The sequence below is a fragment of the Equus quagga genome, chromosome 9 (genome assembly GCF_021613505.1).
Source record: "Equus quagga isolate Etosha38 chromosome 9, UCLA_HA_Equagga_1.0, whole genome shotgun sequence".
Lineage (NCBI taxonomy): Eukaryota > Metazoa > Chordata > Mammalia > Perissodactyla > Equidae > Equus > Equus quagga.
The window spans coordinates 84,575,058-84,647,146 of record NC_060275.1 but is presented as its reverse complement, the minus strand read 5'-3'; the positions used below and the strand labels follow the sequence as shown (position 1 = coordinate 84,647,146).

Genomic DNA, 72,089 nt, shown 5'->3' with positions numbered 1-72,089 from the left:
GGCACGGACCTACACACCACTTGTCAAGCCATGCTGTGGCAGGCATCCCACATATAAAGTAGAGGAAGATGGGCATGGATGTTAACTCAGGGCTAGTCTTCCTCAGCAAAAAAAAAAAAAAAAAAACAGGAGGATTGGTGGCAGATGTTAGCTCAGGGCTAATCTTCCTCAAATAATAATAATAATAAATATATAAATTAATTAATTCAAGAAGTTCATTCCCACATTTTTGCAATTCCTATTCTGTCTTTCAAGACACACAAAACTAGCATTTGGGGTGGAGAAGAGCCAGGGAAGACACATGGGAGTCAAAGGGTCCTTTCCTCTCAGCCCAACTGTGACCTAATTCCAAGAAAACAGCACATGTTCAAATTATGATCTCTCTAAATACCTTAACTTCCTTCCCCAAATGTAAGTTCTTGGGATTTCTGAGACTGAAGCAAAAGAAAGGGTTGGCTGAGGCCCAACTTTCTCCCTTACAGATACTAGTTAGCAACAGTTTTGCCATATGTAATTTAGTAAGCCGCCACATTCTGTGTAGTGTAAAAGGAAAACTGATAGAAAATGAACATGTAAGTTCTTATTTATGATCTCAGTGGTTCAAAGCTCATGAAAGTAAAACATTTTTCCACAGCTCCCAGGATTTTGCAAATTTTCGACTGTCGTAGTTCATTTGTTTGGCAATGTTCTTTCTCAAGTCAGCCCAATGCAAGGCCTTTCAGCTCCTGTCTTTTGACAACTGTCATTTGGGCTGAGAAGCTTCCAGGCTATGCTCAATCCTGTAGATACTGATTACTTTTCTGAAACATATTATCATAGTAATTGGAGCCCATTTAGTCTGTGTGCACAATGGTGGGGACACAGATACAAAGGAATTAGTACTTTGGCAAATTCCTATGATTAGAACAGAAAAGTGAGAATGACAGATAAATTTCACATGATTTAAAGTCAGATTAGAGCCCCAAATAAGATGATGTCTATTGCCCTTTCACAAGAGAACATCATCATTTCTTTTTACCACTGACTTTAATGGACAAGTTTGTGGATCATCAACTCAAACTGTACTTTCATTGTGAGTTGCTAAGCTCAAAATAATACCATAGAAAATAGCAAGGTACTACTTAACAGGTACGAGAATGGAAATCTAATTTTCATGGCTGAGGATTAATTTTCTTAATTGTGGTTTCTCCTCTATAAGTAGATTTGTATCATTTTTGTCATCTCTTCATGGGCTTTCATAACATTTAAAAAACACAAAATTTTGGTTTCTCTTTAGATAAAATATTTTTCGTTTTGCTTTAAACTATCTTATTTTGTATTTAACTAAAAGTTTTTGTTTCTCCCAACGCAGGAACCTTCAGGACATCACTAAGAGCAGGATCCAAGGATAATTTGATCATCATTTTCAGAATTACAGGAGAAGATTTAAAAGCATAGAATATATCTTAACGCATGAATTTTAAAGCTTTCTGAGCTATCCCTGCTGGAAGAGCAAAAAGGCTGGCTCATGGTGTTATCAGAGGCAGATGTGTCTCCCTTGTAAACATGGGCTGCCAAATGGTATCTCTAGCCACAGTCTCCTGCCGCTGCAAATCATTGTGGACCCCAATGATCACCCTTATCTCCTGCTCCACATGGTAGCGACAATAATGGCTCCAGAACCCCAATTCAAAGAAACAAATATATGAGTAAATATAGTTCTGATAGGGAAGTGACATGAATATTAATGTCTACTCTGGTATTTTGTATGTGCAGATATATTTTTGTAAATGTGCAAGGTTTTGATTCAACCTTGATTATGGATTTATTTCCAAAATAAAATAACCTTTCTTGGACAGATAAAGTTAAGTGGTTCTTGTAGTTACGGTTAGTTACAATGAGAGATTTAATATAAATTCCATCTCTTATGTAACTACAATAGCACAAAATAAAGATCCTTATGCTCAGATGATCTTTCTCAAGTTTGTATACAAACATTGTCAATCATTTGATGATGGGGTGGAACTTATAAACACACAATCATTTAAATAAGAATAAGAAACAGATTTTTTTTTTCTGGCAAGGACTATCTGATAAGACATTATAATCTGAGCACATGGGCTTGTAATGTACCTATTCTTTGCTTTTACCAATGGTTTTAGGCGACCTTTTAGGCTGATTTTCTACTTGAACCTATACAAAAAAGTGAAAAAAATCTTTACCATATTCTTTTTTAATTCTAACCATTTAATGCTTAGACTGCTCAATTGATTCAAACTTTTTTAAACACTTTATTTTGAAAAAAGTTACAGATTCATAGGAAATTGCAAAGATAGTACAAAGAGGTCCCATTTACCCTTTATCCCATTTCCCCCAAGGGTTGCATCTTACGTAATTATAGTACAATATCAAAAGAAGGAAATTGACATTGGTCTAATGTGTATGTACAGTTCCATGTCTTTTATCACATATGTCGGGTCATAACCACTAAGATGCTGAACTAACCTATCATCACAAAGATCTCCCAATGCTCTCTTTGTAGTCACATCCACCCCCTCTTCCCTCCCAGCATTCCTAACCCTTAGCAAACACTAATTTGTTCTCCAGCTCTATAATCTTGTCATCTTGAGAATCTAATATAAATGGAATCATACCTTTTGAGTTGGGCTTTTTTTACTCAGCATGATGTCCTTGAACTCCACCTAAGTTTTTGCATGTATCCATAGTTTGTTCCTTTTTATTGCTCAGTTATATTCCATGGTATGGATGTAATGTGGTTTATTTAAATAGTCACTATTGTGAGACATTTGGGCTGCTTCCACTCTGGGGCTATTATAATTAAAGCTGCTATGTACAATTATGCATAGTTTTTTATGTGGATATAAGTTTTCACTTATCTGAGATAAATGCCTAGGAGTGTGATTACTGGGTCATATGGGAAGCGTATATTGATTCTTTTAAGAAACTGCTACACTGCCTTTCAGGATGTCTGTATATTTCCACAAGCAGTGTAAGAGAGTTCATTTCTGTGCATCCTTGCCAGCATTTGATATTGCCAACATTCTTTACTTTAGCCATTCTCAAACCTATGTAGTGATAGCTCATTGTGATCCTAATTTGCATTTCCTTAATGACTAGTGATGCTGAACATCTTTGTACGTACTTATTTGCCACCTATATATCCTCTTTGGTGAAATGTCTCTTCATGTCTTTTGCCCATTTTCTAGTTAGATTGTTGGTTTTGTTGTTACTGTTGAGTTTGGAAAGATCTTTATATGTTCTAAATAGGAGTACTTTGTCAGATATGTGACTTGCAAAATATTTTCTCCCAGTGTATAGTTTGTCTTTTCCTCCTCTTAAGAGGGTCTTTTGCAGAGTAAAAGTTTTAAATTTTGATTTAAAATTGATAATTTATCAATTTTTTCTTTCATGGATCATTCTTTTGGTGTCATGCATGCACTCTTTACCAAGGCCGAGGTTCCAAAGATTTTCTATCTTTTTGCTAAAGGATTATAGGTTATTTTTTTTATCCTATCACTCCTTTTTTATTGTGGCAAAAAAAGGGCACATAAAGTTTACCATCTTAACCATTTTTAAGTGTACATTTCAGTAGTGTTAAGTGTATTCACATTGTTGTAAAACAGATCTCCAGAATTTTTTCATCTTGCAGGACTGTAACTCTGCCCACTAAACAGCTCCCTTTTTCCCCTCCTCCCCAACCCTCGTAACCACCATGTTACCTTGTTTTTAGGGGTTTTACTACTTAAGATACCTCATAAAAGTGAAATCATACAGTGTTTTTCTTTTTGTGACTGACTTATTTCACTTAGCATAATGTCCTCGAAGTTCTGTAGCATGTGACAGGATTGCTTTCTTTTTTAAAGCCGAATAATACTCCATCGTATGAATATACTATATTTTGCTTATCTATTCATCTGTTACTTCCACCTCTTGGCTATTGTGAATAGTGCTGCTATGAACATGGGTGTGAAAGATTTATAGTTTTAAGCTTTATAATTAAATCTGTGATCTATTTTAAGATAATTTTTGAAAAATGTGTGAGGTTTAAGATGATGTTCATCTTTTTGGATATCCAATTCCTCCAGCAACATTTGTTGAAAAGACTCTTTGGCGGTACTCGTGTGCAGCTATTTCTGAGTTCTTTACTCTGTTTCATTGTTCTGTATATCTATCCTTCTGCCAGTACCACACAGTCTTGATTATACAGGTAGCGGTATAATAAATCTTGAAAGCAAATGAAATGATTCCTCCAACTTTATCTGATTCTTCAAAATTGTTTCAGCTATTGTGATTTCTTTTTCCTTTCCTAAAATAAATTTTAGAATAATCTTGCTTTTATCTTCAGAAAAATCTTGCCAGGATTTTTATAATAATTGCATTAAATCTGTGTATCACTTTGGGGAAGAATTCACATCTTAACTCTGTTGAGTCTTCCAATCCATGAACACAGGATGTCTATTTATTTAGAGCTCTTTTGGTTTATTTCAACAGTTATTTGTAGTTTTCAGCATAGGAGTCCTCTGTATGTCTTGTTAGCTGTATACCTAAGAGTTTCATTTTTTATTTTGAGAGATTTATGCATGGTATCATTCTTAAATTCTTAATTTCAGTTTCCACATGATCGTTGCTTTTATATAAAAATGCAACTAATTTTTGTATGATCTCCTAGGATCTTGAGACATTACTGAACTCACTTATCAGTTCTAGGAGTTTGGGTTACATTCCTTAGGATTTTTAGGTAGACCATCATGTCATCTGCAAGTAGGTACACATTTATATCTTCCTTTCCAATTCGTATGTCTTTTTTTCCTTTTCTCACCTTATTGAGTTTCCGAGAACTTTCTGTAGTGTGATGAATAGTAGTGGGGACAGAAGACACCACCTCATTTTTCCCAATTACTTAAGAAGAAAGCATTCCTCTTTCACTATAGATGTTAGCTATAGGATTTTTGGAGATATTCTTCATCAAGTTGAGGATGTTCCTCTCTGTTCCTAGTTTTCTAAGTTTTTATCATGATTAGGTATTGAATTTTGTCAAATACTTATTTTGCACCAGTTGATATGATATTATGATTTATCTTCTTTACACTGATAATATGGTGAATTACAATAGTTGATTTTCAAATATTGAACCAGTTTTACATCCCTGGAATAAACTCCACTCAGTTGTGGGGTATAACTCTTCTTTATATATTGCTGAATTCCATTTCCTAATATTTTGTTAAGGATTTTTGCTCTATATTTGTGAGGGATATTGGTCAGTAGCTTTCTTTTTTGGTATCATCTTTGGTTCTGGTATCAGGGTAATACTGATTTTATAAAAATGATTTGGGAAATGTTATTTCCTCCTTTGTTTTCTGGAAGAAATTGTGTAGAATTAGTGTTACTTCCTCTTTAAATGTTTGGTAGTATTCTCCAGTGAAATCATCTGGACCTGGAGATTTCTTTTTTGAGAGTTTTAAGTTACGAATTGAATTTCCTTAATAATTTTAGAGCTATCTAATTATCTTTTGTACATTGTGTGATTCATCATAGTTTGTGTGGTGGTTGTGTGTTTTGTTTCATCTAAGTTATCAAATTCATGTGTGTAGAGTTGTTCATACTATTTCTTTATTATCCTTCTAATGTCTGCAGGGTCTGTAACGATAGCACCTTGTGTCATTCTGATCTTGGTAATTTGTGTCTTCTCTCTTTTTGCTTTGTCAGTCTTGCTGGAGGTTTGTCAATTTTATCGAACTTTTCAAAGAACCAGATTTTTTGTTTCATTGATTTTCTCTGTTGCTTTTGCTTTCAAGTTAATGGATTTCTGTTCTTATATTTATTATTCTCCTCCTTCTGCTTGCTTTGGATTTATTTTGTTCTTCATTTTCTAGTTTCTTGATGTAAGAGCTTAGATTGATTTGAGACTTTTCCTCTTTTCTAACAAAAGAATTTATTGTTATAAATATCCCTCAGCATTGTGGTAGCTGTGTTCCATAAATTTTGATATGTTGTATTTTTATTTTCTTTCTGTCCAATGTACTTTTTAAATTTCCTTTGACACTTCCTTATTTACAAGTGTGCTGTTTCATTTCTAAATACGGATATTATCCTGTTAACTCTCTGTTACTGATTTCTAGTTTGATTCTTTTTTGGTCAAAAAACATACCCTGATTTCAATTCTTTTAAATTTGTTGATGCTTGTTTTATGATCCAGAATATAGACTATCTTGGTCTATGTTCCATGGGCACATGTGTATTCTAGTGTTTTAGGTTAGTGTTCTATACATGTAAATTAGATGCCATTTACTGATGGTGTCATTATTTTAGAAACTTGCTATTTTTCTGTCTGGTTGATCTATCAGTTTTTGAGAGAAGGATGTTGAAGTCTCCAACCATAGTTGTGGATTTGTCAATTTCTTCTTTATCAGTTTTTGTTTCACATATTTTGCAAATCTGTTGTTTGATCTATATTTCCTTGGTGGGTTGATTCTTTTATCATTATGTATTGTCCCTTCCTGTTTCTGGTAATTTTCTTTGCTCTGACAACCACTTCATCTGATATTGATAGTCTCATTCCTACTTTCCTTTGATTAAAGTTTACATGGCATATATTTCTATCCTTTCACTAATTTTTCTCTGTTTTCCTTTCTCTATTTTCTTTTTCCTGCATTCCTGTGTGTTACCAAAACATTTTTTTGAATTCCATTTTGTCTTATCTATAATGTCTTTACTGCATGTCTTTGTATATCTTTGTTAGTGGTTGCTTTAGGTATCACATCATAACACACAATGTATTATAATTTACTGGTGTCAACATCTTACCAGTTTGAGTGAGGTGTACAAATCTTACCTCCTTTTGTGTCTCTTTACCATCCCCATTTATTATATAAGTATATTAAATATTTATATTACATTGACAACCAGAGCAATGGTGGAATTTTTGCTTTAACAAACATAATAGAGAAAAATCAAGAGGAAGAGTCTATTGTATTTTTTTATATTTTTACTCTATTATTATTTCTTTCTCCAGGATGTTCCAAAATTCCTTCTCTTATCATTTCCTTTCTCTTCAGATAACTTTCTTTAGCCATTCTTTTAGGGTAGGTGTGCTGGTGACAAAGTTTCTCAGTTGCCCTTCGTTGAGAATGTCTTGATTTCCATCTCATTATTGAAGAATCACTTCACCAGACAGACAATTCTGGGTTTACAGCACCTTGAACATTTGAAAAATGTGGTGATACTTCTTTCTGTCCTTCATGGTTTTTGATAAGAAATCCACTGTCATTTGATTTTTTTCCCAATAGATAGTGTTTCTCTATTACAGTTTTCAAGATTTTTTCTTTATCTTTAGTTTTCACGGTTTTGATTACAATGTGTCTTGGCATGGCTTTCTTTGGGTTTACTGTCTGGAGTTTGCACAGTTTCTTGAATCTGTAGGTTTACATCCCTTGCTAAATTTGGGGAAAGTTTCAGCCATTATTTCTTGGAATACTTTTTCACCCTTTCTCTTCTTCAGTGACACAAATGTTGTACCTTTTGTTATGGTCCCACAGGACTCTAAGGTTCTGCCCATGTTCTTTGCTCTATTATTATCTCTGTTGTACACAGACTGGGCAATTTCTAACTGTTCTTTCAGTTTCACTGGTTTGCTCTTCTACCATCTCCATTTTGCTGTTGAGCTTATCTACTGAGTTTTTAAAATTTCAGTTCTTATATTTTTCAGTTCTAAAATTTCTATTTGGTTCTTCCTAATATCTTGTATTTATTTTCCGATACTTTCTATTTTTTGCAGAGGCTTTCTATTTTTTCATTTGTTCATAATTACTCATTGAAGCATTTTGATGTTCTCTGTTTTAAAATCATCAGCAGATAATTCTGTTTCATCTTGGTGTTTTCATCTGTTGATTGTATTTTCCTCACCCAAGTTGAGAATTTCATGATTCTTGGTATGATGAGTGAGTTTTTATTAGAACCTGGATATTTTAGGTATTATGAGACACTTTGGTGGGAAAAGAGGTATTTTGTCTCATTACCATCACATGGATTTGGAAATACATGTTCTTTACTTTGCCTCCATTGATGCTCCAGGGGAGGAAGGGTACCTTTTTCCTCAAAGGAGGAAGTGGGAGTTCAGGCTTCCCACCAGCAGTGGAAAGAGTGCACCTCACTACCACCAGCAGAGGTGAAAGTCTCAGCTCCCCACTCAGCCTTTGCTGCTGGTCGTGCAGGTAAGTCCACAGTGGTGGTGTTTGGCCAGAGTAGAATAGTTATTATCTAATGTTTTCTGTCTTGCTAGATTTGTCCTTTTCTGGTTTTTTGGCTAAAGAGAGCAGGCTTTTGGGGAAGCTTTCTGTATCTGAACGCTTTAGCATTTTCCAGGCTGTTGGCTTCCCCAGCACCTAGTCTGGTACATGTGAAGCAAAAAAAAAAAATCAGTAATCTCATTGGTGTGTCACACCTCATGTCCCAAAGTCCCTAGTTGGTCTGAATTCTTCTCTTCACCTTTGAGAATCTCTTAGTGTTTGTTCAATAAGGCCCAAGGTTGTTAGCTGTAAGTAGGGAAAGGAATAGGGGAAAACATGTCTACCTCATCTTGCCAGAAGTGGATCTCCCTAACCACTGTTATTTAATGTGGTCAGTGCCCAAACACAATTAGTCACTGCTGTAAATTGGCCTCACATGCTTTAGAACACAAACACTTCTTTATTGGGCATTACTCATTTTAACATATATATATTTAATAGTTTTTATTGAGTCAAATATAACACATACTAAAATATTCTATTATCCTCCCTCATGGTTTTCTTTTTCCTTGATGGTTAGAATCATTAAAATGCCCTATTTGGAATGCGGATTCTCTTTTGTGGCACAGACGTTTTCACAGAATGCAAATTTTTAAATATTTTGTAACTATTTTTGCTGTATCAATTTAAAATGACACTGCAAAGTTGAAATAAAAATTTACCCAGGACAACAAGCAAAAATGTTCTATGCACTAATTTCATTTTTGAAATTATTCATTTTTTTGGTCCATTTATGTAAAGGCCATAGTTGTCTTTTAAATTTTCCACATATATTTTGGTATGTTTTGAAAATTCCTTTCTAACTTCCTATTTGATGAGTCAAAATATAAGATTCCCACTTTAGGCACACTTTTTTGTTGGGCTTGAGAAGGATGAATTGTTTTACAAAACTTGAATTTGTTATGAGTATAACAAAGGGAAAAAATCATTACTTTTTATTATCTAGTGCCTTTAAGTTCACTTTTAAACCATTATTAAAAATGGAAAATTGAAAATATATTTTCCAGTATTCACTTAAATCTTTAATTCAGAGTACCTTTTATTGAATTTGGTTGCATATTAGATATATCCTGAGTTATATGCAACAAAAAATGTTTTTTAAAACATTCCAATACAGACATTTTCTGTGCTATTACATAATACAGAAAGGCATTAATGAGAATTTAGACACATATGCAAAAAAAGAAAAATTTTATTAGGAAATATGTCATAATAAATTTCTGGTCCTTGACTTTAAAATAGGTAAAGTTTATGGGCAAATTTCTATCTTAAAAGATTCAAAAACAATTAATATAATCATATTTTTATGATATTGTAACATTAAATACCATTATAGTTAGTTACATTGTCTGAATTTGTATAAATTGCAAATTAAATAAAGTCAATTTTTATGAACAAAATTTCTTTAAAATAATAGATAACACACCAAAATAATATACAGATTTCAACTAATACCCTAAAGAATTTTCCCTGGTATTTTCTCATTTGGGAAATGAAAGAGCAAGAAATATAGATGGTAAAGGTTAATCATGTGATTAAAAGTAATTTTTACAATGTTATTCATGAGTGATCTTCACTAATTTCATAAGTAAATTTTATTGCAAAAGCATAATCAGGCATTCCTGATTCATTGAGAATCACACAGATATTATTAATGTGACACATTAATCAAGAAGATAAGCAAGTTGAGAGAACTGCCCAGTTCATTTCACAGGCCATGAAAAACACGACTTTCTTTTCCAGCTTCTCTTACAATTTGTGAATCACACTTTTGAATAATAAATCATAATCATATTACATTTGGAAAGTAATAAATCTTTAAGATTACTAAATTGTCTCATTATAGGCACTTCTTTATAGTTAGACTCACCTGGCATTTGCTAAAAGTAATTCTTTCCCTGAAAGTGAATTTCTGTTTTTCATTTAAACTTGCCACAGATGCTACTGCTATATGTAGGCTAGAGCATCCGGAAAGTACTTAGCTCCCCTCTGCAGGCTAAAAGTGTGACCACGCAGTCCACTTCTGCCTGGTGTCCTGGTGAAATCAGAAACAGCAGCTTCTTTCATTCTCAGCATCTGGATGATAAATTTTATGGTCACACTAGCTACTGAGAAGTAAAATTAAAGGGGGGAGGGGAAAAAGACTCTCAAAAGTGTGTTGATTCCCCAGCACCACTGCAAGGACATAAGTATGCCATAGCATAGGTCCAATGAGCTTTAAGAATAAGATTATGGAAATGATTATTTAACTGACCAAATAAAGGAGTAAAATTAGAAAAAAAAAAAGTTGATAGATAATAGCCTCATTTTTTAAGAAGCATGTAAGTAGCAGGCCCAGGCCGTTCAACATGGTTGTTAAACCTAAACTCTAGAGAAGGACTCCTTGGATTTCAATGCCAGCTCCCAACACTTGATCTCTCTAAGCTTTAGTCTCCTCGTCTATAAAAGAGTCTATGAGAAGAGTTCCTAGAGCATAAGATAATGTGGGGATTAAATGAGAGAACACGTTTCGAAGCATATAGCTCAGCATGCTAAGAGCTCAACAAATGTCAGTTATTATTATGTAGTAATATGATATATCCTCAATAAAGAGCTCAACTGACAAACTGAGCATGTAACCGACCTTCTAGATTCAGTGCAAACACATTTGTAAATATCAAATGAAGAAAATGCGTATGTCATGAATGCATCATGAATTTATGCATAATTCCAGTTTTCTTTTTATCTATACTAGAGTAGGATAAATTCAGTTCATTAATCACAATCAAAGCAGACATTACGTAAATATGTATAACTTAAGACTCCAAAATAATTGAATCATTCACCTATTTTTCACTCATTTAATACACATTAATTCAGAACATGCCATAAGTAGGTCACTGTGCCTTTTCATGAATACTGGAACACATACTGGAACTTACTCCCGCCTACAGATTAGCAATGCTAACAGGGAGTAAGGCCCTGATTCATTGCATAGCCTTCTTCAACTAGGAAAGAGTCATCTTCTATAAAGAAGTAGAGTAGATACTCAGTAATTCATTTTGCATAAATCGATTTAAATGCCTCAAAGATGAAGACCCAGGGAAAAAGCAAGCAGAACCGACATTTTTTTCTTTTGATGAATTTGTTTAAAGACAAACTTTCAGTGATCAAAACTAAACAATGAAAGCTCTTTAAAAAATTTTTTTGTTTAAGATAAAATTTTAAGTTGGATTCTGAGATGTTCTAAAGGACTAGAAGGTATTGGTGGGGAGGAGGAATGAGAAAGTTAGTGGAGTGGGCACAAATATCAACACTCGCTACAGGGCTGTGCAAAGGACTCCAATTGCTAAAATTCCTAAAGTCAACACATTATTTTATTAAAATAAAGGATAAAATATGGTTAACATTTGTACTGCCCAGGAAAATAGAAGACAACAGGAATTTACATCAGTTGAAAGCGACATAGCCTGTATAGTAGTTCAGGCATCAGAACTCCCTTTGTTCACTAGATATTGATGCATTATTAAACTCTGACAGGACTTTTTATTCTTTTACTATGTGTTTTTCAAAGTAATAGAGCAACACAAGCTATAAAAGCTTGCTTATCTCTGTTCAAATATTCTGTTTCAATTCTGATGTCACAATTTAGATTGTTCAAATTTATGAAATTTTGATCTTCACTTACACATTTATCCATTCAACACACATTTCAGGACATGTCTAACGCACCCCTCTGTGGTAGGTACAGGACACAGAAATAAAAAGCTGTATCCAGGAAGGAGACAAATAAATGCATATTTATAATACAGGGTATTAAACACAAAGAAATGCGGAGTTATTCGAGCACATAAGACAGTACAGAGCCCACTGGGTGTGAGGGATCTGCCAAGATGTAACTTCAGATTAAAGTCTTGAAAGCTAAACTTTGAGTTAGTCCATGGGGAGGAACACGGGAGACAGCATTCTGCATGAATCTTTATATGTCAAGGCTAAGTCAAGACTTCGGAGAGAGATGAGCAATTTGGAAAACTGCAACATTAAGAAATGGCAAAGGTGAGCCTGCAGAGTTTTGGCATGGAAGCTGCCACATTAACTTACATACTGAGATCTGTGTTCCAGAAAGGTAACTCGGGCAGCAGTGCAGAACATAAGGATTAACAGAAGATGAGACTGAGGTAGGAAGATCAAGACCTTAGCTGTTGCAGCTGGCGAGGGTAGAGTCGGGGAGGCACAGGGTGGATTAACGAACTCTTAAGAAGACCAGAGGAACAGAGCTTCATGACAATAAGTATTAGTTGATAGAGGGGAAGAAAATATCACAACTTTCTAGGTTTTGGCCTGAGTAAGTAGTTACTGAGGAAAAAGAGAAAGATTACAAAGGGAGAAGATTTACATTAGAGCACAAACTGAATAGGAAGGTATCTGGGAATTTTAAGACATCATGAAATCTACTTATTATGCTGCAAACCCTGTTAGCTGGAAAGATTAGTAGAATTTCTCAAGGTGTCATATATAAATGTGGAGTAGTTTTCCTACTTCACCTTTTCTGCTTGCTTAGTATTTTCAGTCAATTTACAATTGGTCATTATTAGTTAATCCATTTATCATCTCCACGAGGTTCGCTAAGGGAAGTATGCCATTTTTAATCTAACAGTGGTGAAGAAAGTTTTTGGAAATACTCGAGAGAGAGACTCTGAAAAGGCAAAATTCAACTTTAATTTTCCGAGTACTTTTTCTGTTTCAAGTTACTGAAATGAATTGACTTTGCTAAGAAAAACAGCAATTATTGCCACTTAAAAATTTGATTTACTATGTAAATATTTCAGATTATTTTACCTTGGGGCAGCAATTTTTCTTGCTTAAAAAGTAATTTAGCCTAATTAGTGGTGGCAAAATGGGAAGGAGGCACACTGCATATGAGCTGCGAATTGTCATTGATTTTGTATATAACCCAGTCATAAATGTACTGTTTTGAATTGGACATAGTTAAATGGAAGGTCTGACTAATTTATCACTGAATTCAAACTGTTTCGATTAATTAAGTTAACTGATTGGTTGTTGTCATCATATAGATATCACCCAAGATAATTTTATCAAATTAATAATGAATTAAAACAAACCAAATGCATGGCTCATGGTTCTGAGACCAAGAATAAAACAATATCTGCCATTACTTAAAGGATGTATTCTAGTTCAACAAAACTTGTACATATAGTTAACATGCTTTACACAAAATATTGTTGCAACAAAATAATGAGCAGCTTCCAAGTCACTCCTTTATGTGTATTATTCATACTAGTAATATTTTTAACATTTGTTAAGATGCCATATAAAATTATTACTACCAGAATTTTATTATAATTTTCTCAGCCAGTATATCATGTAAATTTCTATATTTTTTTTCCAAATCATTGAACTCTTCTTTTCCAAGCTGTAATCTCCTAGTTACCAAGAATTCTGGGCTCCTTGCTCCCATCCCAAACTCTTCCCTCTTTGCTTCTGATTGTTCTGAACCCTGCTGCACTGTGGGGGGTGGGGCACAGGACCCTCCAGCACCAAGGACACCCCGCAGATTTCATGTCATCATCTTCAACCCAATCTAGTATCCTGCACTATGATTTTAACATTCCATTCAAAGCCACTGACAACCTTGCATGTCTATTCAGATTCCATGTGATTTGGTTACAGTGATTTCGTAAAATATTTCAGTTATATTTGCAATAGAAACTATTCTATTTTTGAAGAAAAGTGTAAGGCATTTGCAACAACATAGCAGAAGGACTTTAGTCCTGAATTTCAGACAAAGGAACTAGTATTGTGAAGCTCTAATAATATATTTTAGATGTTTGGCCAGCCCTGGATACCAGGAAACCAGATATCAAGCCACAGATACCAGGAAACCATGACTCGCAGGACCATCCCTGTAGCAATGCTATATTATAGCTATATGGGTCTGCACTCTACAACGTCAACACCAGGTGTGACTTAAGATATCCCAAAGCCATGGGTTTAAAAAAAATGCTCTGCATAAAGACTAAGAATCACTTTAGCCTGGTGTGGGAAAGCAGTGGAGATGAGTAGAATAAAGATTGGGAAATCTGCTTTTGTGGTGATGGAGATTTGGGGCAAGTGTATGGTTTTATTTCCTTACCTTAAACCAATATTTTTGGAGGAAAAGTACGTTTTTCTTGTGGAGATTGTAGAGTGAGCTTCATTAGCAAAGGTAGAAAGTATTCATTTCCTAATGAACACAGTTTTCAATATGACAGAAGGATGAAAATTATTACAAATACTTCTAGACATAGTAAGCATGACTGGAAAAAAAACTTTCAAGATAAATGGCAAAGTTTTTCTCTTTAATGAATCTTTGGTTATAAACAGGTCTTGAGAGACATTAGCTCTATGTACTAGTAACTGGTTTTGCTGGTGTCTGCTCTGTGTCCCTTCAGGATCAGGATGAAATTAATTATCCTGGGTTGCAGCTCATAGAATACATTTAATACAATTTATCTGGCTTTAATGTAAAATAATTACAGAATGAAAATATATCTTTAGATCTGATAGCATAGATTATTTACAAAGCTACTGCTGAGCATGTTGCATAAATTTTCCATCCTTTTAAAAATAAAAACTCAGATGTTCTTAACAGGAAGCATACACAAAGCTGAAATACAAACTGTATCTTCCCGTGAGTCTTGACATGATGCTTCTCATTCACTGGCTCACAGATTCCTGTGTTAAATAAAGCATAATGAGACATAATTAGCATGTCCTGGTTATTCTGTAGTAACTTATGATCACTTCAGCAAAGCAAAAGGTGCTGGGCGGGTGATCCAAACTACTGCCCAAGCCAAAAGTTCCTATTCTCAATACTCAGGAAAAATACGTGGATGAATCGTGAAAATTTTGATTCTGATCAGTAAAGAAAATAAGCTCATGTGGATTCGTTCATAGCACCAAATATATGCGAATATATGAGAATAAGATAAGAAAATCCAGAAAAACTGAGAAAGAACAAAAATGAGACTACATGAAAAGCTGTAAAAGAAACTAGCCTGTGGTGACAAAAGAACACAATATATAGGCAGTGCAATAGATTTACTTTTAGGTTGGTTGCCACATGTTCTCTGGTGGAAAAAAAGATGGCATTTATTTTTGTATAACTATATGTTTTCTCCCATAATATTGTAAACAAGCATATTCAAGCACAGTGAATGACTAGGTCTTTTATGAAACCAAAAAAAAAAAAGGAGCTGGATTAATAGATAGCCTTTGTATACTGAATTTTACCTTTTATTTGGAATATCATTTGGAAGCAACTTACATTTTTTCTGTGCCTGGTGGCATTATTTTCTATACCATTGCTATCATCTGATTTCCTGTGTGGAAAAAAAAAAAATCACCAGATGTTTACACTGCCTACAATTAAGTCAGTACACCATTTACATCACGGCCATCAGGCTCAAATGTAAAAGGTCAAAACAGACAGAATTCGTTCTTCCTAAAAATGTTTTCCTCATAATGTGGATTTTGATTTTATGCCATTGCTTGGAGAGGAACTGTTGCCACAGATGATAGTGACAAAGGCCTGTTTATTTTATGCATTAGGAGAACTGCTTCTCCCCAAGCATGAAGAGGGGCTTAGTATTTGGCTATAACTTACATGTTGTCTTGACACATGCAAGACAATGGCCAATCAGCTCAGCCAACATGTGAGATACAGGTGCTGCAACTGGACGTGTTTACTACATTGAATTAGAGGCTAAACTTGGTTCTTTATCTATCCATTGTGCATCAGTGCAAGACTGCAAAAGTGGGCTTCAGATTCTTAAGACAAGAATGACTAAACTAGGTCACAGTGGTGTGTGATGAACACCCTTCTAAGTCTTACCCAGCAGGCTTAGCACATTAAGCTATGACTCCCAGATAATAAATTCAACCACCTAAACAATTATGTCAAAATTTGGAGGGGGGAGCAGGTAGGTGAGATTGTGTGGATTAAATATCTGAGTAGATCAAACAAGTGAGAGTGAGCTCCACATTGCACTATTTGAAGTAACTAGCTTTTTTTGATGTTAGACATTTAGCAGTATTTTTAAAAATCATTTTCACCAGAAACTCTAAGAATCACTATCTAAACACATATATAAACAGTATATATAAAACGTATTGATAAATAATATTTATTGTCTGTCAAGAAAAATTTGTCTCCTAACTAAAAATTCTAAAAGAGCATGGTAAAAGGTTGCTCTAAATGAGTTCATGTGCTCTTGATTTTTGTATTAAATCCAGAGATACTGAAATAACCAAAAGAAGAGAAAACTGAAACACTGTCAGTGATTTCTGTAGAACAGTAGAGGATGCAGAAAACCATGGGCAATATCCCAATTACCAATGAATGAAAAGAAAGTTAACTGATTATACTACAGATTGAATCCGTTTGACATTGCTCTGACGCTATTCTAGAAAAAAATATTAAAAAAAATTTTTTAAATAGGGTAGGCTACATAAGTGAAAATTAAATTATGAAGAATTGATCGTCCACTCCACACTGTTCTGGCATACCTCAGAGTGTGTCTTAAACAAACCTGAAGGCACTGAGACCAGAGCAACCTCCAAATGTGACTGTAAAGGAATGGCTGCAAACACTGGGGAGGCTGAGCTGGGAGAACGGAAGAACCCGGGCAAGGCTGTAACTGTCTGAACTATCCTAATGACTGCTGTGTTTTTTATATGACTCCAAGTATAAGAAAGGGAATCGATACATGGGAACCAGGAAGATACAAAGCACAAATCAATATAAACAAGATGTCTGAGATCTCCAGAAAGAGGTGCAATTTCCTTCCAACTAGGAGAGTCTATGATTCTAAGACAACAGTGTCTTTTTCCTATCCGGGGTTATGGAACTCCTGATATAATTATTTTACGACTTTAATTTAGAAGCTTTTATCATGTTGATTTATTTCACCTGCCATAGGTGGACTGAGTAAAAATAACTATTTGAACAATGTCTATGAATCTAAATGACAACATTCTGCCCCATTCCCGCTCTTTAACCATGGCTATAAACCGCTCCCCAGAATTCCTGTTGGCTGAGAAAGAGAAAGTGCCATTTTGTGTTGTTAACAGTTGCTCAGGCCTCCCATTTCCTAGGTCTCTTTCAGTAGCTTTATTCTGGCCTCATTTTCATGGTCCAGCCCTTGGCTCTGTTATTCAGACCTTAATCTCAGTCTCGCGCACCTCCATCACTGGACTCCACACTCAGTCTTTGACTTAGAGGAACCAGGAACTCCCAGCTTCGCCAAACCAAACGACATCCCTGGCAATTATCCTCCCAGCTCTCCTCATACTCACCTCTAAATGAGGGGGCTCTAAGAGAGCTAGCGGCTCAGTTTGTGTTCTTTCAAAAATAATGACTAAAAGAATTCTAGGCCTCTGATTTTCAACAAGACAGAATATCAGGATCACTGATAGACATTTTAAAAAATACAGATGCCCAGGCACCAATCCCAGAGGTTCTGATCCAGGAGATCCAATAAGGTCTGAGCCCCTGTACTTTTAAGGAGCATCCTAAGTGATCAAAAATATAGCCCAGGTTGGGCTGGTCCAGTGGCATAGTGGTTAGGTTTGCATGCTCCGCTTCAGCAGCTCAGGGGTCGCGGGTTTGCAGACCTACACACCGCTCATCAAGGCACACTGTGGCAGAGTCCCACAAACAAAATAGAGGAAGATTGGCACAAATGTTAGCTCTGGGACAATCTTCCTCAAGCAAAAAGAGGAAGACTGGCATCAGATGTTAGCTCAAGGCCAATCTTCCTCATCAAAAAAATATATATACGTATAGATATTGACAGGGTGGAGTATCACTGCTTACACAAATAATACTTCCTTATGGTTACTGAATATCTTCTGTGCACCAAAGCCTATGCTAAGCATTTTTACATATCAAACATCATTTAATCCAAAAACCTTATGTGGTAAATACTATCATGAAACCCATTTTGTCGAGGAGAAAACTGAAGCTCAGCGAGATGAAAGTAAGTGGAGGAGGGTATTCTCATGCAGGCAGGTGAATCCCAGATGCCATTCTTCACAGATAGATGTGTACAGAAAATAACACACATGTGTATACTCTTGTGCTTTTTTTTCCTAACTGCAAACATTTTATTTACTTTCACATTTATCTGTATTCTACTCAAGTGAAAATTAATCTGTAAAAAATAATACTTACAGCTGTTCCATTTGTTTAAATTCTTTCCCATCATCTGTGTAACGAAAGAAGAATGTAACTATTAAGATTGTTTTATTATTCTTACAAAGTATAGATGTTCCATTCAACTCCCCCCTGAGTTAACGCATTGTGCCGTTTCCCTCTTTGGAATGAACGAGAGACGTGCTGCTTTACACACTACACCTCTGTCACGTCTTCTTCTTTCCCTGCTCTCCAGACCTGACCTGTGATTTTGATCAAGCACAGTCTAGTGCGTGGGGTTTACAAACACAGGATTGATTGACTTGTAATTATTTAAGTTATTAAAAATTTAATACAAAGCCAGGAAAGAATACAGAATGTAAGATAAATTTTCTTAGGGGACCATTGGCTTCTCAACCTGTAATCCATGGGGAACAGGCTACAAAAATAGAAAATTGACAGGTCAATATCTCTTTTATAAGCACTCCAGAATGTCTGACAAAATATTTTTTAAAATGAGTATTCGAAGTGAAAGAGTAATTGTTTATCTTTGAGAATTTTTATATTAAGCTACCACAGAACTTTCCAATGTTCCAGTACCAAAGCACTGGTGTGTAGGTACCAGTAACACCAAAGAAAAGGGAAAAAAAATAAAGGTACATTTTAATACTAAAATTTTTCAGGAAGTTGAAACAGGAAAACCATCAATACAAGCTCACAGCTCACTGTCATCATTGATATTAACATAAATGCCACTCCAGATACCAAAGTTAGATTTTTCCCAAATACTCTAAAGCCACTGTAATGTACCAAGTCAGAATACGAGAATATTATCTAAAAAAGAAATTGTACCTGGCTGCTTCTTTTTCTTTTGGGTGTACATTTCACAAAGCAGAATAATAGCCACTAAAAGAACCACTTCAGCAATTATTCCAAGAAATGGTTTGAGGGGCACCAGATAACTGAGAACCACAAGTTGAAGGCGTTCTTCGCTCTCGCCTAATTGGAACACTGCGTGGCACCAATAAGAGCCCTGATCTTCCTCTGAAATGTGCATTATCTTGAGCTTTGTTTCATTAGCATTTGTTCCATTGATCACATACTTATCATTCATTTGAACGTCGAGAGGAACCTAATATAAGAAGATATTAAAACCCATTTCTATTATATTGCATAAAAGATACATATCCTAAATAATCTAGCTTTGAATGAAAGCTATAAGATAGTACCAAGAAAAGTGCTCACCAGAAAAAGGCAGATTAAAATTTGTGAGAAGTTATACATAACAGTGCTCAAGTCTTCTTAGAATTTGATCTCCCAGCGGTAGGAAAAAAAGGAAAAGTATACTTTGCTTTAAGTACTTTGCCCTGAATGAATCTACAGTGTGTAGGTCATCATGGGTAAACATTATACGAGAATTAAAAATACAGAAAAATTCCAGACATCTGGGTTTCACATTCTAATACCTGGCCAGTTGTTCAAAGTACTTCCTCCTTCACTAGTGCAACAAACATTACATCGACTATTAATGAAGCCACAAAATCTCATCATTGTTATAAAGGAAGATCACTGGCTCCTGACACTGGGAGTTCCTCAGACTGGAATGGAGGATGAAATCATCAGGCCTTTGAAGCTGATATAGAAGGAATGGTAGAAATTCCCTGTGAGCATGGTCTATGTGGTAGTCTGCACATCTTCTGTCTTTTCATATCTGAATTTTTCGCTCTCAGGGAAGCTGGCTCCTGAGAGTCACTGGGTTTTCCCCAGCCTCTTAAGAGTCATACTAAGCTATTTGGGAGCTGATTTATTTAATCTATTCAAACTAAATTTTATTCTCAGGCTATTTGATGGCATCACTGCTCTATCACTCAACCCCCCTATTCAACAAACGCTAACCTGCATACAAATAATCTTGGAGGTTATCTGATAGAGAACTGTGAGCTTATTATCTACCAATAACATTATGGCAACCTGGCTCCCTGTGCACAGCATTGCCTGTGACGCTTGTCACAAATATATGTTCCCTAAGTCAGATCTGATAAATCAAAGTACTGCATGTCTAACGGGCACTCCAGGTGATTCTGATGCAGATGGTTGGTCTACACTTTGAAAAACACTTGACCTAAAGTTTTGACCTGCACCCTCTTCCCGGCACTTTCTTCACATTCTAATGCTTAGGGCCCATGCTTAGGGCCAAACTGAGAGAAAACTAGTACAGCAAATGAAGAGAAGCACAGACTACATTCTAAAAGTTTAATATAACTAGATTTAGGCTATTTTTTGTCTATTATCACATATGCATAAATAAACTAGGCTATTATTTCAAATACCATGATTCGTCTTTGTTTTGATAAATTTACGTCTTTAAAAAATATTTATATACACAAAATGACTGCCTTTCCTACTCATCAGTAAGAAGATAAGCCTAAATATTAACAGTTTGAGTCTGCTCCTAAGTGATTTGGAGCTATTTCTTTGAAAAATAAAACCAATGTTATCACAGAATCAGTCACTCTCCGTTTCAAGTCCTTCCCCTGTCATCCTTCAACAGTCTACAATAGCATTGATTTTGTCTAAGAAGCAATTTAATATTTCCTTGTAACATCTCCACCGTCTCGTACAGTTCCTTCTAGAAGTACATCCTGCCTTTACAGGACTTTAACTTCAACGCCCATTAGCACCAGGGCAATAAAAGAATGTCCCCTAAAGAACAATGGCCTAAATTTCCCTGCTATTAGAGGTATTGGGGAGGAAGAAAGAGAGACAGAAATGATTTCTTAAATACTCATCTTTTTCTTATTAGCTCTTCGAATAGCCATTAATTCTTTAACAGGAATATAAAGTATTTGGCTTCCCTTAGGTCTCTGGAAGGCCAAAAGGAGTCAATGACATTTACTGAGAGAACCCAAGACCTAAGAGTAAGTTACCAAATTTTCCTTCTTTTCTCAAATGGTCCCATTGTATTACATTCTCTCACAAATGTTTCCAGACAGAAGCAGGAAAAGAAGATTGCTTTTTTTTTTCAGTTACTTTCATGGAATGATAAGAAAAAAAGAATTTTTTTTGTTGAGCTTATTTCTAAACTCATCAACTAAAAGTGAATTTTAACTTCCTTTCAAAGAATTTAAATAAATTGCTAAATCTAAAAAACAAAGTACCAGCTAATGAAACATTAAGAGTATCTTCAGATATATAATGTAATATGCTAAAAACATCAAATGACAACTCCATTTATCATTGTTCTATCTTATGAATACATATTAAAGAATAAGATAACAGAAGTATAAAGAGTCCTAGGAATTCTGAGTCTGTTATAATCTTATTATTTATGAAATAAAAGTTTTTTTGTTTTCTTCAAATCAAAGAAACTTGATCTTACCTGTACACTCCCATTACTACTGTACCAGGTCCAATTTAAAGGAGAACAGTCTTGACATTTACATATCAAGACCGTTGAATCCCCCACATAAGTGATCAATGGTTTGTTTTTTCCATGAAGTTCAGGGACTAAGAAAAGAGAAATGTATGTTACTGGAAGAGTTTGAAAAGGGAGAATGTATTCAAGTTGAAGACTATTTCTCCTTTCATTTTCTCATTAATATACAATTTTTTTAATGTAGTTTTAGTTCTATATAAAATGAAACTAATTTATAGTAGTTAGAATGTTTAGTAGCAATAATAACAGCAGTAGGTAGGTGTAACTATCTGTAATGTAGAAATAGAAGAAAGGTCTTCTTTTATTGAGCCTAATAACAATTGCAAGTATTGTAATAAGCTATTACATGCTTTGGATAAGAAAGAAACTTTATGTTTTCAAGCCTATTCTTTCTTCCTACCTACTGAGTTCCTTTAGACAAATATTTTTTCCAAGTTTTACCCTTAGATGGCATTTGAGTGAAGAGACGAAATTTTCAGGACATAAAACCTTTAGTTTATACATACTTATGAAAAGCCCTCAATGAGTTGGAGAAGCTGGGAACACAGGAAAATTAAGGGGACGGAGTAAGAAAGAAAATGAGATTTAAAACACTTTCATGTGGTTTTTTTGATTGTTTGTTTTTTTCTTTCTGCTTTTTCTCCCCAAATCCCCCCAGTATATAGTTGTACATATTTTAGTTGTGGGTCCTTCTAGTTGTAGTACGTGGAACGCTGCCTCAACGTGGCCTGATGAGTGGTGCCATGCCCGCGCCCAGGATCCGAACCAGCAAAACCCTGGGCCGCCGCAGCGGAGCGCACAAACTTAACCACTCAGCCATGGGCCGACCCCTCATATGGTTTTGTAAAAATATATACTAATACTCATTATGATAAATTTCTTAAGAAAGTTCTGAAGCAGATGCCATTAGTAATAGAATAAAAATGAGTACTGAATTTAGAAAAATTAAATTTTAAGGATGTGAATATCTTGGTAAAGAAAATTAAAACATAAGCAAAACAATAAAAAGCCAACCAACAGCCTCCATGGTGAAACTGGTTCCTTCTGATTGACCTCGAAGAATATATTATAGAATGTACCCTAACACTGGAGATGTGGACAGATCAACAAAGATTACTTTCGTTGATCTTTTTTTCTTTTTCTTTTACTAATTTTAGCAGACTTCTGGTTTTGTGTTTTGTTTTTCCATTTTTTGTTGTTTGCTTGGTTTGCCAAAAGAGAGAGAATATATGAAATTATGTCTAAATTTTTAATACTATGTTGACAAATTTTACAGATATTGTGTGATATTCACTTGTTATCCTATTTTTAGATTTCATTTTGAGGAGGTTAAGGGTGGGGAATGGAAAGATCAATTTCAATTACTAAAATTGGGTTTCTAGATTAAATACATTTCCAAGTGCTCTTGGCTTTCTGCCACCCAAAGATAATTGGGCATTTGCTAGATGTATGAATTGTAAAGATGAGGAAAGGGAAAATAACTGATAATAACTAGAAGAGAAATTCTGATTTGTATAACTACCAAAGAAGGAGTAAAATTAGGGCTGGAGAATAGGATTTCTTTATGGGTTCTGTCCTTAGGTGATGAATGTTACAACGAAGTGCATGGAAGTTTTCTTTCTTCCTTATTGTCTGAAGTGGGCCTAACTACAAGTGCACATATCACCCTCTCCTTCATCAGTACTGCTGACCAGCAGTGTTGACTGAGGCATCATTAATAATAAAGAGATGCAAATAAGAGGAAGGTATGTCACCCATGAAAGCAAAAATGCTTCAAGTAATCACAAGAAAGATGACAGAGTAGTCTTTCAGTGGTTCTCACAATTTTCGTAAGCAAGGAAACACATTTTGATGAAATTGAATGGTCTACAATTACATTCACCAAAGATATGAACTGCCAATCAGAAATTTATAATCACCCCATTAATAGTCTATGAAAACATATTAAGGTACCACTAGGGAGCTCTTGAGGGAGGAGAGAGGTGAGCTCACGTGACTAGCCTGGTTGAAGTCCTCCCAACCAGAAGCAACTGGTGAGTTGACCTTACCAGAAGATACTCTGAGCACTCCTTTTGAGAGGCTACTAGTGTCCCACACTCCCTACTGATCACCATTAGGCTGAGGGACATTAAGGGACATGTGGTTAATACATGTCCATTTCAAAGGTCAGGTCATCAGTGTTTGAAAGAGTCAGCAGAATGTGACAATGACATGACAAAGATATGAGTTCAGGAAATATCTGAATTAGAATTACAGCTTCATTGTTACTAGTGTTGAGGACATAGGTAGGTCAAACTCATCCTACAGTGTTGCTGTTATAAAGGATTAAGCACAAGAACATAATACATCAAGTGCTTGCTGCACAGTATACACCACAAAATTCAAACTTTTGCTGTGATCATGTACTGGTACTGCTTTTTTTAATTGAGCTTTCTTACAATTTACAATTCCCCTGGCCTTTCTTCATAGTGGTTATCAGCCAGCTTAATAGGATGGATTATCATCATGTGCAAGAATGATTTCTAGGCTACCTGCCCATGGGGAACAGAGAAGAAATCAGACCTTGAATAAAAAGGAGAACTGCAAACTCACCCGAATACCTCTCAGAATCATAGGAATGTTTAAAAAAGAAACCCAAAACAAGGAAAAGGTTCCAAGCTGAGGCCTTTACAGACCACCCAGCCCATCTGAGAAAGGGGAGTACAACAGTAAAATGATGAAAAATGGGAAATAAATTTACAGGAGACAAGGCCCAGAAGAATGAAGAAACAGCAGCTTTGAGATGCTGGTGACAGCACGAATCCATCCTTTAATAACATTATTAAACAATTTTTCAGTGAAGCTGTAAAACAAATTCCACAGCTTGAAACACACATTCAAGTGCTTGGCTAAAGCAGTTAAATAAAATTTTGTTTGTATAAGGATTACAATTTAAACATAAATTAGAACAACTTAAATCAGGGTGCCTAATTACTGCTTCTTACTATAACAAGAAATGAAATTGGCTAAAAAGTTAAAAAGAAAATCTTGTTGCAGACCTACATAGTATATAGAGCAGAAAGAACACATGGAATAATAACTTTACAGACTATTATAAAACGTAAGAATAAAAAGAAAATGGCCCATTCACCAGATACTGGTTTTAACAAGAAAAGGCAGAATAAAGCAACTAATACTTTGATACAAACATGAGCTAAGTTTTAAAATAAGAGAGTAATTGCTATCCACATGTCTTTTTAAGTATAAAAGTAAAGAGGGAGTCTCTCACATAAGTGCTCTGCCCTATTAGGTCAAGCTACTTCTGTTAATGTTTGGTTTGATTTCCTAAGTCTGTATTCGGCCCTTCAGGGCTCATTTGTGGACCCAGACAGCTCTCTAATGGAGGAAAATAACCACTATAAGAAAATTGGAAGCAACTCTAGGATCCAAGAGAGTAGGCTGACCATCTGTTCTGATATTAATATAACAACTATATTCTAAGTTCTTGAGAAACAAGACAATAAGTTGAAATGTCAAAATATTAAAGGCTTAAATGAGGCTGAACCACAGAACACTTTGTTCTGTTTCATTTTTCTTATGGTAGGAGTTTCGCCACTAGACGCTGGAGGCGGTGGCAATTGAAGGCTGGGCAGTGGCCTGTGGACTGAAGTCCCTGGTGACCTGGATATAAATTCCCTCCTCATTCAACTCTCCAATTTTCCAGACTAGAGAGGAGGATTGTCCTGGAGTGATCATGTTCTAGGGCACTGATTGGGCCCTGTTGTCTAGGGCTGGGAATTTGGAGATAGAAAGAACGCAGCCCCATGCTCAGCATGTTTTTTTGGGTTCAGGAGAGAGTATCCTCCTTCTAGAGTAGGAAATACCAAATTGAGCTTGGGCTGTGAAGGAAGAGATGACTCTGCTTTTTTTTTTTTAAGGTTTAGTAAGACCCAACTAAGGAAAAAGAAGCCGTCCATGTGGTCAAGGCTTCCAACAATTTCAGCAAGGTTTGTGGCCAAGGCTGGCCAATAATAAAATATTCCTTTGCTTTGGTGTGTCCTTTTTGTGTATATTTCCATATTTGAGATTTTGTTATGAGGAGGAATAATTGGACCGAGTGAAAACCAAGTCATTCTTGGGTCTCCTGACAAAGCACTATCAATCTATCAGCTCAATACCACCTTCTAATGATACTTCATTCCAAGATACCCAATACCTGGTGTGGTTTTAGTCTTAAATGAAGTATGAGGACACAGAGGCATTTGAGGGATAAAGTCCCACTTGGAAAGATCAACTCTGCTTTAGGAGAGGCTTCAGCTAAAGACCTGGGGATTAAGCATGGATCTGAGCTGGGCTAACACAGGGATTCTTTTCAGAAGCCACAAGGTTCCTTCCAAATCTCAGACGGAGCAGAGCCATAATTCCTGAATTCCATATGGAGAGGTACAACACGTCCATCTTTAGCACTGCTCTTTAACAGTGCAGCTCTGATGAAGTTACTCCTGCAGCCAGGCTAGGCTCACCTTAAAACAAGCACTCCTTTGAAGGCGGACTTTGAAACTGGTTGTATTAGGCACCAGTTGGGGGCACAGTTTCTGCTTTCCCAGGCTGTTTATCTCCCACATATCCTATTTCTCAATCTCAGTATGCTTCTTTCTGGAAATTAGGTCATGCTTTAACAGAAAAACATGTGTTGAAATATGATCAAAATATTGAAATATACCCACAGGCTAAGAATCTAAAGTGGAAGAAAGGCAACATTTGGGGGGAAAACATGGCAGAAGACTGTTTTTCAGTAAGCCTGTAAGAGGCACAGGTTTGGGAAGCACAGCTGGTGGCTGAAAGGGGCTTTTCAAGAAAATCTTCGGTATTCTATGAGGTTTGGGTGAGGAACACATGCCTACACTATTAAACTATACCATTGAAATAAGATCAGGTCGGAGACTGCAGATAACTGACACTGACTGAATGAGTGATGCCACAGAGAAACTGAAACCCAAACTGTGTTTTCTTTTCATATCTTCTGTTTTGTTGACTATCCACTAGATTAATGGCCAAGATAACATTACCCACTGCTCTGCTCTGCTATCTATGCCGGATAACAGGAGCGTGGGTCTAAATTATAAAATGCACTATGCTCAGGGAACATTAATTTGTTTTCACTCCTCCAAGGTCACAGTTGGTTCTGGGCCACTGCTTATGTTTGGAAATACTTATGCATATAAGGATAGTGATACAGTATTCCAACGTGCCTTGTTGACCTTTTGTAACTTTGGATAAAGCAGGACAAATGAGAACCTTGGGGTTGGAAGAATCCAGGTTTGAAGATGGTGAAATTGCTAATTTAGACTAGTGTCTAGGAAGACGGGGGTCAAGGATCTATCCAGTGAAAGGGAAAGCTCTATGGAGTTGTAAGATTGGAGATTTATATGCGTATACTCAGGGACTAGAACAAATTGGCCTAAGTATCATTTTTGGTTCAAAGATAACTGGGTATTATCAAATTAAGAAAAAGATTCTTCCATATGGTCAAAGGCAGCTTAAAGGGACACTGGCATTTGAAGCTGAAGTTCCAACTGATTCTATGATGCTACTCTCCCATACTTTGACTCCTTGGGTACTTCCCAGTGAAGACAGATGGCTGGGCCAAGACAGTTTTAGCACTTGGTACTATCAAAATATCACCATAACTTCCAAAAGTTCCATGTCTTACTACTTATCCTTTACTAACTAAATTTCTGCGTCTTTGCATCTTTCTACTAAGAGATATTAACACTGATGAATATTATGGAAGTTTTTACCAACTACTTCAGAAAATCTAACCCACTACTAAGAAACATTGTGGACCATCACTCATCTTTTTTGGGGGAAAAGTGATCAATGACATATTAGCAGTTGCAAGCTTCCAGCGTGCCCTTTTACTATCTCCCCTGTACTGACATCAACAGCCCAACACACAAAGCCAGTAGGTTCTCCTGCATCATACTAATCAGCGATGTTGAGGCCCTTTTACAATCTTGTAGTAATAAATCAACCAACTCCCATAAAGGGAGAAGCAGGGACTTTGCTGATGAATTGTTCTGAGGACTCAGACTCAAGCACTATAGTTGACTCAAGTAGTCAATAGCAGGACTTCTATTTTTTTTTGGCTCAATTTAAAATAGAAGATAAAACAGGCTTTTCATCCACACTTAATTGTAGTGCTGCTAAGGGAAGATAATCCTTCTTCTTAGGAAAGACCATAAGCAACCCATGTGGAGAAAGAGTATAATAGAATATTTATAAAAATATACACCATTCTATACGCCTTACAGATCTAATTAAATAACAACTACAATATGAATCGTTCTGCAGATGCCTTTAAATTGTACTCAGATGAAATGACTTCTCCAAGCAATATTCAATTTAGATGAATTACAGAGAATTATTACTTTACCAAATAAGATCTGGAAGGGCCCAACTTGTTAATTTTCTAAATATCTTCAAGACACAGTGCATACTTAAAAGTTACATTAATGTTAAATGGGCATTAAAAACTAATAAAATGAACTAAACTGCTTCAAGAAAACTATAAAAAGAAAAAAAGGAAATATTCAGTGGCTCTTTGCATTCCTCAAGCACTGGATTTCAAACCTCTTAGCCTTGTGTTGATGCTTCTGACACCAGCCAGTATCAGCCTAGTTATCTCAAAATAGATACGAACCAGGAGGCTTTCTCTAAGATTATGTGGCATTAAATGAATTGGTATATTGGAAACTAAAATGCTTCTGCTGATCTTCACATTAGAGGCAGGAATGATCACTTCCAAATAATAATGTAAGTAATTTATTATAAGAGAGCTAATAAGAAAAAATGTAATATATTCAACATTTAAACTTTGAACAGGCAAGACTAGTACATGTTTCTAGAAAACAGTGCTGTTTAGAAGGAAAAATAGCAATTTTTAAAGTTCAATCTCCTGGAGGCACTTTAAGTCTCAAGATTTGATGAGTATGTCCTCAAGACCTGTAGGCTTTCTTTACATATTTAAAGGAGACTGATAGAATGTTTACTAGGATTGCGTGTGTGTGTGTCTGGGTGTATGTGTGCCATGTGCTTAATATCCTTTAAGCTCATTAGGAAAGAAAGGGAGGGAGAGAGGGAGAAAGGAAGTAGGGAGGGAGGGAGATAAAAAGACAGGGAAAGGAAAAGGAAAAGGGAAGGAATAGAAGAAGGAAACGTATATGTGTATCTATCCTTCACTAAGTTAAAATAGGCAAAAGGAGCAAAGAAGGTTAAAAGAGAACGTACGTGATCAAAATTATCAAAGAATGATACTAGTTTCTGCCTTTGGAGAGACCAAAGTGTATAAATACAAGGATTTATTATATTTACCAAGTAAGAACATTTACAAAACCACATGAAGGAAGTGATCCTGTGAGTGCAGAAGGAATACAGGGGCAAACCATTTTAAATCATGGCGATGATGAAGCAGGCCATTCGGCTATGGATGGGGTCTTGGGGACAGTATCCATATTTTTTCGGAGCAGCTAGCTAGACTTCACAATTTTTAGGAAAAGTAAAGAACAATTTCTCATGTACACTGGGAAATTAACGTGAAACAAAGCCCAAAATAGTTAATATGGCAACAGACCACATTTCCCAAATACCAGCACGGACACTGGGCTTCACTAATCTATCAGAGGATATGGGTTTTTCGTGAAGATAATTATCCAACTCAAATGACTAGTCTTTATCATGAGATCAAGACCTTTAAAGTTTTGATTTAATGACCGTAAATGTAAAATACTTTGATTTGTTTGTTTTCACAGGAGAGAGCTGTGGATTATATTCCAGGATTTGTCCTTAACTTGATAAGATCAAAAGCAGGCAACCCTTTTGCACACCTCCACATCATTTTAAAATTTTATGGATCCCTAAAATCCCAAGTTCTGGAGCCAGTGACACACAACACCAAGGCATATTGTCACAGTCTAGAAGTACAGCAACTCAGACGCCTAGAGGAATATTATCGAAGCTCTGAGTTTAGAGGGCTAAATATAGATAAGTTCAAGAGACCGCCATGACTTACACACAACCTGGCAGCTCAGTCTTTGGAACTAAACCTGTGCTTTAAATGGGGGGAGGGAGGCAGGGGTGGGAGTGGACTGGGAAATGCAAATTCTACCACTGAGAAGGCACTGGGAAGCTCCATTTTCAAGGTCACCACTTATGATTCAATGGAAAGCATATGATTTTCTTTCAGCCGCATTATGTTTAGTGTTGTAATAATTAAAAATTGGGGGATTAGAATTCTAAGAATATAATGCTGAAGTTATTACTCTATAAATTATTAGTACTGACCTTTGAAATTAAATGTGCCCCTTTGTTCCTTTTCCTCTTCAAAGAAACAAGAATAACTTCCCATCTGTTTGCTATTAATGATGGTGACCCTAAAGACAATTTAGGTTATTAATATAGGCTTAGTTCTCAAAACTCTTCTTAATGAAAATCAAGACTTAGCCATTAATCAAAATAATTCTGTAAATATGCAAATTAGACTATTAGCATAGCATTCAAGTGACAGTAAAGGAAAGAATGTGCAGTCAGCAAAAGTATTTAGAATTTAACGTAGCCATGCAGGTTAAAATTTTGTGTACTCACGTGTATAGGGTGTACATGATGCTTCCTGTTATATTGATCATATAATTACTCTCAAGTAGCTCATCATCTTTTTTCCAAGTGACATTTACTAAATTCAAATCCCCAGATGTTGTGAATTGGCATATGAGTTCTACGTTAGAAGGTCTTTGTAAAGTGATATTTTTTTCCACTGGCACATCAGAATGTTCTATTAGCCACAAAAAGAAAACAAAAAAAGATATGAAAGTTACAGTTAGGAGAAACCCAATAAACGAAACAGTTCAAATCATCAACAATACTGCTTCTATCGACAGTTTCTTAATGTAACATTTCTTTGAAGAATGATTCCTCTGTTGGAGTAGATTTGGTTCCCTTTATTATTCTCTTTCATAGGCACAGCTGAAGAAAAGTTGTGTTACAACATTAACAGAATGACAAAAGCCTAAGGCTATGATCTTAATCTCCTTAAAATCTCTAACTGACAAGGATGTAGGGAAAAGAGTATTGTATTAAAGGAGAGCCATATGTTCTGATAGTGTAGAAACAATACAGTTAACACAAACAAAAACTAGTGGAGAGAGAACAGAATGACTGTTTTAAATGCTTTCAGTAAGTATGTTATTGGCAGCTATCACAAGAATGTATTATGTATAGTGTGGGTTCGTGTGACACACTAATTCTAAAATTCCCAGTCTTCTTATTCCTTAAAAACTCGCAGGGATTGGATAAAGATAGAAATATAAGACAGAAGAATTTAAATAAACATTCCAGAGTCTTGAATTTTCACTGAATTTGAAATACCAGTACAAAGCCATGAGGTGATATTTCTATATATAAATGCATAGATTTAGATATAGATATCCCCCACTTATGGAGGATACATACAGCCAACTTTGTTTATTTTGAACAGTGGTCAATAAAGGGAAAATATCAAACAAGTACACTGCTCCTCCTACACTAAATGTGCCACTGGTAACTAAATAATAGAGGAGGAAAACTTTCTCTTTATAGAATTCCAGCTAATAAATGGAGAAATCATAGAAATATAAAACAATGACTTGCAACCCCTAGTGAATCATGGATCTAGACATTGTGCATCCACTGCCGCAATCACCTCAAAAGCAGAAGTGTGTGTCTCTTAAGGAACGCCCCACTACCTAGGAAGTAATCTTGTCAAAAAAAAAACGTAAAGGGGGACGGGGGTAAAACTGACTAAGTCTCTAGATCCAATTACCACTTTTACAGGAAACACAGAAGAGGGCAATACATGTTAAACTATGCCCCACGAAAGTAATCCACAAAATCCAGATCGTGAGAAAACTCTGCAAGATGAATGATCTGATTTTTTCAACAGATAAATTAGAAAAGAGAGAGAGAGAAACTTAAAAATAGGATACTTAAAAAACACGCCTCTTAAAAAAAAGTAAAACTAAACTATAATATTTAGGGATGCACAGCTTGGTAACAAGGCAATCTTAAGGAGCAAGGAAGTGACTATATAAACATCAGAAAAGTGGTGGCTACTCTTAAGGGGGAGGAAAGGGTTGTACTGGGAGAGGGCACTGCCTTATGTAAATACATTTCTCAATTTCATGCCCAACAGTATCATATCACTAAAAGTAGAATGCAGAGCCAAACTGCAGAAAGAAAAACAAATGGAACTTAAAATAGCAGAACATCACGTTTAGTTACATTTAAAACTTTACAAAAATGCTTCCTTAAGCAATGACCAGGTGCAAAGTTTGCAAACAGTCAAGTACAGCTACTGTGAAGTGCTTTGTGAGAACACGCTTGAAATAACTGCTTGTTTAATTCCAAAATTGCTGAATTGAATTTTATGCTCCAAAAGAAAGGAAAAAAAGAAAATCTTAGTTATAGAGAGACCTTAACAAGATACAATTATATAGTGAAAAAATGGAATCAGTAAAACTGAAGGGATTTACACATTTCAGCATACGTGCTGAGCATCTACACATGCCAGAAATTACACTAGGTACTAGTAACAGGAGAAAATATTTCAAGATTTACTATATTTAGTCCTGAGCTGCTGTTTTCTGTAAATTTTCTTCACTTCACCTTTTGCTCTGGTGTACCCTTAAAACTTAGTCTTGTCTCCATGTCAAAGAAATTTACTTCATTAGTCAATTTCATGAAGGAGTTCTCGACACACAGTCCCTATTTTCACCTACATACTCATTTCAACACAGCGTACTCTGGTATCTTACTTACCACATTACAGAAAGTGCTTTCTCTTTGGTTAAAAATGGCCTAACTGTTTAACCTGACGAGCTCTTTTCAGAGCTCATGTTTTATTTGATGTCTCCAAAATATCAGATATTGCCAAAGACTACTTACTCCTTGAAATTCCCTTTACTTTGCTTCTGTTTCATGATCCTAACATTTTGGTAGCCACACCAACTCTTCCAACTGCCCATAAATGTTGGTGTCCTGTGAGACTTTGCTCTCCAGCCTCTTCATTTTTCAATTTGACACTCCCATGTTCGATTCCACTATTATCTCTAATACCCTTTATTTGCAAAACTCTTGGCTCCAATCAAGACTTCCTTCTTGATCCCTAGGTCCATAGCTCTAAGTTTCTACTGGGCATCCAAACCTAGCTATCCCATTGGTACTTCAAATTCAATATATCCAAAGGAATGCACTAACTTTCTCCTCCCCTGACCCATAACACTGACTGACATGCAGTAGAATTTAGTTGATTCCAGCTCTGAGATGCCAATCAAATCTGCTCAGTTGGCTCCAACCCTCCCTACTATAGGCCTTTGACGTGTTCAGGATGTGCTACCGCCAAAATAGAGAAGCTTGCCCTATTGAATATTTGAAGCTGAAGGAGTTTGAGAAAACAGAAGTAGGAAGGTCACTCTGACCTTCCCCCTGCTGTTCTCCCCTGAAACAGGTCATAAAACCCTCAGGTGGGAGGTGCCTTCCCTAACCCTGGAGGAAAGGAGCATCCTTATCCCCGAAGACAAAGGGACAAGGAGAAGAATCCTAACAAATTCACCTTGCTAAGTTTCCCCCAGTTAACTACACTTATCTCATACTCTCTGACCTATCAAACATTCCCAAGACTGTCCACTCTTCACCAAACTTAGCAAACAATACTCGGGTTTAACTATTTCTTCAGGCCTTAATTTCCTTATGGAGGATCCTGTGTCACATAAAACTTACATTAAATAATTTTGTTTACTTTTTCCTATTAATCTGTCTTTGTGAGTTTAATTTTCAGACCCAGTCAGGGACTCTAAGAGAATCAAGGAAAATTTTTCCCCCCTTATACCTTCAGTATCTTTCACCAGGACCAGAGAAATGACCTCCTAACTTCTCTTAGCCGCAGTTTCTCTTCCTCCACGTATTTTCCATAACTACACCAAAGTTGTCCTTCTAAAGCAAAACAGATTATTTAATTGCTCTGATTAGATACCTTCCATTTGCCAAAAAAGTATCTTTTTTTTAAATTGTGGCAAGAACATTTAACATGAGCTCTACCATCTTAGATTTTTAAGTGTACAATACAGTATTATCGCTAAGGACAATGCTGTACAGTAGGTCTCTAGAACTTATACATCTTGCCTAACTGAAACTTAGTACCTTTGATTAATACCTCTCCACTTCCCCCTACCTCAGCCCCTGGCAACCACCATTCTACTCTTTGCTTCTATGAGTTTGACTATTTTAGACACTTCATATCACAATAGCCAAGACATAGAAATAATCTAAATGTCCATTGATGGTGAACAGGCCCCAAAAATGTGGTATATACACATAATGGAATATCACCCAGCCTTAAAAAAAGAAGGAAATACAGCAACATGCAACAGCATGGATGAACCCCAAGGACACCATTACAAGTGAAATAAGCCAGCCATTGAAGGACAAACACGGCATGACTCCACCCATATGGAGGGGTCTGCACTTCTGTAGTCTCTGCTCATAGCAGTTACAGTCTTTGTTGGCGATGCATAGATCCTGGGAAGGCTGAACTGGTTTGGTTTATCCCCTTACTGGTGTGTGAAAGGAAATCTTAACTTACAGAGAAGGAAGGGGCCTCAGAAGGTCAAAATGTCTAGGGTATGTGGTATACAGACCATCCACCGAAGTCTCCACAAAACTCTTCCGCATCCTGTAAAACTCTCTTCAGACATTGCTCCAGACATTGGAGATTTCTGTGAGCCTTTTGCTCAGGTCTGAGCTGAGTGGTGCTCATCAGTAGCCCAAGTCTACACTGGCAGGCCAGCCTGCTTGGAAGGAGGACACCCAGGCCTCACCGCAGGTTGTGGAATTTCAGGAGGTTCTGGAGGCTGGAGCACCCAGAAAAAGTCTATTCTGACTCTTGCATTATTTCTTTGGCACCTTGTGGGGCTGATGACAAACCATCTTTATTGGAGGAGCACTGGCAAGGAGGTATAGCAGGATTATCACTCCTAGTGAGACAGGCATCTTGGTGGGCTAGGTGAGGCCCTAGCTGAGACAAGTGTGCACATACAGGAAGCCACAACCACCTGAAGTCTGCCACACACCTTATAACATAGAGCAAGTCAACAGCCCGTCCATGCCTGCTGCAAACCACTCGGTTCGCAGAGGGACCACAAACTGAGCACGCAGTTCCAAAGTCAATCAGCCAGCTGATCACATCCCGAGATCCAGTCCCCAGCTACTGCGCCCACGTCCCTTTGAAGTCCCCTAAAAAATCCCCTTCAACCCAGCTCGAGGCTGCTCTCTCTGCTTTCCGAGACAGCCCAGGCTCTCTGCAGCCTGTCCTTTCCCTTACCTAAGTCTTGCTTAATTGCTCAAGAAAACTTAATAAAACTGTTTTGTACTTTATTCTGTGGCTCTCACTTGAATTCTTTCCTGAAAAGGCCCTTTCTTGGGCCCGGGACCCCAGGTGGGGTACCCAGCCTGAAAACACTAGCAGGAGGCGTTACAGACATATTGATATTCCAGAAGGTGATGCTAGGGTACCATGCTCTTTTCAGGGATGTGGCTTATCGGAGCCTCCTAACACAGCAGGACGTTAGACTATGAACTATCACCCCCATTCCACAAGGGAGCAGCCCAACTTCCGGGGTTTCTTGCTCAAGGTTACTCACAGAGCAAAACAAAGTATTTGTATGTTGGACACCTCAGTTTCCTCATTTGTAAAATGGGACAACACATATCATGAGACTGTAGAAAGGATTAAATGGGCTATAATAAGGAAAGTTTTAGTAATATATTAATGTCTGAATAACTGCCCACTTACTTCTTCTCACCATTTAACTCATTGGGGAATATAACAAAAGCTATTATGTATCTTGTAAAAATTATATACTGATTATATGAGATAAGCCCCATTATTATCATTCCTACTTCATAGATGAGCAAGCTGACGCAAAGAGAGGTTGACTATCTTGCCCCAGATAATATATCAAGAAAATGACAGAGGTGAATCTCAAATTTAGGTGTGGCTGAGTCCATATTCTCATGACCAACAGTATATATCAACTCTCAAAGATATGAAATTTCATAACAATGGAATTTTCTTCATCACTTTCAAAATACTGAACCAAGATTACTTTTTGAGGAAGATTGGCCCAGAGCTAACATCTGTGCCCATCTTCCTCTATTTTACATGTGGGACGCCTGCCACAGCATGGCCTGATAAGTAGTGCACACATCTGCTCCCAGGATCCGTACCAGCATACTCTAGGCTGCCAAAGCAGAGCACACGAACTTAACCGCTACACCACCGGACCAGCCCCTGAACCAAGATTTTACATGAAAGAAAATATTTATAGAAGATGAAACAAATGTATAATGTAGTAACATAGCAATGTGATGACAGATGAATGGTGTGATGGACATATTTTAAACATTCACACTTTTAACTGAATGCTTCTATTAAAAGTGGAATGTAGCCTTTCTCTGCGGCAGGCCATTCTCCAAGCCCTAACTGCTATCTCACTGTTTCTTATAATACTTTGCAGGTGCTTCTGCAGCTTGCTTTCTTTCCTATCAGGAAATCACAAGCGACAAAAATATGTAAAAAGTTTTACGTCAAACTTTAAAATATTTGTGGTTAGCCAACAAACTAACATTTCCATTGAACTCAATGGACAACTTCCTCAAAACCCCCCAACTGCAATGCATTCCTGCTATCTTAAAGTGTTGCAAAAACATCCACGACATCTGTTTCCAAGACTATACCCATTTGCTCCGTTGCTGAACTATACTTTAAAAAGACTATTCTTAAAATCATACAATAATTTATATCTGCCTAAAAACTGTCTCATTTTCATAGTTAAAATTTTTAAAGTATATGAACCTTTGAAGAATTTGGAGTCTTCAGAGAAATGACAGGAGTTAGTCCTTAATGGGTCCATCTAGGAATTATACTGCTTGAAATAAAAGTCTACTTTGTTATTTTATTTTTTTTAAAAAAGCCAATTAAAATTTCTTGCAGAGGACAATGTTTCCAAACATGTTTTAGAAGCAGAAACTCATATTAAAGAGAATTAAGTGCACTACCACATATAAACCTGGTAGAATGGGACAACCACGTCTGAAGCAGAGAGGGAACATGCAGCTCTCTTTCATCTTACCACAGAAGGCAATCGGGTCCCACGTTACATCCTAAAATAGAGACAGAGCATCCAGAGTCCTTACAGAAACGGAAGCCCCCTAACATGAGGCCAACACCCTGCATACAAGTGAAGCAATCAATCCTATTTGGAACATGCTGTTGCTCCATTTATGTGATGCTTCTTACCAGATGCGGTTGAATTGACTTTATAAAATAACTCCTCTGAATAAGAATAAATACATCATCTTAAACTTAACATTCAAAATTTGTAAAATAACACAAGAACATCGCTCCTTCGTTCTTGTAATTTTTAACCCCTCCCAAATTAAATCTCATATTGAAATAAAATATCACGATCATCCTATTTTTTTCACTGACTCCGTCAACAAGTTATTTATATGCCATCTGATCAGTGCAATACTGATGGGTTACAGGCTAAAATACATGTGGTTCCCGAATCCCATAAGTTTAAAACATAAAATCACCAATGTACACAGAGAAGCCCAAAAGGATGTAGTCCCAACTTGAGCATAAAAGTATACAATAAAAGTATATGTGTGTGTATATATATATAAAAGTGTCTGTGTATATATATACCTATAGGAGCCCCAAAGACCTAGGAACTATGTGGCTGGTGTTATATAAGCACAGTTCATTCTCAAACTTTTGAAATTTTATGCAGGCATCCTCAAAAGAAAGGGAAATACTAAAAAATGTGGATGGCTTCTACACAAATGAAGCCAGGTTTACCAAACAAAATTCATCAAAGATTCAGCAATATTTTGGCAAAAGTGCTAAAATTAGCCAAGAAAAGATGCTGGCTGTATTTTATTAAACAAAGTTCCTGCTGGTCACTGTTTTCTTCCACTTTAATTAGTATCACATTTAATGGTTATTTCTCTACTTTCTTAACTAACTGACTTAAGATCATTTCAAAGAAAAATTTTAAAAGGTACATGGTTCCATTTGAATTTCAGAAAAGCGTATTTCTTCTTGTTTCCAACAATGCAATACTTAATTTGAGGTTATAGCATTGAGTAATAATCTGACAAACACTTTCTTCCCTGGACGTCAACAGTCTTTACGCAAGATGCGATGACTGGCAGTCTGCCCTGAGAAACATCACAAATATCTGCATCTCAATGGAGTCATTCCAGGATCTTCTCGACAACAAAGTGCCTGATCAGCCAAATGTAAGGGACTCTCGCTTCTTTTCCTCAATCTCGTTGCCCGGGCAGCTGCCCCTGGAATCCGAGTGATCCTAACCCAGACCTCTTGCCTGGCTGGCTCTAGGCAACATGACTACCTTTCCTGACCTTGATTGGTCTTCCAAATTTTCCTCCGTACCTTAACTGCATATCTGTTCCTCCAGCGACTGTTCTGCCAACGTCCCTGCATCACCAGGACCTTTCCAGGCCAGCGGCTCACATCTCACCACGGTAAACAACACGTGCCATTGGGGAGAGCTTATGCCAACATTACCAAGGTGGTCAAGAAAACTGCTAGCCAATGTTTTGATTTTAACCTTTTCAGTTAAACTATAACACACTGATTGAGATACCAAACACTATAATAAACAGAGGGAAAGAAAACAATAAAAGTAACAATAACAAAACCTTCTAATTGCTGTAACGCAAACAAGGAATTCCAAATACTGACAATGGGAAACTTGGTATACACGGTGATATAAAAATAGACCATTATCAAAAGATCAGTTTTAAAAACCTAGTGACAGCAGAAAGGAAAAAACTTCTATTCTTAGTCAAGTCAATTATGCTTTCACAAATACACTCATCTCAGCAAATGCAATTTCTATGACAAGTCTATTTAAGAATAAGGCAATTAGAATAGCTTTGTTTTCGAAGCTTTCTACATAGTTACTAAACTAATGTACATTTCCTTAAAATGGGTATGATTGTTTTAATAACACTGTTGAAAGAAATGGGTAACTGGGCATTAAGAAAGGCTGCATAGTATAATGACTAATAGCACGGCCCCTGGTACCAGACTGCCTGGGTTTAAAAAGGGGCTCCTTGGTCGATTCACTTAATGCCTGTGTGCCTTCTTTTCCTCATCTGCAAATTACAAATAGTAACAGGACCACTGCATACAGTTATGAGGATTAAATTAAGCTATATTTAGAAACATATACATGGTACATAGGCAACACTATGTATCTGCTAAGCAAATAATTAGTAACAGTTTAAAAACATAAAATAAGTAAACAACCACGCTTTCATGAATCAAAGGTCATGTTTTTCATTCTCCCACGTACAGGAGGACCCCGTGTTTCCCAGTCCCAAGCATGTTTGGGTAAATAAGAGTGCTAAGAGCTGGGCGAATGTTGCCATGCTGGTCCAAAATTTGCAACTAATGTATTACATTTGAAATCTGTTTACAGGAAACATTTTATCCCAACAAAGAGATCAGCTTCTAAAATGGCCAGACGAAAAGAGAAAACAATAAAAACAGTATAGAAATGTTATAAGCCCAATTCAAATAAACAATGATATGACACTAGGAAAACCTTCCATTAAGATTCCATTAGATTAAAAATCCTAGTGATATCAATAACCTATGGTACCTGTGGTACCAAATAACCATCAATGCATTCAGATTTAAATTCTCTATTTCAGCAAAGGTAGTTTCTAAGACCAAACTTTGTGATGGGAAGGCAACCAGAACAACAGCCCACATGAAAATGCAAACGTCTCGGTCACAGCTCAGAACTCCAGTGTTTCAAAATTAATGTCAAATCTTTTCTTTTGTCAAATAACAACAAATCTAGACTTGAATAAGGAGAGACTTTATTCAAAAAGTCTATTGCCAGAAAGAAAATGTTCCAAACTTTGGATCTGTAAGCATCTCGAAATCAAACAGAAAAAGGCTTTTCTTTTACAGGGAGGGGTAAGCAGCTAGCAGGAACTTTCGGGAGGAAATGAGGCAAATCAGTGGTGGGTGGAAGCGGACCGCCCATGCCTGGGCTGCGGTCACACATTAGTGCTCGCTCAGACTCGGGGGAAGCTGAAGTTCAGGGGCCCGGGAGGAAGAGAAGCCTGACTTAAGTTTGGTCATGCCAAGGCGGAAGGCAAGAAGTGAACAATTGTGAACATCTGGTCTCTTCATAACAGTAGGAGTACAATCGTGAGCTGCTTAACGAATGGGACACATTCTGAGAAATGCATCATTAGGCGATTTTGTGGTGTGAACAGCATAGAGGGTACTTACACAAACCTAGGTGGTATTGACTACTACACACCTAGGCTGTGTGGCCCTAATCTTATGGGACCACCATCATATATGCAGTCTGTCCTTAAGCAAAACATCTTTACGTGGCATATGACTGTGCTGGTTTTAATAGCAGTAGTAGAATAAAAGATTGATTAGGAGTTAAACCATCCAGACAGGTTAAGTAAGTAAGTAAGTAACCAGCCTGACAACAACCAAAATGTCCATTTCCTGCTCTTCATCTGCGCATGTTTTTCCCAGCCTCCAGCTACACGGGGGAAGTGAGGGATGTGTTGCTGCCAGCATCACCAGGCTGGTCAAAGGATCCGCAAACTTAGATCTTTTCACGTGAATCTCTCTTAAAGAAACATTTCTAACAGAAGAAACCAACAAGTAGAACATGCAAAAAGTAAAAGAACAAGAAAAAATACAAGTGTCCCAATTACTTTTTATAAGTAAGAATAAACTCCAATTATTGGAATGGGGACAGCTGGGAACAAATAGGAGCTGCACAGTCATAAAAATGTTCTACCAAAAGATCAGTGCCAGCATTCCATTGGTATCAGATGGCGGCGGGGGGTGGGGCAAGCACACCTTTTATTCATATTAAACAGAAACAGAGAAACAGTCTTAAGACGAGAGGACAGTTAAAGACTGGACACATAATTGGTTAAAACTTGTTACTGACTTAACAAACAAGTGTAAAATTTTTAAAATTCTAATTATACTTTTAATATTGTTACTAAAACAGATAACTACTCTTACTCATTTAAAGAACTCTGAGATTACTTTTGAAACACTGGAATCCAAGACTGTGAAAAAGGGAAAACAGAGCTGAGTTTTATTTCACAATTCTTTATTAGTTCTTTCATAGCATTGTCATTGACTCATTGATAGCATCTTTAATTTCTCTGCCTAAAGGTCTTCCAGTAAATACATGAAATCTCCTCCCAATGCAGAATGATTTGAATGGATGTACCAGCAAGAACTGATGAAAACAGAAAAGTCTCCGCGAATCAGAGTGAACCCTTCCCTCTTGCCAGCCTCCCTCTTCCAGAGGGCCTCTCTTAGCCCTCCCACGTGTGGACTAGCCGCCTCCTCCCTGCACACACAGCACACCACACTCATCTCATTAGACTCCCATTCTGTGTTATAATTGTCTAAGGTGCTGGTGTGTTTCTCCCACCAGACTGTGAGCAGGGGCTAGCACTTCATGAGGCAAAAAGCAGTGGCTTAATTAAAAATAAAAACTGATTTGGGCATTTTCTTATTTGAAACACAATACATTTACCAGTTAGTGATATGTTATGACTCTCCAAAGGAAGGTTAGAATATTTTGCCATCATTTCCACTCGGACAGGCAGACTTGTAACAGGTGAAGCTGTAAGAAAAAGAACATGTGGTTACACGTTATTATCAAGATTAAATGACTATCTAAAAGTTCGTTTGAAAGAGCTAAAATGCTATTGTATACTATTAATGAAAATAATGTTTTCAGGAAGCTCTGATTAACCAGGTCTTATATGCTCCATAGATATTCAGAAATATATTGGGCTATTAAATGAGACCAAATTTCCAATATTTTCTATGTTCTTTTTTTTTTACTGAAAAATCCCTAGTGATTTATGTCAAACAGCTTTAAAAAAAAAAAAAAACTTTCATTTTCTTATCCTACAGTTTATAGTTTCTTTATAAAACATAAATGAACTTCAGACATTGAGGAATTAGATAAGAGAGCCAAAAAAACGAAAGACATGAAGAGGCAGAGAGAAGATAAGAGAACACGGAGGGACAGAGAGACCATAATAAAGGACACGGAAAAGGAACAAAATAGAGAAGACTGGGCACCAGAGGCCAGAGAAGAGAAAATGGCTGCACAACGTGAGTTTGCCCTGCTATTTGTTTTCCAGCTATGGCTACAGGCTGGTACGCCCTGTACCAAGCTGACTTTCTTTCGGTTTTCCTCTGTCACTTCTCTGTCTTTGGAAAACTTTTATCAAAGAAACAAAATTTGCATTTCCACCTCTCCCACTCTCCTCAAAAACTTCTTTTCTTTTTTTACACTGGCTACTATTTCTTTGACTTCAAGGCACCAGACCTTATCTCCCACAAGAACTACCCCAACTCCATCAAAAAAGAGAGGGAAAAAGGTTTATTATTGTAAACTTGGCTGCATTCTTTAAACTTTTCATTCAATTTAAATGAAACCTGGGCCCTTTTTATTTCACTTTTTTAAATACTCTGCTCAGAAAGTTATTCCTTTCTTCTAGATTTATTATTTATTATTTATTTATTTATTTATTATTTATAAATTTATTATTTATTATTCCTTCTAGATTTCCAGTTCTTTCCTTTTCTTATATGTATGAAAAATGTTATCCAAGTCAGCGAGCACTTTCGTTGCTTCAGCTTACACACAGCTTTTACAATATTGCCTGATAAAAAAAATCTATATAGCAGAACCTAGCTCCCCAATAAGCTGTTCCAAAAGCTTGATCACTTCTAATGCAGCTTTGGAAGATGGAATGCATTTTTCCATAAAATAATCCTTTAACAAATACCTAAACCATACCACCCTCTGACAGTGATTACATAGGAAATTATGCCCTGAGTTTCTCACTGGGCTATCAGAAACACAAAATATTCCCTCCACCCACATTTAATATGCATTGATTCATAGTCTCTTTCTCTCTCTCTGACTCTCAAATGCATGTGTGTGCACACACTCACACACACACACACACAAACTGCCAGAAAGGCTCCTATCAACATTCTTTTCCTAATGAAAAAAATGTTTTTCCATTCTTGGGCATGGCTCACTTAGCGGTTGTCTTAAAGAGGAACTATCTCAGGAGGGTCAAGGCACACGCTATTCACTTCTGAATAAGAAGCCAGGAGGGTGCGGATGGGAAGGAATGAGCTGTTCTACTATATCATCTGTTCTGTGAAGCTTGCAAAACATGAGCTTTGATATCTTTGCTTCCTTGCTAAGGAGTTCTCCTTTCTTGGCCTAGCCTACTGCAGAGGAGAATGCAATCAAGAGTTCTCTCCACGCTCTTCATCCTTCAAACAAACCCGTAAACCTTTCGAGATGCTCTGATGTCTTTATTAGTATTAGTATTATTCACACTATCAGCAACAATGAGAGTGACATAAGCTGAAAAAATGCTGTCATTCTTATTCTTATTTCACTTAAATAAGTGAATATACAGAGCACCTGATACATGCTTGATGCTGATGGGGAGTATGAAGCTGAGTGAACTCCGTCCCTAGAGGCTACATGGATCACGATAATACAGGTTCAGGCCTACAATTTGTGACGGAGAGTCATTAAAGTTTCAGAGTAGCACCCATTCATATATTGACTCTAACTAGACTGTGTATTTTATAAGTTGGCATGGGAGCCACAGAGTATGAAGCCTGAACCACATCTTAGAGGACTCTGGAGGTGGGACGGGGTGGAGACAATGCCGAGGACATGAGCTCTGAGGCTGGGGTTATTTCCCCACTACTCATCATCAGGACCTGGATGCACAGTCCACCTAGGACCTGCATTAGAACAAAAAGAGAAAGGGGGTCTAGGCTTGGCTTGGGCACAATCTAAGCTTATAGAAGTTAAAGGAACAGGAGGAAAAGGAAAAACCAAGCTTCAAGAGTAGGGAAGTTTGGGTGGTATCAGAATACACTAGCTTCCCATTGCCAGTCCATACATTAAAAATCTAATCAGACAGCCCATAAACCAGCCACCCCTGCACCCTAACTTCATATCCCCCTTAAAGCATTCGCCTTATCAGTTTCCAGATTCCACTGAAGATGCCCCACATGCAAAAGAACACGTGTAACTGTTGGGGTTCTTCCCTTGGGAAAAGTCCCTTTAAGAGGCAATGTGCCCAAACGCCTTGAGTGGGAAGGCAGGGAGGCTACAGAAGGTGTCAGAATAGTCAAAGTGAGAAGTTCTTTGTTTAGCCAAGAAATTTTTTTCATCACAAAAGTGAGAATGTAAACCTTCTTGCTTTGCGTAGGAGGATAACTGGCAGGAGGCTGATTCGGCTGACGCTGGCATTTAAAGGAAACTGGCAGGAGATTCAGGCGGATGTAGTTTAGGCTTTGTCACAAAAAAGAAAGACGAATGGAGAAGCAAGAGTTTTCTATCCTAATCCAAGTTCTGCCACTGAATTGTTACTTGGGGCTTCATTTCATGGAGAAAGAAGGGAGGGTCAGAAAAGGTGTATAATGTTGAATGATGGTGCCAAGATCAGAACACGTATTCCTCAAGTTAATATATTTGCCCTTTCTTAATCATTGCTGGAACTTTTCCACGCAGCATTCTTTTACAGGTAGTGACAAAAATGACACATAAAAGAGTAACATCTAATAGCTGTTCCAGACATTAAAAGATTTGTTTTTCCCCCTCTGCGGGGGAGACGGGGCATGAGCGTGTTGCATCAAAGACTTGAATTCTAATTTTCACATGCTATTATTTCATGCGAAATCGCAAAATGGTCACCAAATTAAATATCTTTCACAGATTACATTTTAAAATAGACAGTGCTAGAGGGGTTTATAATTTATGCTATTAACATTTTTATATGAAAGAAACGTGCTATAATTTCTACTTAAAATATTAAAGTAACACTTTCACATATTTAATTTTGGGACCTCATTTAATTGCAGTAAATTGAGAAGGAAAAAAGAGGATAAGTAACACTAGAAAATTGTAATGGGTTTTAAGATTTGCTTTTATTTAAATCAGAAAATAAGTTCAACTATACTTCTGTTTAAGAATAAGCCTTTTCTCTAAATCCTCCAAAAAATCTCTTTATTATATTTTAAAGTCTTGGAAGGGTCTGGACTTCATTTAGAGAAAGATGTAAGAAAAAGCTACTATTAGGATAAATATCATTCTCTCTCTCTTTCTCATCCACATAATGCAATGATTGCAATCAATATGCATAATTAAATTATTTTTTAAAAATTTTTATTTTAGCATTCTGATATATAGCATTATAAATGTGTAACCCAAAAACAGAAACATTATAACATAGGAATAGATAATACAAACTATTTACAAAACAGAGGTTTGAAACTCAGAATATATTTCCTCATGGAAGCAACACTACGTACAGGCATCCCTCATTTTATTGAACTTTGGCTCTATCACACTTCACAGATACTGCGTATTTCACAAATTGAAGGTTTGTGGCAACCCTTCATTGAGCAAGTCTATCAGTGCCATTTTTCCAGTAGCATTTGCTCACTTCGTGTCTCTCACATTTTGGTAATTATCAGAATGTTTCACAATTTTCATTATTATTATATTTGTTATGGTGATCTGTAATCAATGATCTTTGATGTCACTATTGTGATTGTTTTGCGGCACCACAAACCATGCCCATATAAGACGATGAACTTAAGTGGATAAATGTCGTGTGTTCTGACTGCTCCACTGACCAGCCGGCTGTTCCTCCATCTCTCTCCCTCTCCTCAGTCTCCCTATTCCCTGAGACACAACAATATTGAAATTAGGCCAATAGGCCAGTCAGTAACCCTCCAATGGCTTCTAAGTGATCAAGTGAAAGGAAGAGTCACAAGTCTCTCACTTTAAAGCAAAAGGTAGAAATGCGAAGGGGTTGGCCAGGTGGTGTAATGGTTAAGTTCGCACGCTCCGCTTCGGCAGCCTGGGTTTGCCAGTTCAGTTCCTGGGGGCGCTGTTTATCAAGCCATGCTATGGCAGGTGTCCTACATATAAAAAAATGGAGGATGATGGGCACAGATGTTAGCTCAGGGCCAATCTTCCTCAGCAAAACAAGAGGAGGATTGGCAGCAGATGTTAGCTCAGGGCTAATCTGACTCAAAAAAAAAAAAGAAAAACCAGGTTGGAGGAGGCAGTGATGGGTGGCATGGGTTCAGCTGGGAGATTGTGGAAGGCCAGGAACAAAACGCCCCCACAGGGAGAAAAAAAAAGGTAGAAATGTTTAACCTTAGTGAGGAAGACATGTTGAAAGCCAACAAGTAGAAAGCTAGGCCTCCTGCACCCAACAATTAGCCAAGTTGTGAGTGCAAAGAAAAAGTTCTTGAGGGAAATTAAAAGTGCTTCTCCAGTGAACACACGAATGATAAGAAAGTGACATAGCCCTATTGCTGATATGGAGAAAGTTTTAACGGTCTGGATAGAGGATCAAACAGCCACAACATTCCCTTAAGCCAAAGCCTAACCCAGAGCAAGGCCCTAACTCACTTCAGTTCTTTGATGGCTGAGACAGGTCAGGAGTCTGCAGAAGAAAAGTCTGAAGGTAGCAGAGGTTAATTCATGAGGTTTAAGGAAAGAAGCCATCTCCATAACAGAAAAGTGCAGGGTGAAACAGCAAGTGCTGATGTAGAAGCTGCAGCAAGTTCTCCAGAAGATCTAGCTACGATAATTGAATAAGGAGGCTACACTAAACAACAGGCTTTCAACGTAGAGGAAACAGCCTTATATTGGAAGAAGATGCCATCTAGGACTTCGTAGCTAAAGAAGTCAGTGCCTGGCTTCAAAGCTTCAAAGGACAGACTGTCTCTCATCTTAGGGGCTAATGAAGCTGGTGACTTTAAGTTGAAGCCAATGCTCATGTCCCATTCTGAAATTCTAGATCCCTTAAGATTTGTGCTAAATCTACTCTGCTGGCGCTCTATAAATGGAAGAACAAAGCCTGGATGACAGCACACCTGTTTATAACAAGGTGGTTTACTGAAGATTTTAAGCCCACTGTTGAGACCCAGTGCTCAGAAAAAAAGATACCTTTCAAAATATTACTGCTTGTTGACAATGCTGGTCACCCAATCTTGGTCACTCAAGAGCTCTGATGGAGACGTACAAAGAGATTAATGTTGTTTTCATGTCTTCAATAGCCATTCTACAGCCCATGGATCAAGGAGTGCTTTTGACTTTTAAGTCTTAGTATTTAAGAAATACATTTGTAAGGCTATAGCTGCCATACTTAGGGATTCCTCTGATGGATCTAAGCAAAGTAAATCGAAAACCTCTTGGAAAGAATTCATCATTCCAGATGCCATTGAGAACATTTGTGATTCATGGGAAGAGGTCAAAATATCCACATTAACAAGAGTTTGGAAGAAGTTGATTCTAACCCTCATGGATGACTTTGAGGGGTTCAAGACTTCAGTGGAAGTAACTGCAGATGTGGTGGAAATAGCAAGAGAACTAGACGTAGAAGTGGAGCCTGAAGATGGGACTGAATCGCTGCAATCTCATGATCAAACTTTAATGGATGAGAAGTTGCTTCTTAAGGATGAACAAAGAAAGTGGTTTCTTGAGATGGAATCTACTCCTGGTGAAGATGCTGTGAAGATTGTTGAAATGAAAACAAAGGATCTGGAATACTACATAAACTTAGCTGATAAAGCGGGAGCAAAGTTTGAGAGAACTGACTCCAATTTTGAAAGAAGTTCTGCTGTGTGTAAAATGCTATCAAACAGCATCACATGCTACAGAGAAATCATTCATAAAAGGAAGAGTCAATCGATGCTGCAAACTTCATCGTTGTCGCATTTTAATAAATTGCCACAGCCACCCCAACCTTCAGCAACCATCACCCTGATCAGTCAGCAGCCATGAACATCCAGGCAAGACCCTCCACCAGCAAAAAGATTACAAATCACTCAAGGCTCAGAGGATGGTTAGCATTTTTAGCAATAAAATATTTTTAAATTAAGGTATGTATAGTGCTTTTTTAGACATAATGCTGTTACATACTAATAGATTACTGTATAGTGTAAACAGAACTTTTATATGCACTGGAAAACCAAAAAATTTGTGGAACTCACTTTATTGCGATATTCGCTTTATTGAGCTGGTCTGGAACCAAACCTGCAATATCTCTGAGGTATGCCTCATAATCATGAGACCCCAGGCCAAACTGTAAAAGCCACTTAAGCCATATATAGCTGAAGTAGAGCATTAATTACCAATATTGCTTATAAACAATGCATTTAGAGTGCTACTTCTGGGTCTAGGAATATAGTACTCCTGTCCCCTGTCCATAACTGCAGTAGTAGAAAGAGGAGAAAGGGGAATACGACTATGTTGATTCCCAGACACCATGTTCTGGAGGGAGTTTGTCAAGGAAAGAAGAAAAGAGAAAAGAAGGTTTGGCAAGAAAATAAGTTCCTGATAGGGACATTTATAAGTCAGCCTTCCAAGCCAGGGACAGATAAAAGTCCAGATAGGGAGCTCAAATGTTTTACATAGCATGAGAACTACAGGACAAGAAGGCCATTTTTAGACAAGTAAAAAAAAAAAAAAATTAAAGAACAATGAAAAAGCCTAATGACAGGAGCAATGTGTACTTTACACAGCCTTGTAAAATTATTTTTAAAACTTGGTCATATAGGACTATAAATAAATTGATCTTTTCTTTAAAATAGGATTATTGCAATAAAATATATTTTGGTTTTTGGGGGGCTTTGTTTCTGGTTCTTTTGAGGAAGATTGGCCCCGAACTAACACCTATGCCCATGTTCCTCTATTTCTTTATATGTAGGATGCCTGCCACAGCATGGCTTAATGAGCAATGCGAGGGTTTGTGCCCAGGATCTGAACCGGCGAACACTGAGTGGCCAAAGTGGAGCACGTGAACTTAACCACTGTGCCACCAGGCCAGCCCTGAAATATATTTTGAAGGGCAGTGTGGAAACTCTTATATTTCAAACTACCTCTACATGGGTCATTAAGAGATTTTAACAGTGAAACTTATGCCAAATAAAATTCTTAAAAATTAAAAACCCAGGGGGCAGCCAGGTGGCTTAGTTGCTAAGTTCATGCCCTCTGCTTTGGTGGCCTGGGGTCACAAGTTCGGATCCCGGGCACGGACCTAGCACCGCTCATCAAGCCATGCCGTGGTGGCAGCCCTCATAAAGTAGAAGAAGACTGGCACAGATGTTAGCTCAGTGACAATCTTCCGCCAGCAAAAAAAAAAAAAAAGAGGAAGGTTGGCAACAGGTGTTGGCTCAAGGCCAATCTTAAATCTTCCTCACCCCACCCCCTCAAAAAAAATTAAAAATCCAAAAGTTTGACTAAGATTTCTGCCCTTTCTAAACACTGTGAGTTTTTCAAATGTTTCACCCATTAGGGTATTCTTTGATAAGACTCAGATTTTCTTCAGTGGTTCTCAACTGGGGGTGATTTTTGCTCCTTAGGGGACATGGAGCAATGTGTGGAGACATTTTGGTCATCACAACTTGGAGGAAGTTACTACTTGTATCTAGTAGTTTATATTAGTTTCCCAGGGCTGCCATAACAAATTACCACAAATGTGGCAGCTTAAAACAACAGAAGTGTATTCTCTCCTAGTTCTGGAAACTAGAAGCCTGCAATCAAGGTACAGGGCTTTGCTCCCCCTGAAGGCTCTAGAGGAGATTCCTCCTTGCCTCTTCCTGGTTTCTGGTGGTTGCCAGCACTCCTTGGCATTCCTTGGCCGCATCACTCCAATCTCTGGCTCCGTCTTTACATGGCCATCTTCCCTCTTTGTGTGTCTGGGTCTCTGTATTCACATCTCCCTCTCCTTTCTTTCCTAAAAACCACAGTCATCGGGTTAACCGTCTATCCTAATGTGGTATGACCTTATTTTCACTTGAATATATCTGTAAAGACCCTCCTCTCAAATAAGGTCACTTTCACTGATATCATGGGTCAGGACTTGAACGTGTCTTTTTGAGGAACACAATTCATCCATAACATAGGTAGAGGCCAGGGATGCTGCTAAGCATTCTACAATGACAGCCCCCCACACTAGAGAATTATTGAGCCCAAAATGTCAATAATGCAAGGTTGAGAAACCCTGATTTTAAAATAGGTACATCGTCAACTCTGATTCTTCAGGATAATGGTTTTTTTTCTTTTTGCTGTGGAAGATTGGCCCCGAGCTAACAACTATTGCCAATCTTCCTCTTCTTCCTTGAGGAAGACTGTCCCTGACATACCATCTGTACCAATCTTCCTCTTTTTGCTTGAGGAAGATTCTCCCTGAGCTAATATCTGTGCCTACCTTCCTCTATTTTGTATGTGGGATGCCACCAGAGCATGGCTTGATAAGCTGTGTGTAGGTCCATGCCCAGGATCCTAACCCATGAATCCCAGGCTGCCGAAGCAGAGTGCACAGACTTAACCACTATGCCACCGGGCCAGCCCCCCAGCATGATGATTTTTAATAATGTCCAAATAGCCCTGAGGCCCTGAGGTCCTGTTGTACACAGTTCAAGTGCAGATATTTTAAAGCATGAACATTTCTGGCAACCCTTCTTTGTTAACCACACCTTCCTGCCAGGGGCCTATTTTGAGGACCTTTTACAAAGAAGCACCAAGCGCTGGATGGAGTTTTAAAATGCAACCCAGGAAACGAGTTATAGATATTACATAGCTCTAGCCACTTGGCTACATCAGGAAAGCACTTTGGGCTTCCAGATCAATCAAATGAGACACCTAAATTCCCCTTCAGGATCTCAGAACTATGTAATTACAAGGCTATATAAAAAAAAAAAAAGATTCTATCTTGGGAGTAGGAATACATTAGTAATGATACAACGACAATAACATTAAAAAGGCCCCAAAAATGTTACTTTCAATTAAAAGACTAACACCATTTTTAAAGATAAATGATTAAATAGATTGATTTATTTATTATCATTAATAAAGATCTATTATTTCTATACTAACAATATATTATTTGAGATATTTTGTTATGGTGAATGATGACTATGTTTTATTAGGAGTCGAGAGTTTATTTTTAATAAAACATAGTGAGGTTTTTTTCTTCTATGTCAATGTGTGTGTCGTAAGTCGTTTATTTCTAAGGTTCACCTTATATTGTGAAATAAGCAAGGCCAGCTATACAAAAGTAACTTCAAAAGATTACAATCTAGGGCAAACAGCCTTGACACTTACAATCTGTTTCTGTTTGAGGACAAATACTCCTTTGGAAAATGGTGCCTAATTACATAAAGCAATGACTATTTCTCAACTATCCTTATGGTTTAACATCTAAGTTAACTCAAGTTTTCTCAGAAAGAGTTGAAATTCTTTGTTTCTTTTCAAACAATCTCAAACTAACAGAAACGTTTCAAGTACAGAATAAAGAAATTTTCCCCTAAACCATTTGAGAACAAGTTGTTGACCTGAAGATCCATTCCTTCTAAAACATTACTGCATATTTCCTACAAAGGAGATACCGCCTCACCATCCCAATTCTGCCATTAAATGGAGAAATTAGCATTTATGCATTATCATCTCATCCCACAACCCATCTAAATTTCAACAAAAGACAGTCCTTACGATGTACTTTTTAGCAAAAGGTTCCAGCTCAGAAGCATGATGTCACCAGTAGCTGCCATGTCCCTATATTCCCTTTCACTCTGAACAGCTTTAGTCTCTCCTGACTTTTATAACCTTGATGCTTACGAAAGTTCCAGGATAGTCATGTTGTAGTATGACTAGATTCGGAGTAGACACCTTTGGCAGGAATAGCACAGAGGTAATGCTGTGATTTTCTCATTGCAACCTATCGGATGGAACACAATTTTTATTTCTCTCTTTACTGATGATTTTCACTTTGATATTTGTTGAAAGAGGACACGTGTCTGCCAGGCTTCTCCACTGAAAAATTATTCTTTTTCCCTTTTCATTAATGAGCATTTTGTTGGTAGTTACTTTGAAACTATGTCATATTTTGTGCCTCATCAAACTTTCAATTGAATCACTTAATAAATTTATATCAGTATGTACTCACAAACACCTATATTATTCAATAGGCATTATTCACTGGATACTAACAGATACTAATCCATTAGTAGTATTATTTATTTTGATGCTCAGTTTGTCCCAGAATGATTTGTCCAGTGGGAGCCCCTTCACTCTGACTCCTGTATCCTTTTGTCATGACCACCATTCTTTGAGCACTTCATTGCTTTCTGGCACGAGATGTTCCAGGATTATCTTATACTTTTTTCACCCCGGTCCTGAAATCAGCCATTTCTACAAGAAGTCCTAGATACGATCAGTAAAGAATGGTATTTAGAATAAAGATTTGAGTGGTAAGTATGCTCCTCACTAGTGGGAAATCACTGTTCCATCTCAGTGGACAGAGCTAAGAATATATGCGTGCATATTTATACACATACACACCCCATATATGTATATATATAATGGGTATAATATACATACATATATAAATATATATGACACACATATGCATTATACATATATTTCCACATACATTTATATCTATGTGTCTATATAAGAGAGAGATAGATGTTTGAAGTCATAAATTCACACAAATGCTGCTAATTGCAATCCAATACCACAAGTTTCATTCTAGTTTGCCCCCTTTCTTTATTTCCTTCTTTTCTAGTGAAAAACCTGGATCCTATTATCCTCACTAGCTTTACTTATTTGATCAATCCCCCTCTATACAACAAATCTCTCACTGCTGCTGCCACACCAGGCCCCAAAGAGACGTCTTCCTCACCCACTCAGGCTCCGAGGTCCCACCCTGTCTGCTCACCTGCATACCTTTCCTCCATCCCCTGACTGGGAACAGATACACGTCAGGCTGCCCCTACATAGAAACCCTTGTCACTCAGCTCAGCTCTGAGGCTGGGCGCCAGGCTGCCCCTCTGCAGGAGCACCCACCTCACTGTGCTCAGGCTCTAACACTCCACACAGGGTCATTCTCTTACCTGGACGCCGTCCTTACCCAGCTCAGCATCTAACTTCCTGATCTGGGCTCCTTAGGCTCCCTCCAGCAAGGGAGTATGCCTCCCCGCATTTCCCCACCTCATGGCTATAGGACCCATTCCAGGAAGGAAAGAAAGGGGAAGGGAAGAGAGACAGGGACAGAAGACCAGGAAGAGGAAGATCCAGTTGAACTAATTCTTAACAAAAATTTACATAATGTAATCTTCAATGCAATGATAAATTCAGGGTCAAAATTGTGAAGCACCTTATTCAACCCTACTAATGACAGGCTTCTAGTTAATCTGTCCCTTTAAACAGTTTAAATGCCTTGAAAGGAAAAACAGCTCAAGTTTTCTACTTAGATATAGACTAAGACAATGTCAGACTGTAGGTGCTTGAGTAATATTCATGCCAACAAATATTTAGGACCAAGCAGTTCCTCTGGGTGCAGAGAGGGGTCTAGAAAGGGAGGCGGTTGATCAAGGAAACACAAGCCATGTGACTCGAGAAGTTAAAAATGGTCATTTCAAATGACTCCCCTGCAAATATTTTTTAAAAGATAAACATGACCCCTTCTGTCAATTTGTTCCACGTAATAGTAATAGCAGTGACATCTAAATAGTCTCATTTATGTAATATTTCTCCTTTACAAAGGTATTTTACAATTCTTGTTTAATTGAAACAGCCTAAAAGAGTTAAGGTGAGTCCCTGTGCCTAACTTTATTCCAGGACTCAAAATGTGTCAGCACGCCCTTCAGCTCAAATCAAACATTGTACTCTCCGTCAGCGATTCCAAACTTCCACAGACATACCCACTTATCTCAGAAAGACAATTGAGAATTGTGTTTAAAAAAACAGGCTTGGGAGCCAGAGTGAACCACGCTAAATTTCCTGCTCTTTTGCTTAACTAACTAGGTGCATGCGGGCAATTATTTAACCTCCCTCAATTCCAATTTTCTCATCTGAAAGTCAGGGATAAGAAAAGCTAACGCAAGGGCTATAAACTGCATAATGCGATGCCTGGGACATGGTTGTTATATAGTAAATACGAAAAATTTTAACCATTTTTATTATTAAAATTTGGCCCTAAGTCTTAGGTTTATAGAAGCCTGATTTCCATATAGCTCAAAGCACCCAGAAAAAAAACAGCCAATAAAATTCAGAACATCCTTTAGCAAGGAGGAAAATGAATCGTATGAAGGTCAATACAAATTCTATAAAATGAGATGAGGTTGCCTGACAATTTTTAATTCTGCCTTAAAATGAGATGCTAACTTCAAGGCTTTTATAGGGCACATTATTCCATACTTTTAGCTTCAGCGGAGCTAAAAGGACAGGACTTACACTATACACATACACAGACATCTGCCATACATACACACATCATCCCATTTATTTACAACTTTATTTGTTAATTTACTCCACTTTCATTTGTTTTCTACTTTTTTCTCTTTAGAAGCCTGTTCTGAATGTCAGTTTAAATCTTACTCCTTGATGCCAACTGAATGAATATCTTCTCAAGAGAGAGCACTCTCTAGGCCATTATCATTTTAAAGCAGTGGTCTTCACCTGCTTAGAATCACATAATTAAAATCGTACAGGAGCTTTACAACCCCTGATGTCCAGGCTGAATCCCAGGCCAACGGAATCAAAATTTTTGAGGGCAGGACCCATGCATCAGTACCAGCTCCCTGGTAATCCCAACATACAGCCAGGAAGAGAACCAAAGTTCCACGACGAACCCAGAATGCAGTGGTCCTAGACTCGCCATATTCTCGGGTAAATGATAGGGAAATCCAGGATAGCCCAGGGGAAAAACACAGCCTTGACCATTCTTTATAAGTGTTATGAGTGAAAAAGAGAGAGGTGGCCAGGAAGCGGGGCAAGGAAATTTAGAAACTGAAGCACCCCAAAATGTTTTGTCCAAGTTGTTAACAACTAGGCCTTATAAAGCACATTTATTAAAAAATGAAGAATCTTATCTTTTGCCTATCTTTCCATTTTTACGGCATGTTACAAAAAAACCTACATGCTATAAGCTCATAAAAATGAATCCCTACGAAAGGTTGAAAACCTTGTGTAGAATAATATCCCGATTTTAGTTACCGATGGACAATTCTTGCCAATTTGAGAGATGGTCTATTATCCTAATTAGCTGCTAACACTGAAATTTATAACACAGGAACTTGCTTTAGAAAGTAGGTTGGGGGGGGCTGGCCAGGTGGTGCAGCAGTTAACTGGGTACATTCCGCTTCAGTGGCCTGGGGTTCCCCAGTTCAGCTCCCGGGTGCAGACATGGCACTGCTTGGCAAGCCATGCTGTGGTCGGTGTCCCGCATATAAACTGGAGGAAGATGGGCATGGATGTTAGCTCAGGGCCAGTCTTCCTCAGCAAAAACTCCGAGGAGGATTGGCAGTAGTTAGCTCAGGGCTAAACTTCCTCCAAAAAAAAAAAAAAAGAAGAAGAAAGTAGGTTGGGGCCAGCGGGTGGCGCAGCGGTTAAGTGTGCACATTCCACTTCGGCGGCCCAGGGTTCGCTGGTTCGGATCCTGGGTGCAGACAGGGCACCGTTTGGCAAGGCATGTTGTGGTAGGCATCCCACATATAAAGTAGAGGAAGGTGGGCACGGATGTTAGCTCAGGGCCAGTATGCCTCAGCAAAAAGAGGAAGATTGGTAGCAGATGTTAGCTCAGGGCTAATCTTCCTCAAAACAAAAAAAAGAAAGAAAGTAGGGTTAGATGGAATACTTTCAACATAAAAAGTACTTATAAACAGATGAAGCTAAAATGGCAACTTTGGTGTTGGTTTTCCTAATGTTTTGCACATAAATTCCTCTTTCAAAGTGTCTTAAACAAACAATAAAACAACCACAAAAAAAACTTCGTTTTCAAAGCCCAGCGTGTAAAACAGGATACGCTATCCCACGAGTTGTGGGCCTCTGGTTGGTTGGTTGGTTAGTTGGTTGCTTGTCGTGTTGTTTTTTCAACTCAGCCTAAAAACATCCTCAAAGCCAATCCACCTGCCAGGAAGAGAGGAGGTGAGATTTAAGCCTTACTATCGATTCAAGTGAAGGGGAGTGGCCTTAGGGGACGTGGGTTTCGGAAAGCCTGCCACTTCATCCGAGGCCAAGTCGCTGCCTGGCTCCCGCCCTCACCCTCACACCTGAACGCCCTCTTCCTAGCAACACCCGTCACCGCCCTACTACCAACGCCCCTGCCTCGCCCGAGCTGCGTTCCAGATTCACGCCCTGGAGCCGAGGAGCCCGAGCCGCCCCAGTGCCCTCGTTCAGCCGAGATAACCCAAGCGCGGCCACAGGGAAGAGGCCGCCGCCGCTCCCCTCGCCGGCGCCAGCATCCCTGCGCCTCCCATCTTCCCTGCCCCGGCGCGCCGCCGGGCCCTCCGCCCGCGGGGACCGAGCCTCGCGCGCCCCCGGCCGCGCGCCCTCGCCCCCTCCCCGGCCCTGCACCCAGCGCACCTGAGGGATGGCCGTCCTCCCAGCTCGGGCGCGCCGCGGCCAGGAGGCACAGGAGAAGCAGAGGCAGGGGCGCCGGCGCCAGGGGCCCCCGCGGGCTGGGGAGGGCGCGCATGGCCGGCGGGCCGCCGAGGTCCTCGCCGAGGCTGCTCTCTCCGCGTAAGGCCGTCGGTGCCCCTGTCCCTGCGCACACTCGCCAGGGACCAGAGCCCAGTGCCGGTGCCGGGGGCAGGACACGCGAGAAAAGGCGAGTGGGAGGGGCCCGGCCGCCCTGCCCTCCTCCCAGGAGTCGCTCTCGGCGCGCCCGAGGCTGACCCAGAACTGCGCCCGGCGCCCCATCAATTATGCAGCGTGCTGGCGGCTCCAGGCAAGCCCGGATGTGCGGTGGCTCCCTTGGGGCCGCATCCTCTCCCGCCTCCGTCCTTTAGGCCCTGGCGGGTGTGGGAGGGAGCTGGCTGAAGACGCTGGGCAGGTGATGTCTAGCCCATCACCTGGGGGAGAGGTTGAAACTCCCCAGTGTATATATAGGATAAAGATAAGTCTGCAGACTATCCTTTGCAGTTCATCTGAAGCAGGGTTCACTTTTACTTAGATGGGACAGATGAGAGGATGGAGAGCACTTTTCTGCTCCCCCCCGTACATCCCTGGATTGTTAAGGAGACTTCCTTGCGCTGGTGGAAGGCGCTATCCAGCGGTCCTGCGTCCTGGGCTGATCTTTCTTTGCTCTGCGTACCAATCGCACACACCCTCCCCTCCAGTCTCTGAAGGCTTAACCGGTTCTCTCTAGATGAAAGTTTCAGAGTCCCAAGGCCCCACAGTATGTCTGTTTTTCTTTTCCTTTTGTTTGCTTAGCCTAACAGTTTTTGAAGAGCCACCTAGAGCTCAAGAAACAAAGACTACTGAAAGCAGATATTGTGTAAACGGCGCAAGCGTGTGGACCTTCCTCCAACTCCAGCGCTAAGATATTGCTGTTGCGTGCCCAGCGAGGCTGTAGGCTGGAATTTCTAGTGCTCCCCACCAAATAAAATGAAACAGCTGAAAGCCATTGCTTTATTGGAAAGGGGAGGAGAAATCTACATTAAAATGTAAAAGAGTAGTAAGATCTGATGATTCTCCAGGATGTCATAACACATTAAAAGATATTTTTTAAATTAAGTATTTCTCATGAGCTTGTTCCCTCTCTCTTTTTTTGAATGTCAGGTTTGATATTCATAAATTCAAAATATATCAGTGTCAAAAAAAGGTGATTGAAAGAAAATGTTAGATATAAATTTTGAAACTTGAAGTGCTACTCAAGAGCTATGCTCGCTTCAGCCAGGAATGGTTAATTTTTAATTGGTATGTATTACTAAAATGTTCTTCTATTTCCAGTTTAATATTATATAGGCAAAACTTTCGAAAAGAATGTAGATTGCTTAAATTGGAGTTGAGAGAATATGAGTAATACAATTCATTAAGCAATATTAAATATCTACCGAGTGCCCGGCACTGTGTTAAAAACAGGCTGCATGTACTGCAAAGAGCATGCACACACGCAGGCACACATGTTATTTAATCTAAAGAGCTACTTATCTATGACCTCAAATCTAAGGAAAGCCTCCTCTCAGTCACAAAATTATGGTTATAATGATTAAGCCTTTCTGAACAAAGCCTTATGAGAGGCTGTGGAGGACTAAACGTTATACATCATGACCTTCTTAGGACCTTGACCAGAATTGTTAAACTCAAATTGCCTCGTTCGTGGTTGCTAAGTTACACTCCCTGCCTCTCTGCCCTGCATCCTGTCTCAGGACTAACTACAAATATTTTCCTATACCTTTGGAGCGTTTTAACAGTAACCACTTCTCAAAACAAACTGAACTCTGACTGACCTTCACCAATTCGTTCTAGAAAGTCCTTAAGCTAAAAATTCACCTCTCATCAAATGAGCCGACCCCATTTAAAGAAAAAGTATCTTCTCAGTTGAATCAACATGTTTATGAACAGGAAAAAGTGACTTGCCCAAATTAAGGCCAATTCCCACTGTCTCCTTTGTCGTTAGAGCAAGATAAAGTGAGAAAGAACTATAATTCTTGCATTGCTAAGCATTTTGAAAGTCTTTTCCCCAATGTTACTGTTTTATATTTAGGTATTTAATATTTTTTGGCTTTATCCTACTCCACTTCATTTTTTTCAAATGCTCCATATCCTTTAAAACCAGCTCCTATGCTCGCTTCCCTGTACAACTTTTTCTGATCTTTCTGCTCCAAATTGACCTTTCCCTCCATGGTGAATTAAATATGGCCACAAATGCTTTGACACTGTCCTCATCATGAGGTATGTTGAGGGGGACAGAGCATCCCGTGTTTCCTCTCCTCGAGCTGGGTGGTCTCTGTGACGACTCTGACCTAGTGAATATTGCTGAAGTAACACTGTGTTTTTCCAGATCCAAACCACAAGAGCATCCACTTCCTTCCTCCTTGTTCTTACAAGACAGCTGCCAGCAAAGAAGTATGACTACCTTGAGAGCACCTTGCTGTAAGAAGCCCAAACTACATGGAAGGCCTGGAATGATGAGATGCCATGGGGAAAGAGAGAAGCTGAGGAGCAGTAGGTGCAAGATTTGTGGGGGACCCTCCTTGGAGCCTTCAGACAAGACCAGACCCCAGACAAGTGCCATGCAATGGTTCCAGCTGATGCTCCTGGAGCAGAAGAATTGCCAGCTCAGCACTGCCTGAAGTTCTTGCCAGCACAATTGTGAGGCAACGCCATTGTTGTTTTCAGCCACTACATTTTACAGTAGCTTGTGTCACCACAATAAATTATCCAAACACTCTCTTCTGAACTCACATTGTTCATAGGATTCATTTGACAATGGATAATTTACAGCCTTGTGACTTGACCTTCCCTGTTGGCTACAATTTCCATTTAAATATTTTATCGGTATTCAACTCGTTATGTGATTGTATCTTTTTTCCCAACTACATTACAAGTCTTTTCAGTACCTGGAAATAGTTCTCTAAGTCTTTATATTTCCTGCAGTATCTTAAAAAAAAATAGTATTTATTTATTTTTATTTTTGGAAACTGCATCATTTTATTATTCAGGAATCCACTTCTGTGAGTGTCATGAAGCCCAGGCTGGGTTAACAGTGATGAGTTCTGGAGGTAACTACACCCCCTTTGGACTTTCCGGTAATAACCACTGTCCTCTTTCTACCTCAACTGAAAGCCCAGACCTATGAGGCTTCAGTACCTGCCTTCCTACTCCTGGAAGATCCTAAAGCCAACTATGTAGGAGGAGTTTTCAGAGAAGACAACCTTGTCTTCCTAGAAGACAAATGCCCTACTTTGCTTCATGAGGCTGATAACAACCCCAAACCGTGAACAGGTTGGGACCTGTGGAGGCCTCAATAAAAAAATAGTCCTTTTAGTGTGCTCTGCTTTTTACTTATGAGAGAATCAGTATAGGGAAAACATTTCTTTTTTCCTAAAGCATGTGTTTGTAAAATAATACTATAAAATCTTTATTCTTTTTTTCTTTTAGGATATAAGCTGTTGTTGAGTGAAAAGTGTGTGACAGGGTCCTGGGAAGGGGTGAAAATGAGAATGGGAATGTGGATATGGATTACGTCTTATTGAAAATAATATTTAATTTAAAAAAATTTTATGGGAGAAAAACTATATCAGACAGTGATATGTAAAGTACTAAAAATAAAGGTGGGAATTTGCTACTGACCATTAGTAGAAAATAAACAAACAAAAAGCCAAAAATACCAGTACAAGTCATGGGATGTGATAGGCAAAATTCTGTGGTGGTCCCCAAGATTCCTGCTCCCCTGGTCACAGACCCTGGCTCCCCTTGAATGTGGGCAGGCTGGAGTAGTCACTACCTTGATTAGGTTACGTTTGATAAGACACCATTTTAGCAGACTGGAGGGAGACATTCCTAGTGAGAGAGGTGCCCTCATCCTTGTCTAGGAGAAGCAAACAGCTACATTGTGAGCTAACTACCTATGGAGAGGAGCAACCTCCAGGAGCTGAGCACCTCAGTCCTACAACCCGAGGAAATTGAATTCTGCTAACAACTAGTGAGCTTGGAAGAAACCCCAAAGCCTCAGATGAGGTCATAGCCCCAACCAACACCTTATTTACAGCCTGATGAGACCCTGAGCAGAGGACCAAGTTAACTACGCCTAAACTTCTGACCCATGGAAACTAGGAGATCATAAATTTGTGTTAAACCACTAAGTTTGTGTGAATTTATTAAGCAACAGTAGAAAACAAATACAGGGGAGCCCATCAGATGTGATTCTAGTTACATTGTAAGAAAATGACTCTTCTTGAACAAGATCAGGGGTGGATATGGAAGAAAAAAGAAGAAAGTGCTTTAGTCATCTCTGGATATTAAGAAGAATGAAATGTTCCAGAGCTACTTGGAAGGTTGTATCATTTCTAAATTGGGATCTATGACCGACTTACAGTCATTTGCTGTCCTTCTCTGGAAGGAAGGGAAGGAGGAAAAAAAAAATACACACACACACACACACACACACACATATAAAATACCAAATTATTTAAGCAAGGTATGGAGATCTTTTGATCTCAGGGATGGAAGTCCTCTAACACACCCCAGGGGATAAATCATAATTGGTCTAAGCCAATGAGTATATCTCATTCTCTTAGCAATGGTGTATCTAAGGGGGAACATTGCTAATGAGAAAAGAGAGTAAATCTGCTATGGAGGGCTTCCCTCATCAAAGAGAGAAAAAGCCTTAAATAGAGGAAGGTTTTTACCCCCTTTCTCTGACTCATTCTTTCTGCCTTGACTATATCCTTGATGCCAGGATCAGTGGTGGCAACTTTGCAATCATGTGGTGACCAGCCAACTTTTCCAAGAGTAGCAGAGAAGAAAGGAAAAGAAACCTGGCTCCTTGGTGACGTCACTGAACTCCTGCACCAGCCCCGAGGTGCCTACCTCCAGAGCTCTGTAAAATAATAATAACTATTAGTTACAGCACCTTTGGATTTTTGGTTAATGGGAGTTGAATGCATTCCTATCTGTTCCAGGACTTCCTGTGGCTTGACTTATTTTAAATAAAAAGCCTTACACTTTGCCTTGGAATTCCCATTCTGTCTCCACACAGGATTCTCTTTCTACCTTCTAGCTTTAATGACTCATCTTGGATTCGAGGATAATATCCAATATCTAAGGCTTTGCGTCATCTGATCCTTAAATAACTTTAACTCACCCTCCAAATCTTCCCCCACCCTAATCCAACTCATCCTGAAATACTTGAGTTCCCCCAAAGTTGGCTGTCTTGTATGCCTCATTGACTTTACCTCCGATTCTTTTCTTTTTTTTAATATTTGGCATAGCTTTGCCTCTAAGCTCTACTGCCTAATTCTCACTTCGATTTCTGTGTGCCCTCTTCTGCAGAAAATTCTCTTTGATTGTTTCCCTTCAAAGGCTTCTTTTCTGGTCCCCACAGCATCTTGTGTACACCCTACCCCAGATCTTAATGCCTTACACTGTATCAATGTTTTATTTCTGTCATTGAACACACTAAATGCTGAAACAGGGTCTGCTTTACCTTTGTGCCCTGTGTGCCATGATACCCAGCACACAGTTGTTGCAGAGATGAATGAAAAGATGAAACTCGAAAGCTACAAACAGATATTCTTTGAAAAGTAACCATCTCCTGGAGTGTCCCCCACTCCTACTCCAGCCCCAGAGATGGTGATTATCAGTTGCTGCCTTCTACCAGGCATATTCCAAGTCTGTGCAAAGGGCTTATGTGTATGCCTTTTCACACAAATCGTGGCATTCTGTGCTCAATGTCCCACATCAGGCTTTTCTACTTCAACAATATGCCTCCTCCCTCCATATAGAGCTTCTCCCTTTAAACAGCTAAATATTTTTCCATTCTGTGGATGTTCTGCCATGTATTTACCAGGTCTCATTGACTGCATTTATATTGTTTTGATCCTTTCCATTTACAAACAATTCAAGAATTAATATCATTGTACATTTCTCTAGTCTTTCATACAAGAATATATATAGAATATAATCATGGAAATAATATTTCTTCATCAAAAGATATTTGTGTTTTAAACTTTGATAGATATTGCCACATTGTTTTCCTTCAAAATTGTATTAGTTTACATTCTTACCAACGAGAAGTCCTTTCTTCCTATATCAACAGAAAACAATCAAATTTTTTATCTTTGTCAATCTCACAGTTGAAAAATGGCGTGCCTTTACAGTTTAATTTGTATTTCTTTTGTTATAAGTCAGGGCGAGCATTTTTATATGTTAAAATGTGATGTACAAATGTTGTTACAAACAACAAAATCCAGTCTGGCTAGTTCAACCAGAAAAATAATCTCTTAAAGGTTATTAGGTACTGCTTGGGATTATTGAAGAAGCAGATTGAAGGATAAACTTTCAGGAACACCAAAAGTCACGCAGTCAACTGGCCTGACAGTGGATACCACTGATGTCTCCTCCATCAAATATGAAATGCCAGGGACTCAATGCCCCGCATCCACTCCTGCCTCCATCACTGATACTGCCTGGGCATCAGGAACCTGACCTTGCTGTTCCTGCTGCCACCTACACCAGCCAAATGGGAGTGAGGCTCTGCATAAATGGGAGCACTGCTCTGCTCATGTCTAAATCAGTCTTACTCACCCAGGTGTGTCAAAGGCTAGGGCACATGCCTGAGTGCTAGCTGCAAGAGAGGCTGAGTATGTGAGTTCTGACCTCTGCGAGGGAAGGCAGGATCTATAATGTGAAAATTTCCCCAGATATAGAAGGGCTTTCAAAATATGATTAGAAGCCCTGAATATGTCAAATATTCACTCCAGTCCTCCCCACTACTGACAGGCAACTTTTCTTCATACTTATTCTTTGAAACAAAAGCAGATGCTCCCCCAACTTAATATACCTTCTACTCATTTCAAATTTAGGCACCCCATCGAACCCCAGAAAGGGATATTAGAAGGGGAAGTCAGGACAGGAACTAGGAATATGTTCGTTTTCCACATGTTTTTGTAAAATTTGCTAAAATAAGCATTTTAATTGGAAATACTTAACATGACCATTTATTTCTACTCTAGCTTCTCTTGTGTCACACTTTCCCACATGTCAGATGGCACACTCTGAACGTTTTTGGGATCCTGCTAAGAGGAAGTTGAGTTAAGGATATCTTTAGTAGGGATTTATTATAGTATAGTTTCGTGTTTTGCAGTTCCTTTGGTATAGAGACAAGTTATTGCTAGCCACCCAGTTTAGAAATGGCTTAAAAGTATACACACGTCCCTCTGTGTAACTCACCTAGCATTGTGACTGTGTGGACTCTCTGGGCATCCCAGCGTAAAGGTGAAGAGTCAAAGACCAGATCCTGATACTCTATTGTCACTCGGCACCAGAAGTAAGTTGATAGAGAGGGAAAACAATGCATTTGCTGGATCAAAGGTGTTTTTGACTGAATTGTGTTCCCCCAAATTCATATGTTGAGGCTCTAACCCCTAGTACCTTAGAATGTGGCTGTATTTGGATTCAGGCTTTTGAAGAGGTAATTAAGGTTAAATGAGGTCATATGTATGGGTGGGCCCAGAATCTAATATGACTAAACTTGGACCTAATCCGATATGGTGTCCTTATAAGATGAGGAGGAGACATCAAGGGTGCATGTACACAGAGAAAAGGCCATTTGAGGACACAGAGAAAAATTGGCCATCTGCAGGCCAAGGAGAGAGCCCTCAGAAGCAAACAAACCTGCTTAGGTCATTTGCCACTGTTTATTTAGTTTTTGGTAATAACTTTTCCAAGTCTGCCTTTTGTCTTGTGACATTATCACTAAAAATTATTTATTATGTAGTCAGATTAACCAGTCTTTAAAAAAAAAGGCTTCCATTTTTGTCATACCTAGAAAAGCCTTCATTATTTTAAGAAAAACAATAAAGATATCCTATGTTTTCTTACAGTGTTTTTTGTGGGGTTTTTTTGTGAGGAAGATTGGCCCTGAGCTAACATCCATTCCAGTGAGAAAGGAAAATTAAATAATCTGAATATGCTCAGTAATCTGAATATATACCTGATGGAAATAAAGATTTCATAGCTGAACTGAATCTCAAGGGATCCCGCTTATGTTCACATTTTAGAAATGAAGCAATTTACATTTACAGCAAATTCAAGACTGTCAAAGATCTGATCCATAAAATTTTATCTCACCTTTTACATGGGAGTGGGGGAGGTGGTGAGGGAAGAAATTTTCCACAATAAATGATTTAAAAGTCTCAATTTTTATGCAAATGTTTGACTTTATGCAGAGAGTTTTATCTCAAAATAGAGCCAATATATTATTTCCTATGAACTTTAATTGTTTTATTAAAATTCTAAAAAATAAGATTTAAAAGTTGGATAAAGTTATTTCCTCTTCACACCTAGATATCTGGCAATTTGTAGCGATGTCCTAGTTTCTGTTTCATTAAACTGTTACAGAGAAAGCATACTCTATCTTTGTTTTAACAATCTCTTAGCTTCTCTGTAAACATCTTTTTGAAGGTTTGGCATAATAAATAAATAAGTAAATAGCAACTCTGGGTTGGACTTTGATACAAAGCAGCTTTGCATTCATTCTGGAAGAATAATGGTTGCTAAGGAAAGTGTTTGGTTAATAAACTTAAGTATTGTTTGCTGAAGAACTCTTGACCAAGAGGGAAGGGCAGAAGGATTAGCTTCCCTCAGTGAAGAAAATTAGCGAAAATGGAGATGTCACGTGAAAAAGAGAAACCTCTGTTTGTGGAAGAGACAACCTTGCATATTCACACACTGGTTAAGAGGATGTTTGGCGGCAACAGTTTTGAGATTCAACCTTACCACTTAATCTTTTTGTGAACTTGGGAATAGTCACTTAACCAGTTACTCCAAGCTTCAGTTTCCTTTCCTATAAAATAGGGAAATAATACATATCTGCCAATCTTGTAAAGAGGAAAATTAAAGTTTCAACAACATCTCAAACTATAAAACAAAATATGTGGATGTTTGTGGTAGTGATTTTTGTTGTTATTACTACTTATTATTATAGATTACACAAAAGTAATATTGTTTTTCTTGAGGCAGTTTTGTGCAAAATGCGTCCATTTGGAACTGTGCCTTGTGCACTGTGGCTCAGATCAAATACTCTAAAGGATTAAGGAACAGATTTCATTGGCAAAGCTTCTAAGGTATGCAGTCATCAGAAAGAAAGGCACAGGGCCCTCAACACCTCCCCTCACCACACAAAGAGGCATCCTAGGGCCAGAGTACTCTACTGGACACACAATGTAGGTTTAGCATTCGGGGGAAGGACCCTACCACAGTGTTGATAAAAAGCAATGTTTTTGGTGGAGGAATAAAAGATTGCTTACCAACAGGCACTCTGGATTTGAGTGCCTAGCAACACACAGAAGAGGTAGAAACAAAAGCAGCTGCCAGCATGCTGTGAGGTTGTGCCCATGGAAAGCTAGATTTAGGCACAGCTACTTTTTGACAGAGAGGGAGGCAGAGTGAAAGACACTACTAGAACAAAGAGAATTGTATGAAGTCCAATTTAGAAACAGTTAGACCCCTAAATCCCCACCTGAATTTCACGTTCTTGGGCAAATGCCCCTCTTCTACCCTCAGAGAAAACTAGAGAGGGTCTTGGATCTGCAGATTTGTGGGTGTGGGTACTCAGGACTGCATAGATAATTCGTGAGGCCCAGAGAAAAATTAAAACGCAGGCCCATTGTTCAAAAATTACTAATTTCAAGATGACTGCAATAGAGAATTAAACCACTGGGCCCTTCTCAGGGCTCAGTGTGACTGTACAAGTTGGGTCTGCCCCATATTGCTGGCTACATGGGTACTTTACTGAAAATAGGAAGATCAGTGTCCATAAACATACCAAATGCTGAATGCTGAGGATCCTTTACTAATGAGCTGTTGCCTTTATTCTCCAGATGGGCAATTGAAAGAATATTTTCAGGTTTATGACTAAGCCAAGAGTCCCCAAAAACATACTGCTTAAGATAATCTTCAAGTGAAGCTCAAGGTCAAAAAAGTCTCACACATGTGCTCAGAGTGATTAATTTTTTTTAGTTCTTCTCCCCAAAGACCCCTAGAACACAGTTGTATATTCTAGTTATAGGTCCTTCTGGTTGTGCGATGTGGGATGCAGCCTCAGCATGGCTTGATGAGCAGTGCTGTGTCCTCACCATGGATCCAAACTGGTGAAACCCTGGCTGCCGAAGCGGAGCATGTGAACTTAATCACTCAGCCACAGGGCAGCTCCCATGATTAAATTTTCAATCCCCACAATCTTAAACAAGAATAAACAGCTAAAGATCACCAAACACCCAAGGAAAAGATTTAATGAGGAAAGAGAAACCATAACAGAAGAAACATGATTTATAAGTAAAAAATATACAGAGAGGAAAAATTTCAATAGAAAATTATTGTAAAAATCCTCAGATTAACAGAAAATATTGTATCTATGAAAAAAAAGCTATTATGAAAAGAAACAGGTAAGAAAGGGAGATCAGATCTAAAAACATGATAGAAGAAGTGAAAGAAGTTTTGGAAAATAAAGTTGAGAAAAGCCTCACAGAGGTAGAGCAGAAGGACAAAGAGATGGCTGTAAGAAGGGAAAAAAAAAGATAATATTAAATGGTTGGTCCAGGAGGCCTAACATCCAAGTAACAGAAAGAAAGAACAGAGAGAACAGAGGAAGAAAATAAACAATGAAATTATTTAAAAATTAACTAATTCTGAAGGAAATGCAAGCTGACATGTTCCACCAAGTTCCCAGTCAAATGAATGAAAATAGACTGACACCAAGGTGCATCATTGTGAAATTTCAGAACACTGTGAACAATAGCAAAATCCTATAGGTTTGATAGAAAGGGGAAGGGATATAGAACTGGTCAGAAAATAGAATGGCTTTGATGTTCTTAACAGAAGAGAAACACCTCCAAAGTTCTGAAGGAAAATATTTCAAACCTAGAATTCTAGGCCCTGTTAAAATGTCAATTAAATATGAGGATGGAATAAACTCATGTTAAAGTATGAACTATCTCAAAAAGTTTATCTCCCTTGCCTACTTTTTCTCAGCAAGCTACCGAAGAAAGTCTTCCTCAAAATCAACAGAGTAAATCAAATTAAAGGGGAAAGGTAATCATCAGGATGATGTTGAAGGGAGATGCTAGGATGATAAACAGGTGCCAGCATAGAGCACAATCAGTTCAGGCTGGAGAAGTAGGATTTGTTGAGAGCTCTCATCCCCATGCATCTGTAATAACTCAAGTAAGAGGAAGACGGAGATCATAAGCAATAGAGCCAAGCCAGAAGATAGGCAAAGGGAATTCAAAGTATGAAGGAAAAGGGAAGTCCTAGGATGACCATTGTACTTCAAGCCCAGAGTTCAACCAGCCCAGAGAGGAACAAGAGAGTCTCGAGGAAGGATGTTTCAGGAAAATAAGTGAAATGTCTAAGTTTACCTGATGTGATCGACCTTGTTGAAAATCGTACTTAGAGGCTACTGAGAGGTGGTGGAGGGAAATACCAATGGATATACACACACACAAACGAAAAACAAAAAGAGGAGAGAAAACAAAAATATTCATAATACACTAAAACTATTGGCTGTGAAATATACTTACAGAGGCCTAACAAAGTAAACATTGAATATGGATTTAGCAATAAGACCACAGGTCAAATGGGGTATATTTTGAAATACAAGAATAAATCAACATTAGCAAGTCTACTTATGTAATTTACTATTTGATATTCATGAAGAAGATATACAATTATCTGTATATATGCTCAAATTATTTGATAAAAATTCAACATCCAAGTTTTATTAAAACAACAACAAACTTTTAGTAAACTAGGAATAAAAGGAAGCTTGTATAATTATGGGTATCTGTCAGCAACAAAATATAATTAGCAGAAGATTATTGTAGGAATTCCAATTAAAATAGGAAACAAAATAAATCACTTTCAGGGGCTGGCCCCGTGGCCCAGTGGTTAAGTTCACGCGCTCCGCTGCAGGCGGCCCAGTGTTTCGTTAGTTCGAATCCTGGGCGCGGACATGGCACTGCTCGTCAGGCCACGCTGAGGCGGCGTCCCACATGCCACAACTAGAAGAACCCACAATGAAGAATACACAACTATGTACCAGGGGGCTTTGGGGAGAAAAAGGAAAAAAATAAAATCTTTAAAAAAAATAAATAAATAAAAATAAATCACTTTCATTGCTATTATTCAGTATGTTTTGAGAAGTATGAGAAATTTTTTGTAATTTTTTTCTGCCCACTGTCTAAATCCCAATCCTACGATTTTGAAATTTCCCATTAACTGAGGAACTCTGAACTGTTAAGAAACACACTTTTCCCAACTTTGTTGGCTACTATGGCATGTGTATATGACATAGGCTTAGCCAATCAAATACACTCAAACAAAACCTTGAATCAGAAGTTAATGCATGAAGCAAGGATAGAAAAGCCACTCTGGCTTCCCAGAGAACAAGAAGGCAGTAGTACCAGTGGAAGTACCCAGTGTCCAATGCTGTCCTCACGCTGGTGGGGCAAGCTGTGGTTCCACTATTCAATAGCAACAGCACCAACCAACAATGTGTCCAACAGAAAGATTTATTTTGCATTTGATTCTGGCTGCTTAGCCTATTTGTTTTCCAAATATAGTTCTCTAGGTTTTCCTTGAACTAATTTTTTTTTTTTTTTTGCCAAAGTTAACCAGAGACCAGTTTATTCTGTTTTTGAAATTAGGTGCCACAATCATTACATGGAAACTCCAACAAGTGTGATAAAACAAGAAATTAAATGAGAGAAATAAATATTGGAAAGACAGAAACAAAAATCACCATTAGTTGCAATTTGTGTGATTTTCTACATAGAAAATATGGGATAATCAATAAAAAAAATTATTAGAGTGAACGGAATAATTTAGTAAAGTGGCCAGTTATAAGATAATATATAAGTTAATACTTTTTTTAATTTGCAGAAATAAAATACATTTAAAAAATATCTTTAGCAAAGATAAAACAATAATATGCTTATGAATATAATTAACTAAAATTTTGTAAAACCTACATGAAGGAAAAGTTAAAATTTTCTAAGACTCAATAAAGTGGATAGAGATGACAAAATAGTTTGCACTCAAAATTCCTAAGATGCCAAACCTCCCCAAATAAATCTATAAATCCAATGGAGTATCTACTTAAATTCTACTTTAAAAAGTAACTGATAGGTGATATCAGCATCATGGCAGTGTGAGCTGTTCCCTTAGTCTCCTCCTCTTAAGTTACAACAAAACAGACGTTCATTAACCAACAGAGGATTCCTTACAAAGCACAATAGGGTGTCTGAGAGATGCACGCAACCATACATCTGAAGGTGAGGGTACAGGATCCCTGGGAATTGGGAAGAGATGGGCAGGTCCCCTCCCCCTCCCTAGTGGCAGCAATCTAGATTGTGGTTCCTAAGGCAGCAGCTGGTGCATGACTGTAAGAGGAGGCAGGGGAGCAGGGCAGGCCTGTGCACAAATGCTTAGGAGTGCAGCCCAGCCTGCGGGAACGCTCCACACTGAACAGCGTGGCTAAGCCACAGCATGGGCACCTCCACCAAGCACAGCAGCCCAAGTGAACTGCCCATGAATGAGAGTGGTTCAGCACGCATGAAAGAAAGTGCCCCTTCCCCCTTGCCTAGTATACTAGCTCTGCCTGTCTCCAGCCAAGGCACTGGTCCTGCACCAGAGTGCCTGCACATGCGTATGTGACCTGCCAAGAGGATGTGGCCAGCAGGCAAATGTAGATGAGCCCTATTGGCACAACTTCCAGCAGATGTGGAAGAATCAGAAAACACAATTCCTGCCCCTCTCAGTGTGGGGTTGGGGGGGGGGGGGGAGGGGAGAGGCAGGGCAGGTGGAATCTGTAACCTGGTACTACCACTATGAGCCAGCAAAGGATCACTTCATCAAACACCAAGAAGAACTACAACAACGCTCCAGAGCAGAAAGAAAACGACAAGTCTCCAGAAACCAATCCTGAACTCAAAGATGAGATGGATTTAATAGATATGTATAGAACATTCCATCCAAAAACAGTAGAATACACTTTCTTCTCAAGTGCACATGGCATAGTCTCAAAAATAGACGGTATGTTGGGAAACAAGGCAAGCGTCAATAAATTTAAGAAGATTGAAATCATATCAAGCATCTTTTCTGACCACAATGCTATGAAACTAGAAATCAGCTACAAGAAAAAAAGCTGGGAAATTCACAAATATGTGGGGACTAAACAACATGCTACTGAACAACCATTGGATCAGTGAAGAAGTCAAAGGAGAAATCAAAAGATACCTGAAGACAAGTGAAAATGAAAATACATCATACCAACTCTTACGGGATGCAGCAAAAGTGGTTCTAAGATGGAAATTCATAACAGTACAGGCCCACATCAACAAACAAGAAAAATCTCAAACAAGTAATCTTAAACTACACCTAACAGAACTAAAAAAAGAACAAACAATGCCCAAAGTTAGCAGAAAGAGGGAAATAAAAATTAGAACAGAAACAAACGAAATAGAAACCAAAAAAAACAAAAAAGGTAGAAAGTATCAATGAAACCAAGATCTGGTTCTTTGAGAAGATGAACAAAATTGACAAACTCTTAGCCAGACTCACTACAAAAAAAAGAGAGAAGCCTCAAATAAGTAAAATTAGAAATGAAAGAGGAGAAATTACAATGGAGACCACAGAAATACAAAGGACTATCAGAGAATATTATGAAAAACTATATGCCAACAAATTGGATAACCGAGCAGAAATGGATAAATTCTTAGACTCATAAACCTCCCAAAACTGAATCAAGAAGAAACAGAGAATCAGAATAAACCAATCACAAGAAAAGAGATTGAAATAGTAATCAAAAACCTCCCAAAAAACAGCAGTTCAGGAACAGATGGCTTCTCTGGAGAATTCTACCAAATATTCAAAGATTTAATACCTATCCTTCTCAAAGTATTCCAGAAAATTGCAGAAGAAGATGAAATGCTTCCTAATTCATTCTATGAGGCCAGCATCACCCTGATTCAAAAACCAGACAGGAACAACCAAAGAAGGAAAACTACAGGCCAATATCACCGATGAACACGGATGCAAAAATCCTCAACAAAATATTGGCAAACTGAATGCAGCAATACATTAGAAGGATCATACACCATGATCAAGTGAGATTTATACCAGGGATGCAGGGATGGTTCAATATCTGCAAATCAATGTGGTATACTATATTCAAAAAAATGAGGAATAAAAACTACACGATCATCTCAATAGATTCAGAGAAGCATTTGACAAGATCCAACATCTGTTTATGATAAAACCTTTCAATGAAATGGGTATAGAGGGAAGGTACCTTGATGTAATAAAGGCCATATATGACAAACTCACAGCCAACTTCATACTCAGTGGTGAAAAACTGAAAGCCATCCCTCTGAGAACAGGAAGAGGACAAGGGTGCCCACTCTCACCACTCCTATTCAGCATAGTACTGGAAGTTTTGGTGA

General features: G+C 38.2%; 1 protein-coding gene across 1 annotated transcript; it reads right to left on the bottom strand.

Annotated features, from left to right (window-relative positions):
* Nucleotides 1–14,602: 14,602 nt before the first annotated feature.
* On the bottom strand, nucleotides 14,603–58,769 carry EMB (embigin). The gene is made up of 10 exons (XM_046671211.1): nucleotides 58,660–58,769; nucleotides 56,506–56,924; nucleotides 41,596–41,685; nucleotides 30,518–30,704; nucleotides 30,218–30,306; nucleotides 21,839–21,966; nucleotides 19,312–19,591; nucleotides 18,499–18,532; nucleotides 15,592–15,646; nucleotides 14,603–14,999 (listed from the first exon to the last, which is right to left on the bottom strand). Exons 1-10 carry the CDS (start codon nucleotides 58,767–58,769, stop codon nucleotides 14,982–14,984), a joined length of 1,410 nt encoding a protein of 469 aa, XP_046527167.1. The 3' UTR covers nucleotides 14,603–14,981.
* Between the last annotated feature and the right edge of the window lie 13,320 nt (nucleotides 58,770–72,089).

Bases quoted from the DNA above. Each gene is read 5' to 3' on its own strand.
- EMB (XM_046671211.1), bottom strand. From the start codon at position 58,769: ATGGAGGGAAAGGTCAATTTGGAGCAGAAAGATCAGAAAAAGTTGTAC. The intron at 30,307-30,517 runs GTGAGTACACAA...AATTGTCTTTAG, and splicing joins ATCATGTACACCCTATACAC to GGTCACCATCATTAATAGCA. The intron at 15,647-18,498 runs GTAAGTATTATT...TTTTCCACACAG, and splicing joins TTTAAACAAATGGAACAGCT to GAAATCAGATGATAGCAATG.